The following is a 57,079-nucleotide window of genomic DNA, read 5'->3' on the forward strand; positions in this document are numbered from 1 at the left end:
CAGTGCCTGCTTCAACTATTGGTGATGCAAGCAGTAAGAGGAAAGAGGGAGGGAGAAGTCAGAAGCTTATTTATTCAGGGAAAAGCTATGTCATTAGCTCCACCTAGTAGGGAAACTAATCAGTTACCAAAGCCTCCAATCATCATAGGGAGTACTATAATAAAAATTATTACAAATGCATGAGCTGTTACAATTACATTGTAAATTTGGCCATCTCCAAGTCGAGTTCCAGGTTGGCCCAACCCAGCACAGATTAAGAACCTTGGGGCTGTGCCTACTGCTGCCAGCCAAAATCTTGGCCTTCTTTGCCCACTGACACTGAACGAAAAATATGGAGACCGGGCTTGGAGGAAATAGGAAGGTGGCTTTTATTCTTAGCTGGCAGAGAGGAGAAACGCAGTAGGCTTATGCCTCGAGAGCTGTGCCCTGCCCCCCATGAGGAATCTAGGGGCTTATAGAAGGCAAGAGCTCACAGTCAGGAATCAGTGATGAGGAGCAAAGGGGATAGGATCTTGATTCCTTCCTTTTGCATTGTTTCAAAGACAGTAGAAGACTGATGTCAATAACCCAGTAATTGAGTCTGGCATTCGGTGATCCTGTGGCTTTCTTTCTGATACGTAACTACAAGGGGAAGAGTGTTCTGAGGGTAAACAGCAGATAGGGGATATATTTAGCACAGAGTCAAAGGAACATAGGTGCCAAGTGTAGCTTCTGCAGAGTTTAGGGACAGAAAAGCAAACTTAGTCACAGACATTCAGCGTGAGGAGCAGTTACAGGAAAAAGAAAAGTTAGGAATGTTCAGGTCTGCTCACTCTTCTCTTTATCTTCTTTGTTGTCAGAAAAGAAAGGAGAAAAACTCACTCCTCCTTTTTCTCTTTCACTGCAAACCTGCCTCCCGGCTCAAGCACCAAATAGTAAGTATATAGTACTGATATCTTTATGGTTAGTTGAAAATAATAAGCAGTTAATGAACATAGGCAGAATGGCTGAGTAAGCTTTAGACTGTAAATCTAAAGACAGGGGTTTAATCCACTTTTTCTTTTTACTAAGTCCTGTATGAATATTTCACTTTGAATTGCAAACTCAAAGAAGCCAGTTCAATTTGCTGGGACTTATGCCACTTTTTTTTTTTTTTCTATTTTCCTTTTGCAATAGAAGTAGGTTGAAATCAGTTGACCAGGATATTTAGCTGTTAACTAAAAGTTCATAGGGTTATAGCCCACCAATCTAGCGAGGGTTCAGCTTGAGGTGGCTTGTTTGCATTCAACTGATGTAAGATATAATCTTGCAAACCTTATGAACAGGAATTAAGTAAATTATACTTGCTCAGGGCTTTGAAGTATAAGGAACATCCTTGTAGTACAGGAATTTTCCTGTATTTCATACAATAAAGAACCCGCTTGCAATGCAGGAGACCTGGGTTCCATCCATGGATCGGGAAGATCCTCTGGAGAAGGGAATGGCAATCCACTCCAGGATTCTTGCCTGGAGAATCCCATGGACAGAGGAGCTTGGTGGGCTACAGTCTATGCGATCGCTAAGAGTTGGACATGACTGAGCGACTAAGCATACAGCACACAGGGCACTGAAGGCTCTTGGTCTAGTTAACCTAAATTCCTATTCCCGCACTGAGAGAATTGGTGTTATGGGTAGAATTGTTGTGGCTATTGCAGTTATTGTGGATAGGAGTGTTATTTGTTTCATAGTGTAGAATCATCATGTTTTCTCTGTTATTTGTGGAGAGGAATAAGGTTAGTGCCATGGAGTGTGTGAGTCATATGTTGAAGTACAGTAGTGCCATGATTGCTATTACTGTTGGTAAAACGATACTTTTTTTGGTCGTTGTTATTTTTTCAATAATTATTCACTTGTGTTTGTATCCTAATAGTGGTGGAAGGTCTCCTATTGATAATAAAATGATGAGGATAAGGGTTGTTATGATTGGTATCTTGTTGCATGTATGTGATAGTGATAATGTGGTGGTGGTGGAGTTGGTTATGGACATTCTGAATATGGTGGAAGTTAAGATAATATAACCAGGTTTAGTGGAGAAGGCAATGGCAACCTACTCCAGTACTCTTGCCTGGAAAATCCCATGGATGGAGGAGCCTGGTAGGCTGTGGTCTATGGGGTCGCGAAGAATCAGACATGATGGAGTGACTTCACTTTTACTTTTCACTTTCATGCATTGGAGAAGGAAATGGCAACCCACTCCAGTGTTCTTGCCTGGAGAATCCCAGAGTTGGCAAAGCCTGGTGGGCTGCCATCTATGGGATTGCAGAGTCGGACACAACTGAAGCAACTTAGCAGCAGCAGCAGCAACCAGGTTTAGTGCTGTCAGAGTGGGATTACATAATACGATGGTGTTTATATATCCTATGTGGGCCGTTGATGAATAGGCTGTGATTTTGCATACTGCATCTGATTTCACCATCCTCAGCCTCCAATTATAGTGGATAATGTGGATATAGCTTGTATCAACTTGGGCTTCCCTTGTGGCTCAGATGATAGAGAATCTGCCTGCAATGTGGAAGACCTGGGTTTGATCCCTGGCTTGGGAAGATCCCCTGGAGGAGAGCATGGCAACCAACTCCAGTATTCCTGCCTGGAGAATGCCCATAGCAGAAGAGCCTGGTGGGATACAGTCCCTGGGGTCAAAAAGAGTCAGACACGGCTGAGAGACTCCACACAGCACACAGTACACTGTTAAATTAATTGATGGTGAAGTTTGGTATAGCACAGACATGGGTGCAAGTTTTTGTCATGGTCATAGGATGAAGTCAGATGTTAGTAAAATGTCTTGTATACCTTCTGGTACTCCAATGTGAAATGCAGATATTTCCAGTTTTATTCATAATGCTATTGTTAGTAATATGGATGCTGTTGGATTAAATAGTTTTGTGACAGTCCACTGGCCTGAGAATAATAAACAATGATAGTTATCATGAGTAATATTGATGTGGTGGATTGTGTCAAGTATTTAGTTGATGCTTCTTTTGCTCCTGGGTAAAATTTATTTATTCTGATGGGGATGATGCCTAATATATTTATTTCAAAGCCAAATAGATAAGTAATCGATGGAGATAATTATAATGACAATAAATCCTGAGAAAATAGTTGATAGGATAATGATAAAGATGATGGGACTTATTAGTACAGAAAGGGTATAAATGAACATTTTTGGAGTACAGGCCCAATAGTTTAATTAGCTGACCTTACTTATAGAATGTGGTGTAATTTGGTAGCACAAAGAACTTTGGATTCTTAGGGGTCTGTTCAATTTCTATGATTCTAGATATAAGAGGATTTAAATCTCTATTATTTACTCTCTCAAAGTAACTCTAGTCAGACACATTTCTTATGCTTGTGGAAGAGTCTTGATAATAGGATGGATATGGATATGTGTCATATGCATAGGGCTTATTGTTAGGGAGTGACAATATTTGAGAGTAAATGTATTCATTGGTCATATTGGAATCAGAGGTCTAATGCTCAAATTGATAGGAAGGAGACTGTTAATAACAGTGATTTGGTTCAGTTCAGTTGCTCAGTCCCATCCGACTCTTTGTGACCCGATACACTGCAGCACACCAGGCCTCCCTGTCCATCACCAACTCCTGGAGTCAATCCAAACCCATGATCCATTGAGTCAGTGATGCCATCTCACCATCTCATCCTCTGTCGTCCCCTTCTCCTCCCGCCTTCATCTGACCCAGCATCAGGGTCTTTTCAAGTAAGTCAGCTCTACACATCAGGAGGCCAAAGTATTGGAGTTTCAGCTTTAGCATCAGTCCTTCCAATGAACATACAGGGCTGATCTCCTTTAGGATGGACTGGTTGGATCTCCTTGCAGTCCACAGGACTCTTCAAGAGTCTTCTCCAACACCACAGTTCAAAAGCATCTGTTCTTCAGCGCTCAGCATTCTTTATAGTCCAACTCTCACATCCATATATGACCACTGGAAAAACCACAGTCTTGACTAGACGGACCTTTGTTGACAAAATAATGTCACTGCTTTTTAATATGCTGTCTAGATGTGTCATAGTTTTTTTTTTTTCCCAAATAGTAAGCATCTTTTAATTTCATGGCTGCAGTCACCATCTGTAGTGATTTTGGAGTCCCCCAAAATAGTCTGTCACTGTTTCCAATGTTTCCCCATCTATTTGACAAGAAGTGATGGGACCAGATGCCATGATCTTGGTTTTCTGAATGTTAAGATTTAAGCCAACTTTTTCACTCTCCTCTTTCACTTTCGTCAGAGGCTCTTTAGTTCTACTTCACTTTCTGCCATAAGGGTAATGTCATCTGCATATCTGAGGTTATAGTTATTACTCCTGGCAATCTCAATTCCAACTTGTGCTTCCTCCAGCCCATGGTTTCTCATGATGTACTCTGCATATAAATTAAATAAGCAGGGTGATAATATACAGCCTTGACCTACTCCATTTCATGTTTGGAACCAATCTGTTGTTCTATGTCCAGTTCTAAGTGTTGCTTCCTGACCTGCACACAGGTTTCTCAGGAGGCAGGCCAAGTAGTCTGGTATTCCCATCTCTTTCAAAATTTTCAATAGTTTATTGTGATCCACACAGTCAAAGGCTTTGTATAGTCAATAAAACAGAAATATATGTTTTTCTGGAACTCTCTTGGTGTTTTGATGATCCAGCAGATGTTGGCAATTGGATCTCTGCTTCCTCTGTCTTTTCTAAAACCAACTTGACCATCTGGAAGTTCACAGTTTATGTATTGCTGAAGCCTGGCAGAGCCCCCCCCCCCCCAATAAATTCTGTCACTGTTTTCGTTGTTTTCCCATCTATTTGCCATGAAGTGATGGGACTATTGCCATGACCTTAGTTTTCTGATTGTTGAGTTTTTAGTACACTTTTTTCCAAAGAGGGTGTTTGCTTTTACCAGTGCATTCACTTGGCATAACTCTATTAGCCTTTGCCTTGCTTCATTCTGTACTCCAAAGCCAAATTTGCCTGTTACTTCAGGAGTTTCTTGACTTGCTTCTTTTGCATTCTAGTCTTGCAGGTCTTCATAGAACTGTTCAACTTCAGCTTCTTCAGCAATACTGGTCTGGGCCTAGCCTTGGATTACTGTGATATTGAATGGTTTGCCTTGGAAATGAACAGAAATCCTTCTGTCGTTGTTGAGACTGCATCCAAGTACTGCATTTCAGACTCTCTTGTTGACTATGATGGCTACTCCATTTCTTCTAAGGGATTCTTGCCCACAGTCGTAGATATAATAGTTTCAATAATACATGAACTGTGAACATTGAGATGTTCAAGCTGGTTTTAGAAAAGGCAGAGGAAACAGAGACCAGATTTCCAACATCCACTGGACCATTGAAAACAAGAAAGTTCCAGAAAAATATCTATTTCTGCTGTATTGACTATGCCAAAGCCTTTGACTGTGGATCACAATAAATTGTGGAAATTTCTGAAAGAGATGGGAATGCCAGACCACCTGACCTGCCACTTGAGAAACCTGTATGCAGGTCAGGAAACAACTGTTAGAACTGGACATGGAACAGCAGACTGGTTCCAAATTTGAAAGGAGCATTTCAAGGCTGTATATTGTCAGCCTGCTTATTTAACTTGTATGCAGAGTACATCATGAGAAACACTGGGCTGGAGGAAGCACAAGCTGGAATCGAGATTGCTGGGAGCAATATCAATAACCTCAGAAATGCGGATGACACCACCCTTATGGCAGAAAGTGAAGTAGAACTAAAGAGCCTCTTGATGAAACTGAAAGAGGAGAATGAAAAAGTTTGCTCAATGCTCAATATTTAGAGAAGAAGGCAATGGCACGCCACTCCAGTACTCTTGCCTGGAATATCCCGTGGTTGGAGGAGCCTGCTAGGCTGCAGTCCACGGGGTCGCGAAGATTTGGACACGACTGAGCGACTTCAGTTTCACTTTTCACATTCATTGATTGGAGAAGGAAATGGCAACCCACTCCAGTGTTCTTGTCTGGAGAATCCCAGGGATGGGGGAGCCTGGTGGGTATCCATCTACGGGGTTGACAGAGTCGGACACGACTGAGCGACTGAACTGACTGACTGATGTTTCTATCATATGCTGGAGCAGCAATTGCGTCACACTCGAGTGACTCTGAGGAGATACCCCACGTCCAGGAGCCAAGGAGAAGCCCCATAAAGATGGTACGAGGGGCACAGTCACATTCAGAATCAAACCCCACACCTGCCAGAGACACTCAGAGGGCTCACACACAGGGCGCACCCTGTGCACACCAGGACCTCAGCCACACGGAGACTGAGACAGAACTGTGTCTGGATGTGTCCTGAGGAGATACGGGTCAGCAGTGGACTGCCACAGGGCCAGGGACTCTGGGTGCAGTAGACCTGGGTATGGCATAAGCCCTCTTGGAGAAGGTCACCATTAACCCACCACAGAGCCGCCAGGACGTCCAAAGGACTGGGGAAACAGACTCTTGGAGGGCACAACAGAACCTAGTGCACACCAGGACCCAGGAGAAAGGAGCAGTGACCCACAGGAGACTGACCAAGACGTGCCCGTGAGTGTCCAGGAGTCTCTGCTGGAGGCGTGGGTTGGTGGCGGCCTGCTGCAGGGTTGGGGGCCTGACTATAGCAGGGCCTGCATGACATCTTTTGAAGGAGGTCGCCATTATCTTCATCACCTCCACCATAGTTTGGCCTCAGGTCAAAAAACAGAGAGGGAACACAACCTCGCCCTTCAACAGAAAATTGGATTTCCATCAGAGGGCAGACAGACTGAAAACCACAATCACAGAAAACTAACCAATCTGATCACATGGGCCACAGCCTTGTCTAATTCAATGAAACTATGAACCATGCTGTGTAGAGCTAGCCAAGACGAACGGGTCCTGGTGGAGATTTCTGACAAACATGGGCCACTGGAGACAGGAATGGCAAACTACTTCAGTATTCTTGCTTTGAGAACCCCATGAGCAGTATGAAAAGCAAAAAGATAGGACACTGAAAGATAAGCTCCCCAGGTCGGTAGGTGCCCAATATGCTTCTAGAGATCAGTGGCGAACTAACTTCAGAAAGAATGAAGAGACAGAGCCAAAGCAAAAGCAACACCCAGTTGTGGATGTGACTGGTGATGGAAGTAAAGTCTGATGCTGTAAAGAGCAATATAGCATAGGAACCTGGAATGTTAAGTCCGTGAGTCAAGGCGAATTAGAAGTGGTCAAACAGGAGATGGCAAGAGTGAACATTGACATTTCAGGAATTAGCGAAATAAAATGGACTAGAATGGGTGAATTTAACTCAGATGACCATTTTGTCTTTTGGGCAAGAATCCTGTAGAAGAAATGGAGTAGCCTGATTGTCAACAAAAAAGTCTGATGCAGTACTTGGATGTAATCTCAAAAATGACAGAATGATCTCTGTTCATTTTCAAGGCACACCATTCAATATCATAGTAATCCAAGTCAATGCACAGAACAATAATGCTGAAGAAGCTGATATTGCTCGGTTCTATGAAGACCTACAAGACCTTCTAGACTTAAATTGAAGGAAATAGGGAAACCACTAGACTCTTCAGGTATGACCTAAATCAAAACCCTTATGACTCTATTGTGGAAGTGAAAAATAGATTCAAGGGATTAGATCTGCTAGACAGAGTGCCTGAATAACTATGGATGGAGCTTCATGACATTGTACAGGAGGCAGTGATCAAGACCATCTCCAAGGAAAAGAAATGCAAAAAGGCAAAATGGTTGTCTGAGGAAGCCTTACATATAGCTCTGAAAAGAAGAGAAGCAAAAGACAAAGGAGAAAAAGAAAGATATACCCATTTGAATACAGAGTTCCAAAGAGGAACAAGAAGAGATAAGAAAGCCTTTCTCAGTGATTAATGCAAACAAATAGAGGAAAACAATAGAATGGGAAAGACTAGAGTTCTCTTTAAGAAAATTAGAGATACCAAGGGAACAGTTCATGCAAAGATGGGCACAATAAAGAACAGAAAGGTAGGAAACTAAGAGAAGCAGAAGATATTAAGAAGAGGTGGCAAGAATACACAGAAGAACTGGACAAAAAAGATCTTCCAGACCCAGATAATCATGATGGTGTGGTCACTCACCTAGAGCCAGACATCCTGGAATGTGAAATCAAGTGGGCCTTAGGAAGCATCACTATGAACAAAGCTAGTGAAGGTGATGAAATTCCAGTTGAGCTATTTCAAATCCTAAAAGATGATGCTGTGAAAGTGCTGCACTCAATATACCAGCCAATTTGGAAAACTTAGCAGTGGCCACAGGACTAGAAAAGGTCAGTTTTCATTCCAATCCCAAAGAAAGACAATGCCAAAGAATGCTCAAACTACTGCACAAGTGCACTCATCTCACATGCTTGCAAAGCAATGCTCAAAATTCCCCAAGTCAGGCTTCAACAGAGCATGAACCATGAACTTCCAGATGTTCAAGCTAGATTTAGAAAAGGCAGAGGAACGAGAGATGAAATTGCCAACAACCACTGGATCATTGAAAAAGCAAGAGAATTCCAGAAAAACATTTACTTCTGCCTTATTGACTATGCCAAAACTTTTGACTGTGTGGATTACAACAAAGTATGGAAAATTCTTCAAGAGATAGGAATACCAGACCACTTGACCTGCCTCCTGAGAAATCTGTATGCAGGTTAGGAAGCAACAGTTAGAACTGGACATGGAACAATAGACTGGTTCCAAATAGGATAAGGAGTACGTCAAGGCTGTATATTGTCACCCTGCTTATTTAACTTATATGCAGGGTACATCATGAGAAATGCTGGACTGGATGAAGCACAAACTGGAATCAAGATTGCCAGGAGAAATATCAATAACCTCAGATATGCAGATGACATCACCTTTATGGTAGAAAGTGAAGAAGAACTGAAGAGCCTCTTGATGAAAGTGAAAGAGGAGAGTGAAAAAGTTGGCTTAAAACTCAACATTCAGAAAACTAAGATCATGGCATCTGGTCCCATCACTTCATGGCAAATAGATGGGAAAACAGTGGACACAGTGGCTGACTTTATTTTTTTGGGTTGCAAAATCACCACAGACAGTGATTGCAGCCAAGCAGTTAAAAGACACTTGATCCTTGGAAGGAAAGTTATGAGCAACCTAGACAGCATATTAAAGGCAGAGACATTGCTTTGCCAATAAAGGTTTATCTAGTCAAGGCTGTGGTTTTTTCAGTAGCCATATATGGATGTGAGAGTTGGACTATAAAAAAAGCTGAGCACAACAGAATTGATGCTTTTGAACTGTGGTGTTGGAGGAGACTCTTGAAGAGTCCCTTGGACTGCAAGGAGATCCAACCAGTCCATCTTAAAAGAGATCAGTCCTGGGTGTTCATTGGAAGGATTGGTGTTGATGCTGAAACTCCAATACTTTGGCCACCTGATGGGAAAAACTGGCTCATTTGAAAAGACCCTGATGCTGGGAAAGATTGAAGGCAGGAGAAGAAGGGGAAGGCAAAGGATAAGATGGTTGGATAGCATCACCAGCTCAATGGAAATGAGTTTGGGTAAACTCCAGGAACTGGTGATGGACAGGGAGGCCTGACGTGCTGCGGTTCATGGGGTTGCAAAAAGTCAGACATGACTGAGCGACTGAACTGAACTGAGGATAAAAATTTGTTGTAAGTGTCATGCGTTGAAGTTAAGTAAGAATCATGCTATTGTTTTAATAAAACTAGTATCAGTATAGGGTTCGGAGAAGGCAATGGCACCCCACTCCAGTACTCTTGCCTGGAAAATCCCATGGACGGAGGAGCCTGCAAGGCTGCAGTCCATGGGGTCGCAAAGAGTCAGACACGACGGAGTGACTTCCCTTTAACTTTTCACTTTCATGCATTGGAGAAGGAAAAGGCAACCCACTCCAGTGTTGCTGCCTGAAGAATCCTGGGGACGGAGGAGCCTCGTGGGCTGCCGTCTATGGGGTTGCACAGATTCGGACACGACTGAGCAACTGAACTGAACTGAGGATAAAAATTTGTTTTCAGTGTCATGCACTGAAGTTAAGTAAGAATCATGCTATTGTTTTATAACCGGTATCAGCGTTGGGTTCGAAGAAGGCAATGGCATCCCACTCTAGTACTCTTGCCTGGAAAATCCCATGAATGGAGGAGCCTGGTAGGCTGTGGTCCATGGGGTCATGAAGAATCAGACACGATGGAGTGACTTCACTTTCACTTTTCACTTTCATGCATTGGAGAAGGAAATGGCAACCCACTCCAGTGTTGTTGCCTGAAGAATCCCAGGGACAGAGGAGCCTGGTGGGCTGCCATCTATGGGGTTGCACAGAGTCGGACACGACTGAAGCGACTTAGCAGCAGCAGCAGCAGCACGGGGTTATACAAAACAGGTCCACACCCCCCTGGCCCCGCTTTCTCACATCCACGCCCCCGTGCCCTGCATCCCCACATCCACGCAGCACAAGCCAGCAGTCGTGACGGAAATCTGTGGTGGGAACTCAGGAGAAAGCCGTGAGGGAAGCTGAGACCTTCCTTCACCGAGGACTTGACATTGCCAGGTACACTGAGGTCACGCAGGTGGCGGCGAGGCCATTTCAGATGGTGGTCTGTGCTGAAAAGGACACAGAACACGGGGAGGCAGGGGCTGACGGGTGGCGAGTCCAGAGAGGCACCTTCGTGGAGGAGGGGGGATGCTCAGACAGAACTGCATCTGGACCTGGATCTCCAGCTGGCCGGCCGGTGGGTGAAGAGGGCAAGGCTGGGGCTTGGCCACAGGAGTGGTGCATCTGGTCTCTGGTGGAGTTTCTGCTCCCCAAGGACTGGGCTTATTGTCTGTCTCCTCACAGCTGTCCCATGCCTGGAACACGACCTGGCCAGAGGCAGGTGCTAAGCAAATATCTGTGAATGAGTGGACGGTCCGAGTGTGGAGATGCACAGGACAGGCGGCGTCAGGCTGCAGAGTGGGGGTTAAGTAGATTAGGAGGCCGAGCCAGGAGAGAGGCATACAGGGTTTCTGAGTCCGGACTCCCAGCCCCCTTGGGCTCATCTCCACCCAAGCCCGTCTGTTCCCCAGACCCTCTGTTTTCTCCAGCACATTCCCTCTGGCCTTCATTCACCTGCGTGTCCTGCCCTGCATGACTTAAAAGCAGCTCCAAGTCTGTTCCTCCCACCTGTGCCTGAAGCCTCTTTATGCTTAAGCTGGGGGATCCCAAGGGGGCCCCCTGAGATGGGGCCCCTTCCCTGCCCGGGGACGGTTGCTCCTTGTCTGTTCCGTGGACTCTGCTCGCTGCAGTTGTTTGCCTGTTCGGGTCTCTGCCTGACCCAGGGCTGAGAATGTTCATAGATCGGTATGTCCCCACTGACTCTAGCAATCCGCCAGGCTGAGTCCTATTGGCCTGCATCGTGACACTGCCATTTACTGATGACACGGGGCCCACCCTGGAGCACCACTGACAAGGTGCCCACTGGTCTCTGCTGGACCTCGCTATTGGGCCGGGAGCCAGATGGTTAGTGGTGTTGGTGCCTGTGGGCATGGCTACCATCACAAGCCTTCTCCTTGGCACTCAGCAGCTGAGCCATCAGGGCGTGTGCAGAAGGTCTACAGACCGGCACAGGGGGTAAGCGCTGGGCCTCAGAGAGCAGAGGCACTGACGTTGGGCCTGCCGTCCATTACGACACTTTCCGGCCTCCTGGGCTCTGTTTTGTCCGACCTTTGAGGAATGGGCGGAGCTGCTGCACTCATCCTGGCCCACCCGCTCCAGAGCTGCCCTCACAGACCTCCCCTGCTTTGGGATCTGACCAGTACATTCCTGGTCCCAGCACCAAGCCAGGGCATCCCGGGGCCCCTCAGTTAAGGGGTCAGGGGAAGCAGAACCGCTTTGTTTAGAGCTGGAGGGGGAGTCGTGTGGGTAGAGTTCTCATTTCCTCCATCGACACTTGTGGCTTACGGTGCCCAGTGCTCACAGCCAGCCTGTGGGCCGCCGTGGGACCCCGTCTGCTGTCAGCCCCTCTTCTGACTGGTTGGTCCATGTTCTGACTGCTCGGGACTTGATGCTCCTGGGTTGAGTGTCTATTGTAATTGGCTAGGGTCTGTTCTTTTTTTTTTTTTTTTAATCAGTATTTTTTTTTTTTAAGTATAGCTGGTTTACAATGTGTTAATTTCTGCTCATAGCTCAGAGATACACTTATACACACATATACATTCTTTTTAAAAATATTCTTTTATAGTTTATCATTGGATACTGAATATTGCTGTCTGCTATGCAGCAGGGCCTTCTTTAAGCATTCTACTTACAAAAGCTACATCTGCTGACCCCAGCCTTCCACTCCATCCCTCCACCGCCCCCTCCTCCTCAGAGAGCGCCAGTCTGTTTCCTCTGTCCCTGAGTCCATTTCTGTTTCATATGTGTGTGTGCTCAGGTGTTCAGTTGTGTCTGATTCTTTGTGACCCCATGGACTGTAGCCCACCAGAATCTTCTGTCCATGGGATGCTCTAAGCAAGAATTCATCATTTGGTGAGTGCAGGCTCATAGTCACTATGGCCTGTCACAGACCTCTCAGAGGCCATCCGCTGGGTGAATGCATGCTTGTGGTCACTCTGCTGTTTCACAGACCTATATCAGAGGCCAACTGCTGGGTAAGTGCAGGCTCGTGGTCACTCTGACCTGTCACGGACCTATCAGAGGCTGTCCGTTGGGTGAATGCACGGCTGTGGTCACTCTGGTCTGTCACAGACTTCTCAGAGGCTGTCTGCTGTGAGTACAGGCTCATGGTTGCCTTAGTCTGTCACAGACCTCTCAGAAGCAATCTGCTGGGTGAATGTGGGCTCCTGGTCACTCTGGTCTGTCACAGACCTGTGAGAAGCTGTCCACTGGGTGAATTCATGCTTGTGTCACTCTGGTCTGTCACAGACCTGTCAGAGGCCATCGGCTAGGTGAATGCATGCTTGTGGTCACTCTGGTCCATCACAGACCTATCAGAGGCCATCCACTGGGTGAGTGCAGGCTCGTGGTCACTCTGGTCTGTCACAGACCTATCACAGGCCATCTGCTGGGTGAATGCATGATTGTGGTCACTCTGGTCTGTCACAGGCCTCTCAGAGGCTGTCTGCTGTGAGTACAGGCTCATGGTTGCTTTAGTCTGTCACTGACCTCTCAGAAGCCATCTGCAGGGTGAATGTGGGCTCCTGGTCACTCTGGTGCACAGTTTCCACAGGGCTGTCGAGAGGCACTGTGTGGCTGCCCCAGCTGGAGGCCACTTATTGCGCTCTTGCTGCCCCCAAGCTACGTCTGGAGAAGGCTAATCCCAATGAGAAGCTACTTTCAGACTGCAGCTAACATCCTAGGAACTAGTCTTCCAGCCCAAGCAGGTCACTCGGGGTTTCCTGTGTTAGTGCTCACAGCTCACATTTCCTAGAGGGTGGGCCGGATCTGGGGGCACATGTCCTCTGCTGCTACAAGTGACATTAGACTGTGTTCCCAGGGATGGACCACAAGGGGTGATGGGAGAACGTCTGCCCTACCTGCTTGGAGGCACTGTGCCCTCAGCCCCTGCCTTCTCCCCACTCAGGTACAGAATGTGGGAGAGCAGGAGGGGGAACCTGGGTCCCCAGTGAGGACCTCTCAGCAAAGCTGGGCCTGGGTCAGGCTTGGAGGGTGTGACTGAGAGTTTGCTGGACAGGACGCCACATTTAGAGGGCCTCCTGCAGTGTAGGTTTCAGGGCTAGATAGCAGCTAAATGCAGAGCATGGTGGCTGAGCTGACGAATGTTGATCCTGCAGGCTGAACGCTGAGCCCTGAATGTTGGAAGGTTGTCTGGAGTCACAGGACCTGCTTGCTCTCTCTGCTGAGATGCTCTCAATGGGGACCCAGGTTCCCCCTCTTACTCTCTAGAAGCTATCAAACTGAAGCCACTCCTCATGGTGAGCTCTGAGGAAACTCAGGAAAGAAAAGAATACCTGCTTTCCAGCAGCCATCAGACTGCAGCCACTCCCCAATATGAGCCCCGAGGAAACTCAGGAAGGAGAAGTCAGGATGCTGGTCCCAGGTGGTAAGGTGTGTATCAAAGGGGATGATTTCAGTGAGATGGCTGGTGCATCTTCCCACACATAGAAAAGTGCTAAGTTCCTTAACTTTAGTTGCTTTCCCCTGGTTTTGAAGTCCTAAAAGATTTGTACTGTATAAAACAAATCTCGACACTTGTATTATAATATTATTATGTCTATACATATGAAGTAGAGACTTTCCAAAGAACAACAAAGACAAATCTCAACATTCAACACACTGACACCAGTGGTGGGCACTCCCCAAAAGATGCAACTAGTGGGGCAATTAGAACACTCATCACCCCTTTTCCCATAAGATTGTGGAATGGACACTGACACTGGGGAATTGTTACGGGGAAGAACAACATCTGACTCCATGTTGAGTGTTTTACTCTAACCTTTGCTTCCTGTTGGTCTGTTTGCTACAGGGATGCTGTCCATACATAATGGCCTGCCTCAGGAAACGCCGCCCCTCTGCCTCTGTCCAGGACCTGTCCACCTGTGGATGGCTACAGGAGGGAGAAGGTAACACATCTCCTCCAGAGGCTGGCCATTCCAGGAGATATTTGCCAGGTAAATGCTCCTTTTACTTTATTTCCTCACTTCCCAGCTTTGTGTTCTATGAAAGACATTGGCATCCAGACCCTGACAAGATGGTTGCTTCAAGATATTAGTCTGCTATCTTCTCAGTCTGCCAGCTTTCCAAGTAAAGTCATCTTCCTTGCCTCAGCACCTCAACTCTGATTTATCGCCCCATTGTGAGGCATGCAGAGCGAGATTCGACTTGGTAACAATCCCACATGCATTGCAGTCAAAAAATCAAAACATAAAATGGAAGCAATATTGTAAGAGATTCAATAACGACTCTGAAAATGGACCATATAAAAAGATCTGAAACAAAAAACCAGAAGGAAGTCAGTGGTTGTCTGAAATATTTAGAAAGAATTCAGTACCCCTCTTCCCCGTACCCCTTGAAGCCACACTGAACAGTTAGGACCTGTCCATTCAGGACACCCTCTCCAGACCCCAGCTGGAGGTGCTCTTCCCCCACTGCCCACCTGGGTCTCAGGAGTAGAATAGACACAGCCTGGGGGGTCTCTTCTCTGGTCCAGGGGAGCGTCACACCAGCCACACTGTCTCCCTGCCCATAATAAATAAGGAGGGTTGTCAGCACCTGGGTGAGTGATGCTGTGGGCACCTGGACTGCCTTGTCCTTGCGAGATTTGGTATGAAGACCACACAGAAGGGGAACCAGCAAAGAAGGTTCCAGGGAGAAGTGAACCCCTCTTCACAGGGACCCTGTGAGACCCAAGACTCACTCTGCCCACCCTGCTCTCTCTTTTCGGAACTGGCCTTTGTCATTCTCTGGGCAGGAGGTGGGAAGGACAACCCGGTCTCTCTTCCACCTCCTGAGACCCAGGTGGGCACCAGGGGAAGCAGCCCTCCACCTGGGGTCCAGAGAGGGTGTCCTGAGTGCACAGGGCCTAACCATTCAGTGAGGCCGGCCCTTGTCCACAGTGCACAGACCTGCTGCAGGGTCTCGGCTTCCCTGGCATCCAGCTCCCCCATCGCCAACCCCAGCTTGGTGTCTTGGGAGCCGCTCACTGGTGGGCACCCAGTAGGTGAAAGCTGCATGCCCAGCGAGAAGGAGGAGAAGCTGGTGGGGCAGGGGTCCAGCTTGGAGTGTCCAAGGCCCCTCTGCTTCCCCAGGAACACCCAGCCAGGCCTGCCGTGGGCTTTCCCCTCTTCAGTATGTGTCTTTGTGGCTGATGTTGCCAAACACCTTCCCCTGGAAGAGAAGGCTCCATGACCGTGGAAGGGGTAGAGGTGAGGAGGTGCTATAGCCCTAAACCCAGAGAGCTTCAGAACTAACTCCCCTGAGCCCTGAACGTACTGCCTGTTACATCTGTACCAACCGAGGCCAAGATCCAGGCAGATTCACTGTGGAAACACTTTTCTGTCCAACAAGAGAGGACTTGTTAACCCACAGCTGAACCCCGAGATGTGGGATATGCTGTAACTGTGGAGACGGCAGGGAAGGTGTTTGAGAGGCTTCTTCCCGGGCGGCTCCCTGAGGCCCCTGGAGTTACTGGGCCCAGAGGGGGAGCACTCACGCTTCTCTCCTGACTGCAGGCCAGACGGTGCCCCCAACCACACAGCCCTACTCCTCCACCTCCCTGAGTTCAACAGAAACGCCCTGGTCACAAGGCCAAAGCGCAGTCTTCTTGGTGAGCAGATCAGAGGCCTGTGGGAAGGGCGGTGGAGGCTGAAAGCTTCTTTGTAGAGGAAAAACACGGACGTGTGTTCCCGTGTGTGGTGGCCGCATGCTGCAGTAACTGGTGTTCCCCACATATTTATGGGTGGGTTTTAGTTTCTGTATTTTCTAAATTTCTTTTTTTTAAAACAGCTGCATATTATGAGAAACTTTTTACAATCAACCATAAGCACTTGCAAAATAGGCTCTTATTTTTTTTTCCTTTTCCTAAAAAGTCGCAGTTTTCTATGGTGACAGATGAACCGCCTCTTACTTTCAAGTATTCATTTAATTGGCTGCGCTGGGTCTTAGCTGTGGCATGCAGGGCCTTCAGTTGCAGCATGTGGGAAATAGTGCCCTGACCAGGGATTGAACGTGGCCCCCTTTGTTGGGAGCTGAGTCCTAGGCTCTGGATCAGCAGAGAATGCTGCGATCTCCTACTTAAAGCAAGGTTATTTATTTATTTTGGCTTGCTGGGTCTTCGCTGCTGTGCCAGCTTTTCTCTGGCTGTCGGGCGTGGGGGCTGCTCTCTCGTTTCTGCGCTGAACTTCTCCCTGTGGCGGCTGCTCTGTTTGGGAAGCAGAGACTCTAGGCTCTTGGGCTGCAGTAGTTGTGAACGGACTTAGTGGCTCCACGGCACGTGGGGTCTTCCCAGATCAGGGATTGAACCCGTGTCTCCTGCATTGGCAGGTGGATTCTTAACCACAGCACCACCAAGGGAGTCATTCCCCTCCCTGCTTCCTGCCAACATCCCATTAAAAAAAAGACTATAAATAATCTGTTTAGTAAGTTTTCAGGAGTCTGAGCTCTGGGGTCAGCGTCTGTGGTGTCATTCTCCCAAAGGCATCTTGGCTTCAGATACTGGCTGGGCTCATGAGTCCAGTAATCAGGGCAGGTCTGGTGGCTGAAGACAGGCTTGGCCTCTGGAGCTCTGCCCTCACCGACACCCAGGGTCCCCAAGCCCTGGCAGCCAAGCAGAGCGGCGCGCAGGTGGGGCTGGTACAGCCATGGGGCCGCCGTGGTCAGGGTGGAGCGTGCTGCACTGCCTGTCCGTCCTGTGACTGCTGGTGTCCTGTGTGACCGTGCAGGGCAGTCACGGTGTCAGGTGGGGCCTGGCCGCTGTCCTGGGGACAGGATGGGACCTCAGAGAGCTCGCATCCCCACTCCCCATCTCCCAGCTGCACTTCAGATCATAGCTTGTGGCTGCTGGCAGCTCCCTGGGCTGGGAGGCTGTGTAAAGCATCAACCCCCTTGCTCAAGGTCAGCTGAGACACTCAGCTCTGGGGTCACACATCATCTGTGCCACCATCCAGGCCATCCCACTTCTGTGAGGGAGGGCCTGTGTGGGGCTGTGGGTGATGGGGGTGTTGTGGGCTGGCCCCAGGAGTCAGCTTTTTGAGGGGAGGGGGGCAGAGTGGAGGGGAGGGAGAAGCTTTGACCTGCTCAGCATTCCAGGGGATTCCAGGCCCAGCTCTGGTGGGAGGTGCAGGTGAGAAACCCCTGCAGGTTTCTGGATCACCACCGTTTTTCAGTTGAAGCCCCTCTGCCTACACCACCCCTAACTCTCCCTCCTGTGGCCCCGGCCTGAAGCCACAGAAGATGGGGAGTTTACATGGTTTCCCGTCCTGTAGGGAAGCCAAGCCACAGACAAACACGTTCCTTTAAGAAAGCATAGAAACCGGAAAATAATAGTGGGTGGTTATTACTGACATGGTTCATGTAGAGATGCTTCACAAGCCTAGCACATGGAGGGAACTGAGGGCTGTTGCCCCGAGTCCTGGACTTCGCACCCTCCGCCCCCGCCCCATGGCCCACTCTCCCCTTGGTGTCTTCTGGTGGCTGGGCGGACTTCAGGCTCCTGAGCCCCTTCTGGAAGGACCAGGCCAGGGCAGAGGTCATTCACAGAGGGGAGGGTGTGGTCAACCTTGAGAACCCCATTGCCCCCACTCTGTGTCGGAGCTCGGTTCCGGGTCTGAGCAAGCGTGGCTTCCTGGTGCTGTCCCCACCCTCACTCACCCAGGGTGGGGGGCTTTGTGTCCACCTTGTCCCCTCGTGCAGCCTGGTCACCCCAGGACCCTTGCTGTGTGTGCATCTGCCCTGCTCACAGCGCACCCCGGGGCCCATCAGACTTCACTCATGACAGGGAAGTGTAAGGATGAACTTTTCCATGGTTAAGAATTTCAAGGCGCGACAGCATTGACCAGAGTGCACGGGCACAGGTACGAGGCCCACGCAGAGAGAAGCCGCGGTGTGGGCTTCAAGGACCCTCCGTGTGGGGTGGGATGGGGGCTGACAGGGATTTCCTGCAAACGCGGCTCCAGGCTCTGTTCTCGGCAGGGTGACGACTGTGGGCACTGCCTGTCTGCGGAGGGGCCCTGGGGCTGCCCAGCTCAGCAGGAACAGCAGGGGTGGGAAGGGAGGTCGGCCTCGCTTAGCACCCCTGACCTCACACCCCCTCATCAGGGCAGCCCAGTGCCTAATCAGACCCTTCCTCGTCTAGCTCTGAAGACCTGGAAGGTGTGGGGGCTGGAGGACATGCAGGAAACAAATTCTGTAAAGCAATTATCCTTCTATTAAAAAATAAAAAATATTGAAGAAAAAAACACAGAGGACAGCAAAGGTGGGGTTGGCGTTCTCAGCCAGCCTCTGCCAGATTCCACCTGTGCTTACCCATCAGACCAAAATGCTGGTGCTCCCACCCCGTATCACAGATGAGAATAGAGACACAGAGGGGTTGAGCATCTTGCCTCAGCTCACGCAGCTGCTGGGGGCAGGGTTGAGAACTGGACCCCTGTGGTCGAATCTGGAGTCCAATTGCTGTCATGACCCTGAGGGAGAGGCAGAAACCAGACGGCCCATGCTGAGTCAGGCACACACTCTCACACACACACGTGCATGTGGCCTTCACGTTTGCGGCTACAGAAGTCAGAGGGAACCAGAGGGCCACCAGGAGAGGTCAAAGGAGAGTTGAGGTCTATAAGGAGGAGAGGCCCCACTTCCCAGGAAGCCAGGGAATTCCTTTCCCTGGTGACCCTGACTCCACTCTGCATTCCTCTCCCTGGACCTAGGATTGACTGTCCAGTGACCTAACTGACTTGGCTCCAGAATGATGCCTTCCCAGGGGTTCAGCTATGACTAGACTCCACTGCTGTCAGTGATAAGGGGGGAATGAGTACATAGTCTGGGATTCAGATTTGTTTGGAGACAAAATTTATTAGAAAAGGAGACCTAAAAAACCACAAAGGCAATTGGCATGAACATCTCCAGAACACTTAAGAAACCCTCTGCTGTATATCTAACTCCTCTCCTGTCATGAAGGTGGAAGGTCTATTTAACAAGTAATTCTGTGCTTATCACACTCTTTCTTTAAAATATTTATCATATATTTATTTATTCGGCTGTGCTGTGTCTTAGTTGCAGCCTGTGGGAGCTAGTTCCCCAATCAGGTATTGAACGTGGGTCTCTGCATTGGAGTCTTGGTAACTGGACCACCTGAGAAGTCTCTCCTCATACTCCTGGGGACAGTAACGGGTCACAGACCTCCTCTGAGGCCCCCTTAGAGCTGAGGCATGGGGTGGCTGCAGTAATCCTCCTGTAGCTAAGGTGTGGTTTGTTGGTCATGACTCACTCACACTCCCTGCAAATGTAGGGCTTCTCCCCTGTGTGTGTGCTCTGGTGTTTGATGAGGACGGACTTCCAACTGAAGCTTCGCCCACACTACCCGCAAACATAGGGCTTCTCCCCTGTGTGTCTCCTCTGGTGTCTGATGAGGAGGGACTTGTGACTGAAGCTTCACCCACACTCCCCGCAAACATAGGGCTTCTCCCCTGTGTGTGTCCTCTGGTGGGTGATGAGGACGGACTTGTGACTGAAGCTTCGCCCACACTCCCCGCAAACATAGGGCTTCTCCCCTGGGTGTGTCCTCTGGTGTCTGATGAAATCTGACTTCTGAGTGAAGCTTCGCCCACACTCCCCGCAAACATAGGGCTTCTCCCCTGTGTGTCCTCTGGTGTGAGATGAGAGGGGTCTTCTGACTGAAGCTTCGCCCACACTCCCCACAAACATACGGCTTCTCCCCTGTGTGTGTTCTCTGGTGTCTGATGAGGGCTGACTTCTGACTGAAGCTTCGCCCACACTCCCCGCAAACATAGGGCTTCTCCCCTGTGTGTGTCATCTCGTGTGTGCTGAGACTTGACCTGTCCTTGGAGCCTTGCCCACACTCTCCGTAGGTGAACCTCATAATCCCCGAGACCGCTGCCCCCTTGAGCAGTGTGCTGTGTCCTCTGGATTCAGTTTCTGGCTTGTGCTGGGCTCGACTTTCATCCTCTCATGCACCCCAGAACGCCCCATTTGTCCTCTGCAGGAGTAGGAAGAGGCCCTTGAAATCCTCTTCAGCCTTATGCTTTGCAGCAAATGTTGGCGCCTGTCCTTGGCCTCCTGACCCTCAGGTTTGTCGCTCGGGCTGTGTGGATCTGAATATCGCTGATTTTGATTGCCTGGGCAGGGATCCTCTGGTTGGAGGAGGTCTCTTTCGGATGGTCTCAGGAGGGTCTGAGAGGGGTGACTGCGTTGGGTGTGTTGGCTGAGGAATTTCTGACTGGAGAAGGCCAGAGAGCAGGAGGCACATGGGTGGATCTTGGGCTTCGGTTCTGCTGAAAGAGGAAGCTTTTGGTCAGGTAGCTGGTTTGCCGTGGTCAGGCCTGCCTCACTAATTATTTAAGGGTTGACATTGCACGATTTGTCTCCCATCGAGTGTGTCTTTATAGTCCATGTTTCCACTCCACTCTTATTCTCTACATCTACAGAAATCCAGGAAGTTGGTGTCAGGGGCCTTTTCTACATATCACCCAGATAGGGACCTTCCAGCAGCATCAGAGGCAGCATCTCTCCTGATAGAGATGGATCTGCAGGGACTTTCCCTGCGTGTAAGTGTCTGAAAAGTCACGTCACAGTGGCCACAGGTATTTACCCTACTGAGGTATAAGACTTGATGACTTAGGTGAAATCTCCTGAGTGGCTCCCTGTGAGGGGAAAGGGTCTATTAAGTTAGGGGCGCCTGGCCTGGAGCTCTCTGCATATGGGAGGCAGCACAGGGGGTGGTTACAGCAGGTGTGGGTAAATCTGACTTTGTGGCTCCTTGTTCAAAGAGCAGCCTTTGTGGCGATCTCTGCAGGAAGTGGGTTTGAGACTGGACGAGACCGATCGCCCCAGGTCCCACTGACTACAGGTCTCTGGCCCCTGCTGCCCAAACTGGTTCACAAATTACTCCTCTCTCAGTTTCCCATAGATCATAAAATAAAGGCATATCCTTTCTCAAGCCTCACCATACCTCATTTATTACATTCAGGCTTAGTCCATTCAACATGCACTAGGAAGCCCTATTTAAAAATACATCTCCAGCCAGATTCTTCACATCCTCACTCGAAAGCATCTTCAGACAGCCCACTCTCCCCTCATGTCTTGCAATGAACTGACCTCTGAGGGGGTTCCCCGCTGATATCTCGTCCCCAAAATGAACCAAAGCATCGTCTTAGCACAGAGAACATGCCGCTTGCAGCAGAAAGCCGCGCGATTTTTCTGTGTCACCCAGGAGGACCCCTAGGGCCTGCACATGGACACAGGCCCTGAGGCTTCCATGTCCCATCCAGCCTCCTTCTCGTTCTCTGTGCTTCCTCTCATGACCCCTGGCATGGCCTCACTTCCCGGCCCTGGGACTGCGGCACTGGCTGCTCCCCTGTCTGGAATCCTTCCCCACGGGTGTTATCTCTGCAGAGACCCTGCCCCACCGTCCTGCACCACACCCCACCCTCTGCTCACGCTGAACCGACGCACGCTCCCTGTGCTGGTTTTCCTCAGAGCACCAGCCCCTGTGTGGCATGAAGCCCCTGCTGCCCCAGGGCAGTGGTTCTGTCTGTTTCGGTGCGTGGAGCCCCATCTGGCACAGAGTGTGAACTCACATGACAACAAACTGGAACAGTAACTGAATGCGCATCACTGTACATGTGTCGCTTAGAAATGGGACGAAATGAGGAAGAAACAGGTAAAGGGCAGAAAGCTGGTAGGTGCTAGAAATGTTGCTTTTTGCTTCTCAGCCTTTCAGCAGAAGGAGATGTTACACATTTTTTTGCATGAAATATTAAAAATTAGAACTAGCATTTTTAATATACAAATTTTTCCTAACAATCATATGAAAAGAATCAAATTCTGAGGCATTTTAATTGCAACTCTACTGACTTTGGACTAGATTGTACTCTGCTTCGAAATCGGACCACGGAGGCTCCCAGGATGAGGTGGGGTGCTGGAAGAGGGCTGACACTCACCTCTCCTGGTCGCGAGCTCACTCTTCCCCCTGCTGTTCTGCTTGATGCCAAGGTCCTGACCATACTCGTCCCCGTACCAGACCAACAGCTCACAGCCTGGCCTGACCACCTGGCAGGTTCGGTAGAAGATCTGCCCGTGATACTGGAAGGCCACCAGGTTCTGCTCCTCATCGTCCCGGGCACAGTTCACATACCTGGGGGCGAGGCCGGGAAGGGGAAAGAAATCTCAGGTGATGAGTGCCCTCCACTCTGCGACAATGCCCAGCTCCTTGCCTTCCACCTTCGAGGCTGCCCCTCATGTGGACCTTCTGTTCACACCTTCAACCAGGCCATGTGAATTCCCATGCTTTTCTCTCCTTACCTAATGAGCCATTTTCTGGAGCCCAGTTCCAGACTCGTCTCCACCTGGACTGTCCGTGAGGCTGGTGACCTCCAGCTCCTCTAAACTCTGAATTAAGTTCTCTTCCATCCACAGAACTTGGTGCTCCTTGGCTAACACACAGCCCTCAGCACTCACCCCAGCCTGCCTTCTCTCCCGAGGCTTTCTCCCATCTCCCCAAGTGTATTCAGGGTCCTATTTGCTTGCCCACCCCCTCCACGGAAACTTGGAGAGAGCTCTGATATAGCTTGAGACACAGAACGCTAATAGTTTGTTCACTGTCTGCCTGCCCTGATGAAAGGGAGGCCCTCAGAGAATGGCCCCACCTAGGGCCATCCTGCCTCCCATTCCTTCTGAGGCCTCAGGGCCCACTTCTCACTGGAACCAAGCCTGAAGAGGTTGTTGCCCACATAGAGTCAAGGTCTCCTGTATTAGGTTTTCCTGGCGCTGTGTAGTTACTCAAGGAGAGAAAAAAAAGGTTACTGTTCCTAAAATCAATTGGCTAATGTCTGTTTGCAATATTTTCTCCAAAAGGACATGGGTTGTGTGATCTGCTTCAGTAACGAAGTTCACTGCCTAAACCGAAACATAAAGTGCGTGGTAAGTGTCCATTAAGTGAGTTAAAGTGTCCCTGGTGAATCTAGACTCCTCAAGTTGTTTTCAAGCCCACCAGTTTTGTTCAGCATATAGACTTGTATCTTGACGGCACATGCCATATTTTTATTTCCTTCTTTCTAGTGTCTTTTGAAATGAAAGAGCATGATATGGAGGGAAAAGAGGAAGGAAGATGTGAAAGCTGTTGAGGGAGCCGGATTGAGAAGGAAAGGGGCGTGGGATTGAGGGAGTCTCAATGTCTACACACTGCAGGATCACTGCACTCACCTCATCCAGTTGGCCCAAGACGTGTCCTTTCCATCCACATACTCATAGCAGTTCCTACCTTTGGTGATCTGAGTGTCAGAGAAAGAGTTACAAGCTTTCCTCTTTCTTTTATTTTTTCTTGGTAGGAAGATATAGAAGAGCTATTTCCCTGTGTAGTCATTGGTGCTTTTCAGCCTGCATGGATTCACCTGCCAGTCGGACCCAACGGTAAGCTCCTTACTCATCATTCCAAGTCTGAGTCTCTTGGTTCATTGAAGGCAAGGGATCCACAAGGGAGGAGTCACTTTTGTGTGTGTGTACACTGTGATCCCACCTCTCCTCTGACCTTTAGATAGAGGTTCTGAGTGTCTGTACACTGTGGTCCCACCTCTCCTCTGACCTTTAGATGGAAGGCCTGAGTGTCTGTACACTGTGGTCCCAGCTCTCCCCTGACCTTTAGATGGAGGTCCTGAGTGTCTGTTCACTGTGGTCCCACCTCTCCTATGACCTTTAGATAGAGGTCCTGAGTCTCTGTACACTGTGCTCCCACCTCTCCCCTGACCTTTACATAGAGGTCCTGAGTGTCTGTACACTGTGCTCCCGCCTCTCCTCTGACCCCTAGACAGAGGTCCTGAGTGTCTGTACACTGTGGTCCCACCTCTCCTCTGACCTTTAGATCGAGGTCCTGAGTGTCTGTAGACTGTGGTCCCACCTCTCCTCTGACCTTTAGATAGAGGTCCTAGTGTCTGTACACTGTGGTCCCACCTCTCCTCTGACCTTTAGATAGAGGTCCTAGTGTCTGTACACTCTGGTCCCACCTCTCCTCTGACCTTTAGTTAGAAGTCCTGAGTTTCTGTAGACTATTGTCCCACCTCTCCTCTGACCTTTATTTTTTTTTTTTAATTTTTTTATTAGTTGGAGGCTAATTACTTCACAACATTTCAGTGGGTTTTGTCATACATTGATATGAATCAGCCATAGATTTACACTTATTCCCCATCCCGATCCCCCCTCCCATCTCCCTCTCCACCCGATTCCTCTTGGTCTTCCCAGTGTACCAGGCCCAAGCACTTTTGTCTATGCATCCACCTGGGCTGGTGATCTGTTTCACCATAGATAGTATACATGCTGTTCTTTTGAAACATCCCACCCTCACCTTCTCCCACAGAGTTCAAAAGTCTGTTCTGTATTTCTGTGTCTCTTTTTCTGTTTTGTATATAGGGTTATCGTTACCATCTTTCTAAATTCCATATATATGTGTTAGTATGCTGTAATGTTCTTTATCTTTCTGGCTTACTTCACTCTGTATAATGGGCTCCAGTTTCATCCATCTCATTAACTGATTCAAATGAATTCTTTTTGATGGCTGAGTAATATTCCATGGTGTATATGTACCACAGCTTCCTTATCCATTTCATCTGCTGATGGGCATCTATTGCTTCCATGTCCTGAGGAACCCTCTTACACTGGTGGTGGGAATGCAAACTAGTACAGCCACTATGGAAAACAGTGTGGAGATTTCTTAAAAAACTGGAAATAGAACTGCCATATGACCCAGCAATACCACTTCTGGGCATACACACTGAGGAAACCAGATCTGAAAGAGACACGTGCACCCCAATGTTCCTCTGACCTTTAGATAGAGGTCCTGAGTGTCTGTACACTGTGGTCCCACCTCTCCTCTGACCTTTAGATAGAAGTCCTGAGTGTCTGTAGACTGTGGTCCCACCTCTCCTCTGACCTTTAGATAGAGGTCCTGAGTGTCTGTACACTGTGCTCCCACCTCTCCTCTGATCTTTAGATAGAGGTCCAGAGTGTCTGTACACTGTGGTCTCACCTCTCCTCTGACCTTTAGATAGAGGTCCTGAGTGTCTGTACACTGTGGTCCCACCTCTCCTCTGACCTTTAGATAGAGGTCCTGAGTGTCTCTACACTGTGGTCCCACCTCTCCTCTGACCTTTAGATAGAGGTCCTGAGTGTCTGTAGACTATGGTCCCACCTCTCCTCGGACCCTTAGATGGAAGTCCTGTGTTCACGCCCAGGGCACACAGTACACAGGGCTGACTGTGTCATTGCCAACCATGTTATCTCCATCTGCGTCCTCGCATGTAGACATGAAGTACCCCCCACCACATACAAGCGGTTAGAGGCCAGAGGACAGGGAAACGGGTGCTTCTCACCAGCCAGGCGTATCCACTCTTGGTGGCCTCTTCATTGTCTGTGATCTGGCCCTCATAGGGGCCAAAGTGCAGGCCCAGTGGCAGATCGGACGCCTTGTTCCACACTCCAACCCCAGCGTCAGGGATGCCCGACAGTCTGATGCTCAACCCAGGGGGCAGAGTGAGGGCTGAGCGGTTGGCATGCCCCTTTTCCACTGCACAGTCCTTTACAAAGGTTGGGGGCCCATGGGCAGCACAGCTGTCGATGAAGAAGTTCTGACACTCCTCACAATCTGGACGTGAGAACAGGGATGAGAGGAGGTATCGTGATGTTGCTGGTCGTAACGACCTTCAGAAGGAACTGGGGCATTCATGGCATTTGGCCTCGATCCTGCACCCCAAGTCATAGAGGAAGGGGATGGACTCGGGACCAAATGGTGAGGTGAGGTTAGTGGACCATGGCCTCGTAGCCCCTTCTCCATGAGTGGGCCGGCGGGGTAACTCACAGAGGTAGTCGTCATCCTGGGGCTCGCTGACCTCTTGGTATATGTGGCCCTTTCTTTCTCGTAGACTGTACCTCCTCACTCCAGTCTCTTTTCTTCTGAGTTCTAAGATGGAGAACAGAAGCTAAGCAAGGCTGGTGGGGTCTGGGGAGTTAGTCCCTGTTTTATTGGAAAGTGTGAGTTCTCCTACCTGTCCATCTATACACTTTGTTAAAACTTTCTTACATGTAGTTTTCAAACTTTTACTTTTGTAATTTTATGTTTTCCTGTTACATTATTTATTTCTTGGCCACACTGCATGGCTTGTGGGATCGTAGTTCCCCAACCAGGAATGGAACCCACAACTCCTGCAGTGGAAGTGTGGAGTCTTATCCACTTCATCCCCAGGAAGTCCCTCCTCTATATTTTGTTTCTTCTCCCTTTAACTACTGGTTCAGGATACTGAGGCTCCTCACTGACCACAGATGCCCAGTTCAGTGATAGCTTCCTGCACTTCCCATTAGTAGGTTTAACTGCGCAACCTTCCTACTTAGGAAATAGTTCACTGACACATCTACTCACAAGATATATGTTAAGGGCACATGACATGTAGGGGCACATGAGCAGAGGTCTCTGCATAAACACTAACAAAGCACGGTTCCCATTATCACAGCTGGATTTAGTGAACTACTGTAGGTGTCAGACTTTTGCATTTAATCTAAGTCTTTCAAGCACTGTATGAGTTATGTATCCTTATCTTCACTTTCCAGATAGCAATCGGGACCTCAGAAAATGTATAAGATTTCCCAAGGCCCCAGGGCTAACTTCATGTCTCAGATCAGTCCAGCTTAAACCCCCACCTACCCAAAGTCCCTGCCACACACCTAGGTCATACTTATTAGTTTTTCTACAGGGATTAGAGGAACTAATTAGAGGAACTCCCCAAAATTTCTCTTACCGACTTTTTGTCTGGGGTGCTGTCCAGGGGTCCTTGCTTTTCTGTGATGGGGCACTGGTTTCTGAGCCTGCTTGGAGCCACTTGTCTTCAGTGATTTTGCTGCTCCCAGCAATTCCTTCAAACTAGATTCCTTACTTAATGGTGCCCTGGTCATTCTCTTCCATGTGAGTAAAAGACAACATGCAGTTCTTTAGTTCTTTAGGACTTTATGAAGTGTTTTCACATGCATGATTTTAGTTAATACTTTGACAATTCTTAGAAATACCTGATTTGGAGGGGGGTGGGTCTGAACACTGGGATGTAACAAAAGGACCTAGGTGGATAGTGAATCAAAACTAGAATTCATATCTTAAGGTTCTTCCCCTTCAACTTTCTGCATAAAAGTGAGAGCAAGGGAGGAAGAATAGCTGGAGGTCAGGGAGAGAAGAGGGTAAGAGCTCGTAGAGAGATTTGGGGGTGTTCTATTAATTAGTGGCCCTTTGATGGATAAGGAAGTATGGAAAATTACAGAGGGGACAAAACACATCTGGAAAATAAGGTGACAAAGCAGTGAGATTAAGAGGAGAAAAGATGATTGGCAGAAACCATTTAGACAATAAAGAAAATGAGATGAAAGTTGCAGGTTGCCATGTCCTAGAGACAATGTTTGGAATTAAAGTAGCTGGTCTCATCAGTTCTCCTTGAACAAGGCTGTATGACTAGCTGGTTCTACTCAGTTTCCTGATCCATTAATTGGTATACAGGCTAATTCTTAATATTATAGTGGACATGAAATTTAATAACCTTCAACAAATTGTTGTGTGAGCTATTTAATACAGTAAGAACGTGAGCATACATCCCTGGTAACAATTTATTCCCTAAACTGCATCTATATTTGAAGTCTAGCTCACAGACACTATCTTCAGCAATCTTTGACCTTTCTACTCCTAGATGAATGCTTAAATGTGGAGTCACTCATTCACAAAACATTCAGGGGGCCTCAGGGGCTTTGAGCTGGGCCTGGACTTCTGAGAATGAATGGGTGTGGGCTAGCCTCTCAAAGCTCATAACACAGGGGCAGGCTAAACAAATGATTCCAAACAGGAGAGTTGCCTATTAGAGCTCAGAGGAGGAGCTGTTACTCCCTCCTACAGGAATGAGCGTTTGAAATGATGCCCAGATGATGAGTTTCTACTCAAAAGTGGGTAATCTATGTGAAGTCCTTCTGTTATTTTCTTATTTGTTGCTTTTCAGTCATAAACCTGAGGCTTCTCAGGGTTGTGAGTTGCTTCCTCTTATTGGAGTGGGAGGCTCTGAGGTAGGGATCCTGTCTCCTTCTTCATCTTGGACTGTCCACTCTAAAAACTGCCCAGCATGTCCTTACTTCTTCATCTTGGACTGTCCACTCTACAAACTGCCCAGCATGTCTTTAAGCTTCTTCATCTTGGACTGTCCACTCTACAAACTCCCCAACATGTCCTTAAGCTTCCCTTAGTCAGATGTCTTAGCATATCCCTCCCTAGCACAGCACAAAAGAACTGAGGTTGAAAACATCTCTCAGATAAATGATATAAAGATGTATGAATAAACTTCATAGAACTATGGAAGTTTTAATCAGTTATTAAGGGGTTTAGAGAATGTGCATCGGTTTAGATTGCACTACCAGTGATACTGTGATCTCAGGCATATAATCAAGTGTTTTTTACCTCATTTTTTTAATCTATAATGGTGATAGCTATATACCTACTTATAGGTACTGTAGGATGGATTTAAGGTTTAGGTAAGTTTATTCACATATAATGCTCAAAGTCTGAAATATTATGTAAATAATGTAGCAACAGAACTGCCTACTACTGTTGTTGTTCTTACTAACTGTAAAGCTGGTGATGATATCAGACAGTGTGCTAAAGATCCAGGACAGGAAGGCAGCCGTCTCCAGGATCTCTGTGTTTCCTCCTATTCTCACCTGTGACTGGATCCATGAGCAGGATATTTTGGCAACAGGATTTGGGAAATACTCACCTTCTTGTGTTTACTGTGCTCCACTCTGAAGGCCATTGATGAAGGTTTACCTAAAGAATGATGAGAATCAGTGTTTTTGTTGGGAAATGTTTCCAAACTCTGGGTATTCTAATTAAGGACACATAATTCTAAGCCAGAGAGTGACAAAGACAGTGATTACCAAAGAAGGAATGGAAAATGATATCTGTGTCATCAACTCCCAAGGTTCCACTGGGAGCATTACATAATTTTCTTAAAATTAAAAAAATATATATAAAACTTCATCTATGCCTCATCTGATGTTCATAAAGTATCAAATAAATTTACTAGTCTTTCATGACAAAAGTACTCAACAATGTAGAAATAGGAGAAAGTGACTGCAATATAATAAAGGTCATATATTGAAAGTCTACCTCTAACATCATAGTCATCAGTGAAAAAGATCAAGAAAAAAAGGCAAGGGTGCCCGTTATCAACATTTCTGTTCACCATAATATTAGAAGTCCTAGCCAGGGCTTTAGGTTAGAAATGGAAACAAAAGGCTTCCATTTGGAAAGAAAGAAGTAAAATTATGTCTGTTCACAGGGCCATGGTTTTATGTGCAGAAAAATCTTTAAATCTACACACAAAAAAATCCTCCACAGAAAGTTTCACGGTACAAAATCAACATTCAAATATCTTTCCATGCATGAAGAATGACCATTCCAGAAAGGAAAATGAGAAAACAATCCTATTTATTTTTTAAAAGCTATATTTAAGAGCTAAATTTTTTTAAAAATTTTATTTTTATTTATTTGTTTCTGCCAGGTCTTTGTTGCGGCATGTGGGATCTAGTTCCCTGACTAGGGACTGAACCCAAGTTCTCTGCACTGGGAGTGTGGAGTCTTAACCACTGGACAAATAATCTTACTTATAATAGCATTGAAAAGAATGAAGTAATTAGGAATAAACTTAAGGAGATGAAAGACTTATATGTTGAAAACTACAAAGTATTGCTGAAAGGAATCTGACATAAATAAATAGGTGTCTCATGTTTATGGATTTGGAGGCTTAATATTATTAAGCTGTTCATACTACCCAAAGCAATTTAAAGATTCAATGCAATTCCTATTAAAATCCCAATGGAAGATTTTTCAGATATAGAAAATCCATCCAACAGTTAACACAGAATTTCAGAGAACCCCAAATAGGCAAAGTAATCTTAGAAAGAACAGCAAAGCTGGAGGCCTCTGATTTCCGAACATACTACAAAGGTACAGGAACCAAAAGAGTGTAGATTTGGCAATAAATGTGTGCTCAGTCTTCTTGACTTTTTGTGACCTTTTGGACTGTAGCCCACCAGGCTCCTCTGTCCAGGGGATTTCTCAGGCAAGAATACTGGACAGGGTTGCCATTTCCTTCTCCAGGGGATCTTCTTAACCCATGGACTGAACCCGCATCTCCTGTGTCTCCTGCACTGAAGGCAGATTCGTCACCTGCTGAGCCACTGAGGAAGCTGGCTGGCATAAAGACAGATATGTCAATCAATGGAACAGAATAGATAGCCAGAAATAAACTCTTGGATACATGGTCTAATGATCTTCATCTATGGTGTCAAGATAATGGGGAAAGTTGAATCCCTGTAATGAATGGTGCTGGGCAAAAAAAATAACCATATGCAAAATAATGAACATCTTACATCTTGAAGAAAAATCAACTCAGAATGGATGAAAGACCTAAATGCAAGACTTGATAATACTCTTAGAAGAAAACAAGAGTGAAGCTTCAGGACACTGAATCAGCAATGATTTCTTAGATATGGTACCAAGTGCACAAGTATTAGTAACAAAGTGAAAATAGACAAATGAGATTGATCTTAAAACCTCTGTGCAGCAAAGGACACTGAACAGAGTTGAAAAGGTCACCTACAGGATGGTAGAAAATATTTGTAAAATATGCATCTGATAAGGGGTTACTAAGCATACACCAGTATGAAGGCTACCTATAAGCCCCGAAGAGAACCTGATTGACCATGATGGCACCTTTATATCAAATTTCCATGCTCCAGCATTGTAAGAAAACAAATCTCTGTGGTTTAAGGAATGCAGTCTGTTTTCTTATGGCAGTCTGAGCTGACTAACAGTGAGAGAAGGAATTGAATAGACATTTCTCCAGAGAAAATACACAAATGGCCAACAAACATATGAAAAGATGCTCAATATTACTAATCAATAGGGAAATACAAATTGAAACCTTCTGTGATGGGCAATATGTATAAGAAGACAATAGCAAGCTTGGTAAGGATATGGAGAAATTGGAACACTTATACACTATTGTTGGCAATGTAAAATGTTGCAAGCTTTCTAGAAAACAGTATGGAGTTTCCACAGAAAATTAGAACTGCTGTATGATCTAGGAATCCCACTCAAAAGTGTATTTCCATAAAAAGTTGAAAGCAAGTTATTGAATAAATAGTGGGCACATGAATGGTCATTGCCTCATTATTCCCAGTGGCAAGATCTGTAAGCAATCTAAATGTTCATTGGTGGATAAAAGATAAAGATTATATATAAGATGTATATTATAGCTCTTATATCCACATGCACACAACGGAATGTTTTGAGGCCTTAAAAAAGAATTCTGTCACATGCTACATCATGGATGGGCCTTGATGATATTTTACTAAGTGAAATGAACCAATCAAAAACGAGAAATATTGCCCGATTCCACTTCTATGAGGTATCTAAATTAATCAAATCCATGGAAACAGAAAATAAAATCGTGGTTGCCAAGGGCTGTGAGGAGGAAGGATTGGAGAATTGTTCCTCAGTGGGTTAGGGCTTCAGTCACGCAAGATGTAACATTTCTACAGATTTGTTGTACAGCAATGTCTATATATCCCCGGTGGCTCAGCGGTAAAAACTCCACCTGCAATGCAGGAGATGCCACAGATGCAGGCCCAGTTCCTGGGTTGGGAAGATCACCTGGAGCAGGAGATGGCAACCCACTCCGGGATTCTTGCCTAGAGAATCCCACGGACAGAGGAGCCTGGTGGGCTACAGTCTATGGGTACGCAGAGTCAGACATGACTGAGCAATTAGCACTATGGCCACTAACACTAACGTGCACATAGTTAGCAACAGTGTGCCATACACTCAGAAATTGTTAAAAAGGTAAATAAAGATGTGCAGGTGTATGGTGACCCGAGGTGTAGGTATTCCCTATGAAGAATCTCTCCTTATGTCAAAACCTTTGAAGACAACCAAAAGTTTGCTTTTCATGTCCCTTTCACTAGTTTTAATAACCTAATGGAACGGAGAGACTTCCCTGGTGCACAGTGGATGAGAATCTGCCTGCCAATGCAGAGGACACAGGTTTGATGGCTGGTCCAGGAAGATTCCACTTTCTGCGGGGCAGCTAAGCCTGTGTGTCACAAACTACAGAGCCTGCATGTGCTCTGCAATGAGAAGACACTCACCTCAACCAGAGAAAGCCCATGGACAGCAATGAAGACCAAGTGCAGCCAAAACTAAACAAATAATTTTTAAAAATCTGGGAGAACAGAAATCCATAGATGGAGAATCATAGAACTATCTAAATTGTTTTCTCCAGTCTAGGCAGATTAAGTCTTCTAAACTCTAGGAGCAGCAGAAGAGGAAGTGAGCTGCTCACTTCTATTTTATAATAAATGTACTTCATTTTATTTACCTGATGCCATCTCTGGTCAGTGAAATGTGGGAAAAATCATGGAGAAAAAATAGTTCTCTCAAACCCTTTCCCAGAATCAAAATAAAGAATTAGTTTAACCTTAGGGTAAGATCATCATGGGTTTTGTTTAATATACATAACATAAACGATGTATCTTGACATAATATGTTAATCATTTCCTCTTTGAAGAGATTTAATCCAATAACCAATGAATTAGTATTAAATCTGTTTGGTGAATTTATTTCTAAGGTTTCTTTAACTGCCTTTCACTAAGAATGTTCAGCAAAAATAATTCTTTGTAAAAAGTATGATAAATTTTAACCATAAAATTTTTGAGAATTACAATGGAAAACCTATACATTCATCTTCATTCAGGCTACTGTCAATATTCAGCCACAACCACTTTGGAATGCTGAAAATTATGTTTTCCTTACGATTGGCTGAGATGTAGTTGAGACCTAAGCCCAGGCTGGTTTCAGGAAGACACCTCCAAATCCTCCTGGCCTCTCACCTTGCTGCCTTGGTGTCCATTCTTCATCAGAATCCTCAGTGTCATCTACCTGGGGTTTGATGACCTGCCTGCGGTGATGCATGAAATCCGGTCGAGTGGCTCTGAAACCTGGAAAGAAGCAAAACATTTGTTCTAAGAAAGAGAAACAATGCATAGAAGCAATGGAAAGTGTCACAAAGTCAGGGAATCAGTAGGATGGCCTGGGAGAATCTAGAATAAGGCAAGAGGTGAGCTCTGCACTGCAGGGTCAACCTCCCTTTGGTACAAAACTGTAAACATTTCCTTAGTCTCCACACAAAAGGGAACTGTGAGCAGATGAAGCCACCTAAGAGCAGGCCAAGTGAACACTGAGGGTGAAGACCTGCTTCATGTTTCCCAGGCTCACAGGTACCCAGCACTTCCTGTTACCTATAGCAATCAGCACTTCATAGTTTCTTTTCATATTCCTATATCGGATTTTTTCCCATTCTCCCATCTCTTCCCATTGTTCCTTGGAGAAGTATACGGAGATGTCTTTGAAAGCATCTTTGGCCTAAGGAAAATAATAGATTTCATCAGTGATTTACTAATCTAAGTCAGACCTTAGACCTGAGCCTTCTCCTCCACCTTTTGTGCAGGGAGTAGCCTGAAGCTGCAGGATGGTCTGTGTGAGACAGGGATGAAGACTTTCCTTCCTGACTGTGTCCTGCTTAGCTGAACAAACGCTGAGCATTTTCCTAGCTCTCCCTGGACACAGAGCAGTTGACGAAGCTAGTGTCCTGTTTTGTCCCACTCCACCCCCCCATCTCAGACAGGACCAGGCATTCCCATCCTGTGTACAGTCATAGGGGTGTTCACTCAGCTGCCCAGGCAAGCAGTCTGTGGTGCTTCAGGGACCAGCGCCGTGTCCTTCCTATAGAGCTGGCTTAGAGTCCAGGTTTACCGCCTCCACCTCTCACCATGGGCTTCCACTCTGTTCTCCCGGCATCTCCCTCAGTGCTCTCCTCTGGAGATCTGTTCGGCCTCATGGCCATTGGAGTGCTCAAGACCAAGGTGCCTGTGGAAGAAGAAGGTGCTGAGAGAGCCCAGCCCAGTGTCCAGAGCCTGGACTGTCTGCCTTTGGTGGAGTGTCCAGGGCAGGAAGGTGAGGGGAAAGTCAGGGTGAGGGTATTGGTGGGATGGACAGATCCTGACTAGATATGACAGATCAGCCCAATGTGAACGAGATTTGGTTTCTTTGGTTCCCTTACAATTCAGCCCCTCTGAGGGAAGGCACTGGGAGGGATGTGTCTGTGGGTGATGGAGGGATTGTTGAGGAGACCTGGAAACCCCTAACTGCTGGACTGGGGTCAGGCTGAAATCAGGGCTCTGTTCCAGTGCAGCAGAAGGAATGTTTCTCCAAGAAGAGTTTTGAGGATCTCCTCCCGGGGACTCAGAAAAATCTGGGCATAACGTAGGTTCTACGTCTAAGGGACAAGTCGCTCGGCTTGAGGAGATCTGGGTCCCACGGGCTGAAGTAACTGGGGTCCTCGGACAGAGGGGACTGGGGATCTTTTTTTCTGACGTAGAATGTGCAGGGTGAGACAAATGGGATCTGTGAGGCTGAGGAAATCGGGGGGTTCTTATTAAGGGACTTTAGGTCTCCGACAGGCAGGAAGGACAGTTAGGGTCTTGAGGAGGAAGAGTTTTAAGAGGTCCCAGGCGGAGGGATTCAGGGTCTCCGAGGTTGAGGAAATTTGGTCTCTCTGCGGGTGGTATTTTTAGGGTACCTCAGGCTGCGGGGAACTGGGGTTAATCTGGGTATTTGAGGGTCGCAGCACTAAGGGGTTTGGTGTTTCTGTGGGTGAAGGGACTTGTAAACCCTGAAGCTGACGAGACGCAAGCCCCCTTCAGAATAGGACTCAGGTTACTCAAAGTTGACAGGATTTCGGGCCTCCCACCCTGGAATTTGAAGCCATCAGGCTAAGGGTTTATGAGGGCTGCGCAGGGCGCGTTCCCGTCAGCCTCCCCGCTGTCCTGCCGCTCTGCCCACCCTGTCCCCAGGAGAGCTAGAGGTTAAGCGAAGTCCAGTCCTTCTGCGCTGAGGTGAAGTGAAGGGCCAGCAGCCTGCCTGTACACTGTCAGGCACAAGCGACCAATCGGCGTTGTGACAGAGGCAGTCTGACCAATAGGCGCCCGGAGGGTGGGGAGCTGCGATGGAGGCCCCGCCCCACCGCTCGGGGATTGGCTGCTCTGTGGGCGTGTCTGTCAAGCCTCCAGCGCACAGGCGCATCTTGGCTGGTTTCTTAGTTTTCAGGCATGGCCTCTCAGGCCTGGATCCTCAAGTGGGCGGGTTGTCCTCAGGCTGAATGTTTCTTTCCAGTGCCCTCAACTGGTATATCGGCTCCACCAGACTGTAACCGTGCTCCCGGAGTGTATCCTAGGCCCCCCTGTGCCCTACCTTGTCAAATCCAGTTTTGGCAAGAACTCTTATGTGGTGAGTACTGCATTATTCAAGGGAAATGGTGCAATTAACTGCATTCTGATGAGACACAAGATAAACACCGTGTGGTCAAAGATTTAAACACAACGCGTGGAATAAGGATGTTAGAAAAAACTTGGAGGATTTTTAACCTGAAAGTAGAAGTGGCACTGATGAGCCATCTGTGTATTTAATGTACCTACAAAAATGAGGTATAAGTAAAACCTCAAAGCCTTGCAAGTGTTTTCTGTAAGCCGAGGCATCGATCTGGAGGACTGTGGATCCACTGAGCTGAGTTTGCCTGACACCTACTGGCTTCACAAGATAAAATGGGGACACTGTTTCTGGCCCTTAGGTAGCTTTGCTCACAGAAAAATAATGTGATTTCCATGTATTGGAAGCAAAGCGACTGGCTGTAGAATTAGTATCAAGTGGTGGTTGGGAGTCTGGATGGAGAAATGTTACCAGAAAATGAGTTTACCTCTTGATGGGTGCAGAATCAGAAGGTACAACCCAGCCAAAGCTCATGGGAAGGAAAAGTGTATTACTTGCAGAACTATGGAGAACACCATGGAGCTTTCCAGAGCAGGGTCTTTGTAAACCACAGAGTTGGGTAAGCTTTAATCTATGAGTACAGGCATGTTCCGGCTTCTGTGGTGACTCAGATGGTAAACAATCTCTGCATAGCAGAAGACCTGGGTTCAACCCCTAAGTGAGGAAGATTCTAAGAGGAGGGTGGGGCAGACCACTCCAGTATTCTTGCCTGGAGAATCCCATGGACAGAAGAGGCTGGTGGTCCATGGGGTTGCAAAGAGTCAGACATGAGTGAGTGACTAACACTTTAACTCTAAAGGCATGTTCATTAAGGGTCTTGGCCTGTGGGAGACTCCAAGCTTCACTCGATTGAAGTCTTGAGAGTCAGAACCACTCACCATCAGCATGCCTTGCATTCCAGCTGGTCTGGTGTACATATAGCTATCTATTCTTGATATAGATATAGATACCTATTCTTCTTCATATTCTTTCGCCTTATCAGTTCAATTCAGTCACTCAGTCATGTCTCACTCTTTGCATCCCCATGGACTGTAGCACGCCAGGCCTCCCTGTCTATCGGTAACTCCCGGAGTTTACCCAAACTCGTGTCCACTGAGTCGGCATTGCCATCCAACCTTCTCATCCTCTGTCATCCCCTTCTCCTCCTGCCCTTAATCTTTCTCAACATCAGGGTCTTTTCAAATGAGGCAGTTCTTCATATCAGGTGGCCAAAGCCTTGGAGTTTCAGCTTCAACATCAGTCTTTCCAATGAACACTCAGCTCTGATCTCATTTAGAATGGACTGATTGGATCCCCTTGCAGTCCAGGGAACTCTCGAGTCTTCTCCAACACCACAGTTCAAAAGCATCCATTCTTCCGCACTCAGCTTTCTTCACAGTCCAACTCTCCCATCCATACATGACCACTGGAAAAACCATAGCCTTGACTAGACAGACCTCTGTTAGCAAAGTAACATCTCAGCTTTTTAAAACAATGTCTGGGTTGGTAATAACATTTCTTCCAAGGAGAAAGTGTCTTTTAATTTCATGGCTGCAGTCACCATCTGCAGTGATTTTGGAGCCCCCCAAAATAGTGTCAGCCACTGTTTCCCCATCTATTTTCCATGAACTGATGGGTCCAGATGCCATGATCTTAGTTTTCTGAATGCTGAGCTTTAAGCCAACATTTTCACTCTCGTCTTTCACTTTCATCAGAAGGCTCTTTAGTTCTTCTTCACTTTCTGCCATAAGGGTTGTGCCATCTGCATTGCTGATATTTCTCTCGGCAATCTTGAATGTAGCTTGTGCTTCATCCAGCATGGTATTTCTCATGATGTACTCTGCATAGAAGTTAAATAAGCAGGGTGACAATATATAGCTTTGATATGCTCCTTTCCCGATTTGGAACCAGTCTGCTGTTCCATGTCTGGTTCTGACTGTTGCTTCTTGACCTGCATACAGATTTCTCAAGAGGTGGGTCAGGTGGTCTGGTATTCCCATCTTTTGGGAATTTCCCACAGTTTATTGTGAACCCACAAGTCAAAGGCTTTGGCATAGTCTATAAAGCAGAGATAGATTTTTTTCTGGAACTCTCTTGCTTTTTCAATGATCCACTGGATGTTGGCAATTTGATCTCTGGTTTCTCTGCCTTTTCTAAAACCACCTTGAAGATCTGGATGTTCACAGTTCATGTTTTGGTCAAGCCTGGCTTGGAGAATTTTGAGCATCATTTTGCTAGTGTATGAGATGAGTGCAACTGTGCTGTAGTTTGAGCATTCTTTGGCATTGCCTTTCTTTGGGATTGGAATGACAACTGACCTTTTCCAGTCCTGTGGCCACTGCTGAGTTTTCCAAATTTGTTGGTATATTGAGTGCAGCACTTTCACAGCATCATCTTTTAGGATCTGAAATAGCTCAACTGGAATTCCATCTCCTCTACTAGCTTTGTTTGCAGTGATGTCTCCTAAGGCCCACTTGACTTCACATTCCAGGATGTCTGGCTCTAGATGAGTGATCACACCATCATGACTGTCTCCTTCATGAAGATATTTTTTGTACAGTTCTTCTGTGTTTTCTTTCCACCCCCTCTTAATATCTTCTGCTTCTGTGAGGTCCATACCATTGATGTCCTTTACTGAGCCCATCTTTGCGTGAAATGGTCTCATAAGCATGAGTTTTAAGGTTGCTATTGCAGGAAATGGCCACAAGGCGTCAGGACTTTTTCATGCCCAGTTGTGATTCCCTTTAAAGTGAAAACATTCAAGTTTTAACTCCAGACTGTAGTTCAATACGGAATGTAGCTGAAGCAACACCCAAAAACTTATGTGTTCTTTCTGAACATTCTTATTTATTTATTTTAATATTTTTTTTAATTTACTGGCAGTGCCATGTGGCATGTGGGAATTTTAGTTCCCTGACCAAGTGTCGAATGCTCGCCCCCTGCATTTGAAGCACAGAATCTTAACCACTGGACTGCAGGGAAGTCCCCCGAAGCATTATTTTTTTAAAGTAACCTTTATTTCATATTGTAGTAGCATTGATATACCATGTGTTGTTGGTGGCAGGTGAACCGAGTGTATTTTCTGTTTTGTTGTTGTTCAGTTGCAGAGTCAGATCTTTTTGTAGGAGCGTTCCTTTTTCTACAGGCTCTGTTATACTTGCAAGACATCTATTTGTATATACGTAAGTGTACATAAATGTAAATATCTAGGTACATAGATATGTAAATGTCCAGAGAGAGATATAAATGTCTACGTATGTAGATATACAATGTCTATATGCCTAGGAATATACATTCTAGGTACATAGATGCATGAATACCAAGGTTCATAGAGGCATAAATATCTATACACATAGACATATAAATATATATGTACATATCGACATAACTATCTATGGAAAACAGAAAAAGAGACACAGATGTACAGAACAGAATTTTGGACTCTGTGGGAGAAGGCAAAGGTGGGATGTTTCAAGAGAACAGCATCGAAACATGTATATTATCTAGGGTGAAACAGATCACCAGCCCAGGTTGGATGCATGAGACAAGTTTTCTGGCCTGGTGTACTGGGAAGACCCAGAATGAGCGGGTAGAGAGGAAGGTGGGAGGGGGGAACGGGATGGGAAATACATGTAAAACCATGGCTGATTCATGTCAATGTATGACAAAAACCACTACAATATTGTAAAGTAATAGCCTCCAACTAATTAAAAAAAAAAGTTCAATTTGTTGTAAACCATGGGCCCCACCCAAACCCAATGAATCAGAAAATTTTGAAGTGGGGCCCTGCCATTCATGTTTTCTAAGCAAGATTTTCAGTTGATTGTGATGCACATGAAATTTTAGAACCTCAGTGGCTGTTTTTCAAAGTCCCCTTGGAAACGGAACCCTCTTACACTCTTCGTGGGAATGCAAACTAGTATAGCCGCTATGGAGAACACTGTGGAGATTTCTTAAAAAACTGGAAATAGAACTGCCATATGACCCAGCAATCCCACGTCTGGGCATACACATTGAGGAAACCAGATCTGAAAGAGACATGTGCACCCCAATGTTCATCACAGCACGGTTTACAATAGCCAGGACATGGAAGCAACCTAGATGCCCATCAGCAGACGAATGGATAAGGAAGCTGTGGTACATATACACCATGGAATATTACTCCACCATTAAAAAGAATTCATCTGAATCAGTTCTAATGAGATGGATGAAACTGGAGCCCATCATACAGAGCGAAGTAAGCCAGAAAGATAAAGACCAATACAGTATACTAATGCATATATATGGAATTTAGAAAGATGGTAACAATAACCCTATATGCAAAACAGAAAAAGAGACACAGATGTACAGAACAGAATTTTGGACTCTGTGGGAGAAGGCGAGGGTGGGATGTTTCGAGAGAACAGCATCAAAATATGTATATTATCTAGGGTGAAAGAGATCACCAGCCCAGGCTGGATGCATGAGACAAGTGCTCGGGCCTGGTGCACTGGGAAGACGCAGAGGAATTGGGTGGAGAGGGAGGTGGGAGGGGGGATCGGGATGGGGAACACAGGTAAATCCATGGCTGATTCATGTCAATGTATGACAAAAACCACTACAATATTGTAAAGTAATTAGCCTCTAACTAATAAAAATAAATGGAAAAAAAAGAAATATACATTCTAGGTACATAGATGTATAAATACCTACATTCATAGAGACACAAATATCTATACACATAGACATATAAATACATATGTACATATAGACATAACTATCTGTGTATATACAGATATAAATATCTATTTTAATACATATAGACATAGATATATATATATACATAGACATGTAAATATCTGTATACACGGAGGATGGTTACACAGTGGACAATGAAGGAGACCACCTTATAGACAAATAAGTGATACAGATAGTGACATTTATAAGAGCATACTAGGAGAGAGAAACATAAACTATTTCAAACAAAGAGAACACAGCTAAGCAAGATGGATGTGACTAGTTTTAATCTGAGGGCACTAAACCAACAAGACCACAGGGGGTCAGTAGATGAAGGCAAAGTCTGGAAGGGTGAGATAGTGAAAACTAGTTAAATGTTTCACCTTTGTTTACAAAGTATACCTTATAAAATTTTGGATTCATACTCGTTACATCCTAAAGTATGTATCATCCTATATATCCTCATATGCCCACATCCAAACTGTTTCAAATAAAATCAATCATAACTCCAACTTGTTGCAACTCTATTTAGTCAACTGTTGCAATTTCATGAAAAAGACACATTGTGATTCTTTTGTATAGACCAGTAATGGTTAGGATTTCTGTCTATTTTTTTTTTAGGGTCCTTAGAGATCATTTAAAATTTCAACACTTCTCCCTGCTTCACCTTGTTCTGATTCAGTTGACATTGGAAAAGTTATGGAAAGAGTGTTTAGTATAATCTGAACTCACCAGGTATCTATTGTTTTGTGTTCCCACCTCTCTTCTGATGTTTAAATAGAGGTCCTGAGTGTACACTGTGCTCCCAGCTCTCCTCTGACCTTTAGATGGAAGTCCTGTGTTCACGCCCAGGGCACACAGTACACAGGGCTGACTGTGTCATTGCCGACCATGTTGTCACCATCTGCGTCCTTGCATGTAGACATGAAGTACCCCCGACCACGTACAAGTGATTAGAGGCCAGAGGACAGGGAAACGGGTGCTTCTCACCTGCCAGGCGTATCCACTGTTGGCGGCCTCTTCATCGTCTGTGATCTGGCCCTCATAGGGCCCAAAGTGCAGGCCCAGCGGCAGATCGGACGCCTCGTTCCACACTCCAAGTCCAGCGTCAGGGATGCCCGACAGTCTGATGCTTAACCCAGGGGGCAGCGTGAGGGCTGAGCGGTTGGCATGCCCCTTTTCCACTGCACAGTCCTTTACAAAGGTTGGGGGCCCATGGGCAGCACAGCTGTCGATGAAGAAGTTCTGACACTCCTCACAATCTGGAGGTGAGAACAGGGATGAGAAGAGGTATAGTGATGTTGCTGGTCGTAATGCCCTTCAGAAGGAACTGGGGCATTCATGGCATTTGGCCTCGACCCTGCACCCCAAGTCATAGAGGAAGGGGATGGCCGGGGGACCAAATGGTGGGGTGAGGTTAGTGGACCAAGGCCCTGTAGCCCCTTCTCCGTGAGTGGGCCACCGGGGTCACTCACAGAGGTAGTCGTCATCCTGGGGCTCACTGACCTCTTGGTATATGTGACCCTTTCTTTCTCGTAAACTGTACCTCTTCACTCCAGTTTCTTTTCTTCTGAGTTCTAAGATGGAGAACAGAAGCTAAGCAAGGCTGGTGGGGTCTGGGGAGTTAGTCCCTGTTTTATCAGAAAGTGTGAGATCTCCTACCTGTCCATCTATACACATTGTTAAAACTTTCTTATATGTATTTTTCAAACTTTTACTTTTGTAATTTTATGTTTTCATGTTACATTACTTATTTCTTCTCCACGCTGCATGGCTTGTGGGATCTTAGTTCCCTGACTAGGAATGGAACCCACACCTCCTGCAGTGGAAGCATGGAGTCTTAATCACTTCACCACCAAGAAGTCCATTCTCTATACTTTGCTTCTTGTCCCTTTAACTACAGGTTCAGGAGACTGAGGCTCCACTGACCACAGGTGCCCAGTTCAGTGATAGCATCCTGCACTTCCTGTTAGTAGGTTTAACTTCCCAACCTTCCTACTTAGGAAATAGTTCACTGACACATCTACTCAAAAAATATATGTTAAGGGCACATGACATTTAAGGCATTGAGCAGAGGTCTGGGCATAAACACTAACAAAGCATGGTCCCCATCATCACAGCTGGGTTTATCGAACTACTTGTAGGTGTCAGACTTTTGCATTTAATGTAAGGCTTTCAAGCACTGTATGAGTTATGTATCCTTATCTTCACTTTACAGATAGCAATCAGGACCTCAGAAAATGTATAAGATTTTCCCAAGGCCCCAATGCTAACATCATGACTCAGATCCATCCAGCTTAAACCCCCGCCTACCCAAAGACCATGCCACACACCTAGGTCACACTTATTAGCTTTTCTACAGGGATTAGAGGAAGTAATTAGAGGAACTCCCCAAATTTCTCTTACCGCCTTTTTGTCTGGGGTGCTGTCCAGGGGTCCTTGCTTTTCTGTGATGGGGCACTGGTTTCTGAGCCTGCTTGGAGCCACTTGTTTTCAGCAATTTTGCTACTCCGGGCAATTCCTTCAAACTAGATTCCTTACTTAATGGTGCCCTGGACATTCTCTTCCATGTGAGTAAGAGACAACATGCAGTTCTTTAGTTCTTTAGGACTTTATGAACTGTTTTGACATGCATGACTTTAGTTAATACTTTGACAATTCTTGGAAATACCTGATTTGGGGGCGGGGTGGGGGGAGCGGGGAGGCCTGAACACTGGAATGTAACAAAAGGACCTAGGTGGATAGTGAATCAAAACTAGAATTCATATCTTAAGTTTCTTCCCCTTCAACTTTCTGCATAAAAATGAGAGCAAGGCAGGGAGAATAGCTGGAGGTCAGGGAAAGAAGAGGGTAAGTGCTCGTAGAGAGATCCGGGGGGGTTGTATTAATTAGTGGCCCTTTGATGGATGAGGAAGTATGGACAATTACAGAGGGGACAAAACACATCTGGAAAATAAGGTGACAAAGCAGTGAGATTAAGAAGAGAAAAGACGATCGGCAGAAACACATTTAGACAATAAAGAAAATGAGATGAAAGTTGCAGGTTGCCATGTGCTAGAGACAATGTTTGGAATTAAAGTAGCTGGTCACATCAGTTCTCCTTGAACAAGGCTGTATGACTAGCTGATTCTCCTCAGTTTCCTGATCCATGAATTGGTATTCAGGCTAATTCTTAATATTATAGTGGACATGAAATTTAGTAACCTTCAACAAATTGTTTTGTGAGCTATCTAATACAGTAGGAACGTGAGCGTACATCCCTGGTATCAATTTATTCCCTAAACTGCATCTATATTTGAAGTCTAGCTCACAGATACTATCTTCAGCATTCTTTGACCTTTCTACTCCTAGATGAATGCTTAAATGTGGAGTCACTCATTCACAAAACATTCAGGGTCCCTCAGGGGCTTTGAGCTGGGCCTGGACTTCTGAGAATGAATGGGTGTGGGCTGGTCTCTCAAAGCTCACAACACAGGGGCAGGCTAAACACATGATTCCAAACAGGAGAGTTGCTATTAGAGCTCAGAGGGGGAGCTGTTACTCCTCTTGCAAGAAGGAGCATTTGAAATGATGCCCAGATGATGAGTTTCTACTCAAAAGCAGGTAATCTATGTGAAGTCCTTCTGTTATTTTCTTATTTGTTGCTTTTCAGTCACAAACCTGAGGCTTCTCAGGGTTGCGAGTTGCTTCCTCTTATTGGAGTGGGAGGCTCTGAGGTAGGGATCCTGTCTCCTTCTTCATCTTGGACTGTCCACTCTACAAACTGCCCAGCATGTCTTTAAGCTTCTTCATCTTGGACTGTCCACTGTACAAACTGCCCAACATGTCCTTAAGCTTCCCTTAGTCAGATGTCTTAGCATATCCCTCCCTAGCACAGCACAAAAGAACTGAGGTTGAAAACATCTCTCAGATGAATGATATAAAAATGTATGAATAAGCTTCATAGAACTATGGAAGTTTTAATCAGTTTGTAAGGGGTTTAGAGAATGTGCACTGGTTTAGATTGCACTACCAGTGATACTGTGATCTCAGGCATACAATCAAATGTTTTTTACCTCATTTTTGGGATCTATAATGGTGATAGCTATATACCTACTTATTGGTACTGTGGGACTGATTTAAGGTTTAAGTAAGTTTATTCACTTATAATACTTAAAGTCTGAAATATTATGAAAGTAATGTAACAACAGAACCGCCCACTACTGTTGTTCTTACTAACTATAAAGATGGTGATGATATCAGACAGTGTGCTAAAGATTCAGGGCAGGAAGGCAGCCGTCTCCAGGATCTCTGTGTTTTCTCCTGTTCTCACCTGTGACTGGATCCCTGAGGAGGATATTTTGGCAACAGGATTTGGGAAATACTCACCTTCTTGTGTTTACTGTGCTCCACTCTGGAGGCAATTGAAGAAGGTTTACCTGAAGAATGATGAGAATCAGTATTTTGATTGGTAAATGTTTCCAAACTCTGGGTATTCTATCTAAGGAGACATAATTCTAAGCCAGAGAGTGACAAAGACAGTGATTACCAAAGGAGGAATGGAAGATGATTTCTGTATCCTCACCTCCCATGGTTCCACTGGGAGCATTACATAATTATCTTAAAAAAAAAAAAAAAATATGAAACTTCATCTGTTCCTCATCTGATGTTCATAAAGTATCTAATAAATTTCCTAGTCTTTCATGACAAAAGTGCTCAACACTGTAGAAATAGGAGGAAGTGACTGCAATATAATAAAGGTCATATATTGAAAGTCTACCTCTAACATCATAGTCATCAGTAAAAAAGATCAAGAAAAAAAGGCAAGGATGCCCGTTATCAACATTTCTGTTCACCATAATATTAGAAGTCATAGCCAGGGCTTTAGGTTAGAAATGGAAACAAAAGGCTTCCCTTTGGAAAGAAAGAAGTAAAATTATGTCTCTTCACAGGGCCATGGTTTTATGTGCTGAAAAATCTTTAAATCCACACACACCAAAAACTTGCACAGAACATTGCATGGTACAAAATCAACATTCAAATATCTTTCCATGCATGAAGAATGACCATTCCACAAAGGAAAATAAGAAAACAATCCTATTTATTTCTTATTTTTTTAAAGCTATATTCAAGAGCTAAATTAAAAAAAAAATATTTCTTTTTATTTATTTGTTTGTGACAGGTCTTTGTTATGGCATGTGGGATCTAGTTCCCTGAATAGGGACTGAACCCAAGTTCTCTGCATTAGGAGTGTAGAGTCTTAGCCACTGGACAAATAATCTTATTTATAATAGCATTGAAAAGAATGAAGTAATTAGATATAAACTTAAGGAGATGAGAGACTTATATTTTGAAAACTACAAAATATTGCTGAAAGGAATCCGACATAAATAGATAGGTGTCTCATGTTTATGGATTTGGAGGCTTAATATTTTTAAGCTGTTCATACTACCCAAAGCAATTTAAAGATTCAATGCAATTCCTATTAAAATCCCAATGGAATTTTTTTCAGATATAGAAAATCCATCCAACAGTTAACACGGAATCTCAGAGCACCCCAAATAGGCAAAGCAATCTTAGAAAGAACAGCAAAGCTGGAGGCCTCTGATTTCAGAACATACTACAAAGGTACAGGAACCAAAAGAGTGTAGATTTGGCAAAAAATGTATGCTTAGTCACTCAGTCTTCTTGACTTTTTGTGACCTTTTGGACTGTAGCCCACCAGGCTCCTCTGTCCAGGGGATTTCTCAGGCAAGAACACTGGACAGGGTTGCCATTTCCTTCTCCAGGGGATCTTCTTAACCCATGGGGTGAACCCGCATCTCCTGTGTCTCCTGCACTGAAGGCAGATTCTGCACCTGCTGAGCCACTGAGGAGGCTGGCTGGCATAAAGACAGATATGTCAATCAATGGAACAGTATAGACAGGCAGAAATAAACTCTTGGATACATGGTCTAATGATCTTCATCTAGGGTGTCAAGATAATGGGGAAACTTTAATCCCTGTAATGAATGGTGCTGGGGAAACAAAATAACCAATTGCAAAATAATGAACATCTTACATCTTGAAGAAAAATCAATTCAGAATGGATTGAAGACCTAAATGCAAGACTTGATAAGACTCTTAGAAGACAACAAGGGTGAAGAGTTCAGGACATTGAATCAGCAATGATTTCTTAGATATGGTACCAAGTGCACAATATTAGTAACAAAGTACAAATAGACAAATGAGATTAATCTTAAAACCTCTGTGCAGCAAAGGACACTGAACAGAGTTGAAAAGGCCACCTATAGGATGGTAGAAAATATTTGTAAAATATGCATGTGATAAGGGATTACTAAGCATACACCAGTATGAAGGCTATGTATCAGCCAGGAAGAGAACCTGATTGACCATGATGGCATCTTGATATCAAATTTCCATGCTCCACCCTTGTAAGAAAACAAATTTCTGTGGTTTAAGGAATGCAGTCTGCTTTGTTATGGCAGTCTGAGCTGACTAACAGTGAGAGAAGGAATTGAATAGACATTTCTCCAGAGAAAATACACAAATGGCCAACAAACATATGAAAAGATGCTCAATATTACTAATCAATAGGGAAATACAAACTGAAACCTTCTGTAATGGGCAATGTGTATAAGAAGACAATAGCCAGTTTGGTAAGGATATGGATAAATTGGAACCCTTACACACTATTGTTGGCAATGTAAAATGTTGCAAGCTTTCTAGAAACAGTATGGAGTTTCCACAGAAAGTTAGAACTGCTGTATGATCTAGCAATCCCACTCAAGAGTGTATTTCCATAAAAAATTGAAAGCAAGATATTGACTAAATAGTGGGCACATGTATGGTCATTTCTGCATTATTCCCAATGGGCAAGATGTGTAAGCATCTAAATGTTCATTGGTGGATAAAAATAAAGATTTTTGTATAAGAAATATGTTATAGCTATTATATTCACATGCACACAACGGAATGTTTTGAAGCCTTAAAAAAGAATTCTGTCATATGCTATATCATGGATGGGCCTTGATGATATTATACTAAGTGAAATGAACCAATCAAAAAAGACAAATATTGCCTGATTCCACTTCTATGAGGTATCTAAATTAATCAAATCCATTGGAACAGAAAATATAATCGTGGTTGCCAAAGGCTGTGAGGAGGAAGGATTGGAGAATTGTCACTGAGTGGGTTAGGGCTTCAGTCACGCAAGATGTAACATTTCTACAGATTTGTGGTACAGCAATGTGTATATATATCCCCGGTGGCTCAGTGGTAAAATATCCACCTGCAATGCAGGAGATGCAACAGATGCAGGCCCAATCCCTGGGTTGGGAAGATCACCTGGAGCAGGAAATAGCAACCCACTCCAGGATTCTTGCCTAGAGAATCCCATGGACAGAGGAGCCTGGTGGGCTACAGTCTACGGGTACGCAGAATCAGACATGACTGAGCGATTAACACTGTGGCCACTAACACTAACGTGTACATAGTTAGCAACAGTGTGCCATACACTCAGAAACTGTTAAAAAGGTAAATAAAGACGTGCAGGCGTGTGGTGAACCGAGGCATATGTATTCCCTATGAAGAATCTCTCCTTATGTCAAAACCTTTGCAGACAACCAAAGGTTTGGTTTTCATGTCCCTTTCACTAGTTTTCACAACCTCAGGGAACAGAGGGACTTCCCTGGTGCACAGTGGATGAGAATCTGCCTGCCAATGCAAAGGACACAGGTTTGATGGCTGGTCCAGGAAGATTCCACTTTCTGCGGGGCAGCTGAGCCTGTGTGTCACAAACTACAGAGCCTGCATATGCTCTGCAACGAGAAGACACTCACCGCAACCAGAGAAAGCCCATGGACAGCAATGAAGACCCAGTGCAGCCAAAACTAAATAAATAATTTTTAAAAATCTGGGACAACAGAAATCCATAGATGGAGAATCATAGAACTATCTAAATTGTTTTCTCCAGTCTAGGCAGATTAACTCTTCTAAACTCTTTGAGCAGCATAAGAGGAAGTGAGCTGCTCACTTCTATTTTATAATAAGTGTACTTCATTTTATTTACCTGATGCCATCTCTGGTCAGTGAAATGTGGGAAAGATCATGGAGAATAAATAGTTCTCTCCAACCCTTTCCCAGAATCAAAATATAGAATTAGTTTAACGTTAGGGTAAGAAGATCATGGGTTTTGTTTTATATACATACATAAATAATGTATCTTGACATAATATGTTAATTACTTCCTTTTCGAAGAGATTTAATCCAATAACCAATGAGATTAGTATTAAATCTGTTTTGGTGAATTTATTTCTAAGGTTTCTTTAACTGCCTTTCACTAAGAATGTTTAGCAGAAATCATTCTTTTTTAAAAAGAATGATAAATTTTAACCATAAAACTTTTGAGAATTACACTGGAAAACCTATACATTCATCTTCATTCAGGCTTATGTAAATATTTGGTCACAACCACTTCGGAATGCTGCAAATTATGTTTTCCTTGCTAACGGCTGAGATGAAGTTGAGACCTAAGCCCAGGCTGGTTTCAGGAAGACACCTCCACATCCTCCTGGCCTCTCACCTTGCTGCCTTGGTGTCCATTCTTCATCAGAATCCTCAGTGTCATCTACCTGGGGCTTGATGGCCTGCCTGCGGTGATGCATGAAATCTGGTTGAGTGGCTCTGAAACCTGGAAAGAAGAAAAAATATTTCTTCTAAGAAGGAGAAACAAAGCACAGAAGCAATGGAAAGTGTCACAAAGTCAGGGAATCAGTGGGATGGGCTAGGAGAATCTAGAATAAGGCAAGAGGGTCAACCTCCGTCTGGTACAGAACTGCAAACATTTCCTCCAGGTTAGTCTCCACAGAAAAGGGAACTGTGAGCAGATGAAGCCACCTAAGAGTCAGCAAGTGAACACTGAGGGTGAAGACCTGTTTCATGTTTCCCAGGCTCACAGGCACCCAGCACTTCCTGTTACCTATAGCAATCAGCGCTTCGTAGTTTCTTTTCACATTCCTATATCGGATTTTTTCCCATTCTCCCATCTCTTCCCATTGTTCCTTGGAGAAGTATACGGAGATGTCTTTGAAAGCATCTGTGGCCTAAGGAAAATAAGAGATTTCATCAGTGCTTTACTAATCTAAGTCAGACCTTAGAGCTGGGCCTTCTCCTCCACCTTTTGTGCAGGGAGTAGCCTGAAGCTACTGGATGGTCTGTGTGAGACAGGGATGAAGGCTTTCCTTCCCGACTGTGTCCTGTTTAACTGAACAAATGCTGAGCATTTTCCTAGCTCTCCCTGGACACAGAGCAGTTGACGAAGCTAGTGTCCTGTTTTGTCCCACTCCACCCCCCCATCTCAGACAGGACCAGGCATTCCCATCCTGCGCGCCCTCTACAGCGAGCGAGCGGCTGTCTGCGGGGGCCACAGCCGCGCGGCCGTCAGGAGGGCTGCGCCCTGCTCCACTGAGACGCTCTCCTGGGTGCCTTCTGCACCGCGGCCCCAGCACCCCGGGGGTGGACACCGCAGTGCTCACAGCACACACATGGCGCACACTCACAGTACACACAACACACACGGTACACACAGTACACACAACACACCCGCAATACACACAACACAAACACACCCACAATACACACAACACACCCGGTACACACAACACACCCAACACACACCACACACCCATGATACACACAACACACACAAAATACACACAACACACGATACACAGTACACACACCATACCCGCAACACACACAACACACACAACACACCCGCAATACACACAACACAAACACACCCACAATACACACAACACACCCGCAATACACAACACAACACACACGGTACACACAACACACCCACGATACACACAACACACCCAACACCCACACACTTGCCACAATACACAACACACGATACACACAGTACACACAACACACCCACAATATACACCACACACCCAACACACAGTACACACAACACACCCGCAATACACACAACACACATGATACCCAGTACACACAACCAACACACCCGCAATACACACAACACACATGATACCCAGTAAACACATCCACAATACACACAACATACACAACACAACACACCCCACACACCCAACACACCCAAAATACACACAACAGACACGATACACAGTACACACAACACACCCAATACACAACACCCACAACACACCCACAACACACCCAAAATACACACAACACACACGATACACACACAATACACACAACACACCCAATACACAACACACACAACACACCCCACACACACAACACACCCAAAATACACACAACACACGATACACAGTACACACAACACACCCAATACACAACACACACAACACACCCACAACACACCCACCACACCCAACACACACAACGCAACACACCCAAAATACACACAACACACACGATACACAGTACACACAACACAGTACACACAACACACCCAATACACAACACATAACACACCCACAACACGCCCAACACATGCAAAATACACACAACACACCCAGTACACAACACACACAACACACCCAGTACACACAACACACCCAAAATACACCCAACACATGATACACACAACACACAGCACACACAACACACCCACAATACACACAACACACACAACACATGCAAAACACAACACACCCACAATACACACAACACACACGATACACCCAACACACACATAGCACACACAACACACCCACAATACACACAACACACACACAACACACCCAACACACACACAACACACGATACACACAACACACACAACACACCCACAATACACACAACACATATGATACACACAACACACCGACACTCCACCCCGGCCAGGAGCGGACACCTTCCCCCTCAGACAGCGGGGACTCCGGCTCTCCGCCCCGGCCGTGCGGAGACGCCTTCCCGCTTGGACAGCGGGGACTCCGCTCAGGCCGCCCAGGGCGGTCTGCCCATCTGAGCCGGGCGCTTCCTGCCGCTGCTGTTTCCCTCCCTGCCTTTTCAGGATACGACCCGCCTGGATCCTCAGCCTCCTTAGGGTTTTATTCGGGACCTGCACAGGCACTGAAACGTCAACTGGCGTTTTGTTTCTGAGACCACGAGGGTTCTGAAGCGTGGTGCGGGCCCCCTGGGACCTTTCGGAGGGGCCGAGGAAGAGATGTTAGCTGATTCCTTGGCCTCACGGTGTTTGGCTCGAGTGATGAAAACAGCTTAGATGGTGCATTTGTGAGAGGCTCCTTCCTACGAGCATGTGGGCGGGAGTGAGGAGAGAGCGGAGGGTCTGAAACGGGGTCACGGAGCAAAGCAGGGGCCCAGGACACTGTCCTTCTCCGAGAGGAGTGGACAGTGCTTCACACCTGACGGCCCGTCCACAAGCCCGCGAAGGCGATACATCAAACGCAGAGAAATGTGCACGCGCCCTTGATGCTGCAGCAGCAAACGGCGGACCGACGCGGACTTAAAGCTGTGCGGATGTTTAGAGCACCGAGCCGGGAAGCATGGCAGACACCCTGCTTCCGGAAGTTTCGCTCTTTCTGTAGGCTTTCTCTTTTCCATGCACCATTTGTCCCTGCCTAATTCTGGAAGGAACCGCCCCGATTCCCAAGGAGACATGAACCACGATGCTCAGCACGCGGGCTGCAGAGGAAAGGGGGGCGGGGGTCAGGGAGGCCAGTCCCAGTGTCCACGGGGGCCGGGGACCCATGGGGCTTGTTAGCAAGAGGGCCAGCGGGAGTGCATCCGGAGAGTGAGTCCGGCTGCGTCCTCGAAATGACTCAGGGAAAAGTCGAGCCGACAGGCTGGGGCACGCGCGCCCATCCACTTGGGATGCTGACTGTCCTCAAAGGGCAAAAGCAGTCGTGGGGTGTGGGTGTGTGTGTGTGTGTGTGTGTGTGTGTGTGTGTGTGACAGGCTGGGGCACGCGCGCCCATCCACTTGGGATGCTGACTGTCCTCAAAGGGCAAAAGCAGTCGTGGGGGGTTTTGAGTGCCAAGATGAAGCCTAGAATATTCAGGGCCAGGGCAGTTATTTTGAGGTAGTAAGGTATGGTTATTTGTGGAACTGCTGTTGGGGGAATATTGTTGGAGAAAATAAAGCCAGCAAAAATACTTGCAACTAGTAGGCATTTAATAGAATTTATTAGGAGGGTGTTGTTCTTGTTAATGATAATCAGAGTAGAAAATTGAGGCTGTCCCAGTAGCATGAAGAAGAGAGCGAGGATGCCGGAGAAGGCTGTGAGTGAGGTGGCAGTTTGTGGAGGGGATCAGGCATTGGCATAAGGCATATTCACAGTTTGAATATTTAGGTCGTTAGAGTAGAATTCAGTGAGGAAAGGCATTCCTGTCAATGCTAAGCTGCCAGTGATAAGGGCGGTTGTAGTAAAAGGCATAGCTTTAAACAGACCTCCTATTTTTTTAAATATTTTGTTCATCATTTAGGTTGTGAATAATTTGGGTTACATAAATAGAATGGCTTTGAAAAAGTCAAGAGCACTGTTTTGGAGAAAGAGGAATGCTGGGTAGAGTTGGTTGATGCCAATTGTTACTATCCTGAGGCCTAATTGGTTGGAGGTGGAGAAAGCAATGATTTATTTTGATATCGTTCTGGGTAATGGCACATATTGCTATAAATGTTGTGATAGCCCCTAGGCGTAATGTAACCAATGGGGTACATTTATAGCTCTCTGTCAGAGGCTAGAAGTGGATGAATAGGAACATATCTGCTACTACTATTGTGCTTGAGTGGAGTAGGGCTGAGACTGGTGTGGGCCCTCTATTGCTGAGGGTAATTATGGGTGTAGCCCAAATTGGCAAATTTTCCCATTGCAGCCAATACTAAACCTAATATAGGCAAATTTGTATTAAGTTGACCAAGAAAGTTCCAGAAAAACATCTATTTCTGCTTTATTGACTATACCAAAGCCTTTGACTGTGTGGATCACAATAAACTGTGAACAATTCTGAAAGAGATGGAAATACCTGACCTGACCTGCCTGTTGAGAAACCTGTATGCAGGTCAGGAAGCAACTGTTAAAAGTGGACTTCGAACAACAGACTGGTTCCAAATAGGAAAAGAAGTATGTCAAGGCTGTATATTGTCACCCTGCTTATTTAACTTATATGCGAGTACATCATTGAAATGCTGGCTGGAGGAAGCACAAGCTGGAATCAAATTGCCAGCAGAAATATCAATAACCTCATATATGTAGATGACACCACCATTATGGCAGGAAGTGAAGTAGAACTAAAGAGCCTCTTGATGAAAGTGAAAGAGGAGAGTGAAAATGTTGGCTTAAATCTCAACTTTCAGGAGACTAAGATCACGGCATCTGGTCCTATCACTTCTTGGCAAATAGTTGGGGAAACAGTGGAAACAGGGCTCCAAAATCACTGCAGATGGTGATTGCAGCCATGAAATTAAAAGACGCTTGCTCCTTGGAAGGAAAGTTATGAGCAACCAAGACAGCATATTAAAAAGCAGAGACATCACTTTGCCAACAAATGTCCGTCTAGTCAAGGCTATGGTTTTCTCAGCAGTCATGTATGGATGTGAGAGTTGGACTATAAAGACAGCTGAGCGCCAAAGAATTGATGCTTTTGAACTGTGGTGTTGGAGAAGACTCTTGAGAGTCCCTTGGACTGCAAGGAGATCCACCCAGTCCATCTTAAAGGAGATCAGTCCTGGATGTTCATTGGAAAGACTGATGTTGAAGCTGAAACTCCAATACTTTGGTCACCTGATGCAAAGTGCTGACTCATTGGAAAAGACCCTGATGCTGGGAAAGACTGAGGGCAGGAGGAAAAGCAGATGACAGATTATGAGATGGTTGGATGGCATCACCGACTCAATGGACATGAGTTTGGGTAAACTCCGGGAATTGGTGATGGACGAGGAGGCCTGGTGTGCTGAGGTTCATGGGGTCACAAAAAGTTGGACACGACTAAGCAACTGAACTGAACTGAGGATAAAAATTTGTTGTAAGTGTCATGCATTCAAGTTAAGTAAGAATCATGCTGTTGTTTTAATAAAACCTGTATCAGCATAGGGTTCGGAGAAGGCAATGGCACCCCACTCTAGGACTCTGGCCTGGAAAATTCCATGAATGGAGGAACCTGGTAGGCTGTGGTCCGTGGGGTCGTGAAGAATCAGACACAACAGAGTTATTTCACTTTCACTTTTCTCTTTCATGCACTGCAGAAGGAAATGGCAACCCACTCCAGTGTTGTTCCCGAAGAATCCCAGGGATGGAGGAGCCTGGTGGGCTGCCGTCTATGGGGTTCCAGAGAGTCGGACACGACTGAAGCGACTTAGCAGCAGCAGCAGCAGCACGGGGTCATACGAAACAGGTCCACGACCCCCTGGCCCCGCTTTCTCACATCCACGCCCCCGAGCCCTGCATCCCCACATCCACGCAGCGCAAGCCAGCAGTCTGCCTCCTCTTTCCAGTCAGTCATTGGGCTTCGCTGAGGTGTTTTGGCCCTGGGGAAGGAAATGGCAACCCACTCCAGTGTTCTTGCCTGGAACATCCCATGGACTGAGGGGCCTGGTGGGTTACCGTCCTTGGGGTCACAAAGAGTCGGACACAGCTGAGCGACTGAGGTGTTATACAAAATTGCCTGTAATGCTGCTGTGTTTGCATCTGCCGTCCACACCATCATCCAATGAGCAGGAAGGATATAGTCACTACTCCTTCTCAGCCAGTAAGTAATTGGAAGAGATTATTAGTGGTAACAAGAATTAGTATTGTAACAAGGAAAAGGAGTGTTTGAAGAATCAGTTCATGTTGGGGTCTGAGTGAATGGATCATATTGAGAAGTCTATAGTTGATCATATGACAAATAGGGCCACCAGCACACATTATTGAGAAATAATCTATTTCAGAACTGAATGATAGCTTAAGGGTTTGTAGTGTGATTCAGTGCCAGTCTGAGATAATTATCTCTTGGCCTGTATACATGAATATTATTGTTGGAACTAAGCTAATGGTGAAGGCATATGAGATAATCTTACATATAGAGGGTATGCGGTGGTTTTATAAATGTTAGTGCTTGTTATTATGATCGATGATATACATAGTGAGGCTAGAGTGAAAGAGGAAATTTAATTAATTACTTTTATTTGGAGTTGCACCAATTATTTGGTTCCTAACACCAATCGATAAAAGTTTGAAAAAGCCATGCTGTTAGTCATGGGAGTATAGAATCAGCAATTCTTATCTACTTCTGTGGTAAATAAGAAGGTATTGTCTTCTCTTACTAGATTCACCATCGAGTGTTTTTCTCTAAACTATATATACAGTATAGGGGGCTTAGAATGATTTTTGGGTTTAAGGATAGGGGTAGAAGAGGTAGGATGGGTAATGATATAGAGCATTTTCTCATGTAAAAGATGGAGAGATACTGTTTATGTGGTGTGTGTATTTGCCTCACTGTGTTGTAATGACTATATATAAAGAGTATAGGGCAGCAATTACTATATGAATTCCTATTAAAATAATTGCAATGTTTGATCACGAGAAGGATATTACTACAAATAGCTCTCCAATCAAGTTAATAGTTGGGGGTAAAGCTAGGTTTGTTTAACTTGCTGGTAATCATCACGTTGCTATTAGTAGGAGAAACGTTTGTAGGCTTTAGTCTAGGATTATTGTTTGGCAATGGACCTGGTAATTTGAATTTGCCAGGCAGAACAATACAGAGAATGTAAGACTATGGGCAATTATTAGGGCTGTGGCTCCTATACCACTTCAAGGTGTTTGGGTAAGGATAGCAAAGTGCTATGTGGCTGACAGAAGAGTATGCAGTGAGTGATTTTAGGTCTGTCTGGCCTAAGCAAATTGAGATGGTTATAATTATGCCTCATAAAGACATTAGAATGAGTGGATACCCTATGATGTCTGTTAGTGCGTTTCAAATTATTGTAATTCGTATTTCATAGTATACCATAGCATCCAAAGTTTAGTAGTGCTGGCAGCATAGCCAGAACTCTGAAGCCTGCAATAGGGGCCTCTTCATGTGCTTTAGGTAGTCAAAGGTGGAGGCCATAGAATGGTATTTTTACTATAAAGGCAACTATGCATACTAACCCTATGAAACCATTGGATCAAGAGTTGGATACTGATTGGGCTCAGCATTAGAATACTGAAAGGTCCTACAGTATTTTGAATGTAGAAAAGTATTCTTAAGAGGGGGAGAGACCTTACTAGGGTATAAAATAAATAGAGACCTGCATTAACGTGTTCTGCCTGATTTCCTCTTTGGGTAA

The 57,079-nt window shown here is 45.7% G+C and overlaps 1 protein-coding gene and 1 pseudogene across 1 annotated transcript; both read right to left on the reverse strand.

The window, feature by feature from the left end:
• Window positions 1-17,300: 17,300 nt before the first annotated feature.
• LOC122448956 lies at window positions 17,301-34,622 on the reverse strand (annotated as a pseudogene).
• Window positions 34,623-35,642: 1,020 nt separating this feature from the next.
• Window positions 35,643-43,364, reverse strand: LOC122448957 (probable histone-lysine N-methyltransferase PRDM7). Its single transcript, XM_043480609.1, has 4 exons — window positions 43,211-43,364; window positions 42,280-42,381; window positions 41,795-42,066; window positions 35,643-35,711 (listed from the first exon to the last, which is right to left on the reverse strand). The coding sequence occupies exons 1-4, from the start codon at window positions 43,362-43,364 to the stop codon at window positions 35,643-35,645; spliced, it is 597 nt and encodes a 198-aa protein (XP_043336544.1).
• Window positions 43,365-57,079: the final 13,715 nt, after the last annotated feature.

This window comes from Cervus canadensis, chromosome 10 (genome assembly GCF_019320065.1).
Source record: "Cervus canadensis isolate Bull #8, Minnesota chromosome 10, ASM1932006v1, whole genome shotgun sequence".
In the NCBI taxonomy this organism is placed as follows: Eukaryota; Metazoa; Chordata; class Mammalia; order Artiodactyla; family Cervidae; genus Cervus; species Cervus canadensis.

Bases quoted from the DNA above. Each gene is read 5' to 3' on its own strand.
- LOC122448957 (XM_043480609.1), bottom strand. From the start codon at position 43,364: ATGTCCAGGGCACCATTAAGTAAGGAATCTAGTTTGAAGGAATTGCCC. The intron at 42,382-43,210 runs GTAAGAGAAATT...TCTCCATCTTAG, and splicing joins GCACCCCAGACAAAAAGGCG to AACTCAGAAGAAAAGAAACT. The intron at 42,067-42,279 runs GTGAGTGACCCC...TCTCACCTCCAG, and splicing joins CCAGGATGACGACTACCTCT to ATTGTGAGGAGTGTCAGAAC.